This window comes from Vicia villosa, linkage group LG4, assembly GCF_029867415.1.
Source record: "Vicia villosa cultivar HV-30 ecotype Madison, WI linkage group LG4, Vvil1.0, whole genome shotgun sequence".
Classification (NCBI taxonomy): Eukaryota; Viridiplantae; Streptophyta; class Magnoliopsida; order Fabales; family Fabaceae; genus Vicia; species Vicia villosa.
Window position 1 is genome coordinate 56315656 of NC_081183.1, and position 72089 is coordinate 56387744.

Sequence of the window (72089 nt, forward strand, 5' to 3'; positions counted from 1 at the left end):
AGAACATGAACATGGTTCAACTTGGTTGGTTAAAAATGGAATTCTTGAGTGTCATGACGGTGCTACTGGGTGAAAAAAAGTTTATCTTGAGATTTGGATTATGGCGAGGGAAATTGATTATGAAGTTGTTATGAATTATTAAGTTTATATATTTACTTCTTTGACTACTCTTTCAATTTCTCATCTACAATGTTTTTTTAACTCTGTCTATTCAATTTAATCCTTATTTTTTATTGAAATTTACAGTTATTGATCATCAATCATGAAGTAAAAAATTAGTTATAGCGGGATAGTTTATGCAAAAGACTAGTTGCCTAATTATTTTGAAACTTACAAATTGAATTGTGATAGACATGTGGGAATTGAGAAGACAGGGGGAATGATCCTCTTTTTTCCATCTATTTTCAATTTATATTTCCATGGTTTTAGTTTACTTTTGTCTTCAGTTTTAATTTGTTGGAGATTTGATTTAGTGCAGTATAATCTAATGAATGTATGTTTTTTTTCATCTAACATGAATAAAACATGGTGCACTAGCTAGAGACCCTCATCTTAGAAGCCATTTAGAAAAATAACACTAAATGGTAATAAATATTTGCATGGAAACGAACCTGTATTCATATATTTAGGAACAACTAATAAGAAGAGAGAAAATTTAAATTTATTTAAAATTTAATTTCATTTCTAATTGACAACATGGGGTGGTTGCGATAACGAAGGAGAGAGATAATTTTATTTTTATTATTTAATTAATAAAAAAACTATGATTGGTTGTGTAACACCCCATTTCTACCCGACGAATAATAATAAAATCGGAGTTACAAAGTTTCAACATATAAATGAGATGCTACACTTTTCTACTTTTAAAAAAATCAACATAAAATTTAATCGCATGTGATACAAATACATAACACTTTAAAACTTGGATGAACAATTAACAACTTTTATTAATACTACGCAGCGGATTCACAAACTTCTGTTTAATTACATAACATCTTTTGTTAAACTAAAAACAACTTCATAACAACTTATTTCATGTAATCAACTTAAGATTCAACAACTATAGAAAATTCAACAATAAAATAACATGTGTTCATCCCCCCGAGTGTTACGTATCAGAGCAATGACACCAACTTGAACTAATGAAGATAAACAACCTTCACTCTGGATTACCTCCGTGTTACCAACATAGGGGTAGCATTCAAATAGAAGGTTTGATATATCAAACCATATAATTGAGTGTATGATAAATCATATATTATAATCAAATTATACAAAGATCATCCCTTCCCAACTTGCCAAGCAACATCAACCACAACATAAACATCAACAATATACGAAAAATAATTTATCAACACCACAACTCAAATATGGGACGTGGAATGCGACTAATTACAATGCACATGCATGTGGTACGAATGGAGCTAAACTCCCAACTTAGAAACTGCCAGTTAATAGAGGCGTCAATAAGGCATAAGCCTTCAACTTTAAAACAAGTCACAAGCCTTCAACTTTAAACTTTTTCCAAATCAGGCCAACTTATAGAGCATAAGCCCCCCCAACTTGATATACGATGTACGCGACATCGTTACAAACACCACAACAGCAACACCACAACACAATAGCAACAACAACTCAACAACAAATCAACACTGGCCATAAGCCTACAACTCAGCCTTGCCAATAATTAGAGGCAACATAACAACAACAACCCCAACACAACAATATTAACAACAATTACCAACAACAACAACACAATTATTGACAACTATAACATATTAGCAACAATTATCAACCACCGCAACATAATAACTATAACAACACCACCTGCAACTCCTCAAATTAACACACATCATTATTAAAACGATATTTATATGCTAATACAATTATTAACAAGGTCCTACTAATATTACTAGTGTCTACTATTATTTTAACAATTCTACTCCAGAATTATTATGTTCTCGGCTACTAGTATCTCTGCTATTTTATTTATCTACTCTGCTACATTAATATCTACTCTGTTATAAACTAATACTAATTTTGCCATTAATATATTATTGTTACCAATACTACTCAGTAATTTAATTATTTTAACTCTGATATATTATTACTAAACTAACTCTATTATAAACTAACTCCGTAATCACTACCAACACTGCTAGTTTACTAACTAACTCTTATTAAGTAACAATGTAGTATAATTTAGCAGAGTATTATTAAATAACAAAATTAGTAATAATAAGAGTTTTCTGTTATGTATTATTACTGCCAACAAGTTACCTCTACAACATACACTATGCTACTAAATCCTTTCACGTATTAGTTTATTACTAATTCGGTAATGAGTTCAACTGATTTTTGCTTCTATTATAGTATCCCTACCAATACTACTAATTTCTGATAACTCTGCCATTATGCTACTGATACTAATATTAATAAGTTATCTATGTTATATAATGTTGGATTACACTAGCTTTACTCCGGTTATACAAAGCAATTACCAAAACCAAACATACTTGGCTCATAGCTCTGCCCCTGGGCACACATACATGTGCCCCTCGGCACACTTCTACCACTCCATATGCCGCTCTACACCCACCATCTGTGACCCTCGACAAACTCTAATCTCAACCGTGCCACTTGGAACAACATCTGTGCCCCTCGGCACAAAGTGTTTCCCAGTCTCCACACAGACTCCTTCCGTCTATTATCAACGTTAACACAGAAATAATTATCCATCGATCGTCAACATTTTCAAAACATACAAGGACAACACAATATTTTGTCAACCATATCAGTAAGGAATAATTCACAACAGACAGATTCCATGATCCCTTGAATTAGTTATGCAGATCATTCATAAACATCTATAACACAGTAATAGACAATCAACACAATACAACGTGATATCAGACAACTCCTATTATAGAATTAGAACCTAACCCTTACCTTGGATTGGAGGTTGCTCTATATTTTTCTCCGATCGAATTTCCTAGCTTTGCCTCTTTCTGCAACTTCTACGTATCCCTCTTCAAACCCTTATACCTCTTTTATAAAACATACTTTTCTCTTACTGCAACTTCTATTTTCTTTTTATTCTAATTAACTAATATAATATTACTTCCACTATATTATTCTTATTGGGCCTCACATTCACACCCCCACTTTGCTACTCACAACCATAAAATAAGCCCGACGCAAATAATCTCATATATTACTAATTTTTTATATTAAAATTATTTCTAATGTTAACTATATTAAATAATACTATAATATTTCCACAACTTAATCAACCCATTAATTAAAAAATAATCGACTTAGCAACTATATATATAATTCACAACTTCAATGATTTCAACAATTATTTCTAAAATAATTTAATTAAATAATTAATTAAATTACGGGTGTTACAACTCTCCCCACTTAGAATATTTTCGTCCTCGTAAATCTACTCAATACTACCACTCCTAACGCGAATTCCGCATCCAACTCTCTGATCCCTAAGTCACGTTTGACAACTCTTCAATCACTACTTTTTCGACATAATAATAACTCAATACGATTCAAATACAATACACACGTGATAATCATCCAATACCTTCGCGGCATAATCGTTAGTAACGTATCAACCACTTCAACAATATTTTGACATATCGACATTTAAAATAGTAACAATCATAACACACTTATACCGCATCACCTTATCATCTTAACGACATCTTCAATACCAAAACACATACACAATTTCATTCTCGTATCTATGTATATCAATTATTAACAAAACATCAACAACTCTATTCACATCGTCGTATCACTCTTATAGTGACATCACCATAGCCAACATAATCAACTTCGTCATATTATGGAGTATCCTTCCTTATTTACGAAAATCAACAACAACATCACTACCATGGTAACGAAATCATTATAACACCAACCAAACAGTATAACTCAACAATTATACACATGATTCACCATCTTCCAACAATCCATAAAACCTTCTTATAAAAATCCATAATCATTTACTAGAAAATATAGCGTCCTGGTACCACATTCTTATATCAACAATCAACCATATCAAACATGTAGGTCAAGACACATCATTCCCATAGGCTTCTGATATTTGATCCTTCACTTATAACGAGTCGTACACGCATAACAACTGTGCCACATCATGCTTCAGTTGTGCAACTCTGATCATCCAACTTAAATCATCGTCCTCATTAAAAGTTCTGTCAACTATCTGGTTCAAAATTTCAATCTAGTTCGGACTTTCTTTAACATTCACCCCAAAATCGTTATTCACTTTGATATTCTCAATCTTTCACTTTGCAACATTAGCTCGCATACAAACTTGTTACTCTAAATTATTCAATACATCTCAACTCTTCCTAGCCACTTTTCCACCAATTCACACAAATTGGTGAGCGACTATCCTCGCGATATAATCATCCATCACTTTACATACTACTAAGATAGCAAGAAAAGTATATATCATCCAACACGATCTCGTCTACTATCAAAAAGAGATTAAGGGTGATCAGTTCCTCAATTTGTCAATAGAGAGTCGACAACCATAATGGAGCATAAACTATCGTTACCAAACTATAATAGCATTCCTTTAGAACTTGTACTCAAGTCACTTAAAGCATAACATCTCCTTTGGGGTTTACAATTCCTTCCACAATTTCCTTCTCATTCTCTCTTGACATTGAGAGACCATCGTCTAAACAAATTGCGACAGTAATCAATTAAGCTCAAAAAAACTTCTCATCTCTTCAACCCATAATCTAAGTATCTTGACAATCATCACTACATACCATTTAAATTAATTTCAAGTACAAGAACCATTCTTATGGAGAGTAACGTTGCGCTAGCTTCCTAACGCTTCAAATGGCGACCCAAATGCAGTTACGGTCCAAAAGTTACAAATCTCCAAAGTTTACCAAAAATTGCAAATACCAATATTATACACTAACACCACAAAGTCTTATTACACATCCATTTATATCCATATCCTGAACATGAAACCATTTTTAAAAAAAAGTACATTGTATAATCTTTTCCCGAATTCAAACGGTGCGTCAAACGGACACCCGAGTCAAAAGTTATGAATTTTTTAAGTTTCCCAAAAAACCAAAAAAATTCCTGCAAACAGCCTTCGGATTCATACTAAATCTTCACTAAAATCCAACTAGTTTAGCCACCTTTCATGAAATAAACACTTATCCATCCATACCTAACATACAATAATAATTTGAAACCAAAAAACATAAATTCTATCCCGTTTCACAACCTCGTTCTTCTTATAACTCAAGAGACATGGTAATTCTCCGAAAACCTCTGTCTTCAAAACACCAAGACTCCATCCCTTCTCACAAAACTACTCATATCCGTGAGTTCTGACTCTGACTCGTGATTCAAGGCAGTCCAACAACTTCTAGAATTAATCACAAGGATCTTACAACAAGGTCTACAGCAATCTATCACTCTATCATCTTTCCAACATCGACATCATACGCACGACTTCTTAAACCGATAACTTCGTAGTTCACCAACCGCGCCGAAGCATTGCAACTTTATAGATTCTATCTTCTAAAATTATCCCTTTTTGCTTAACAACCACCTTCATAAAAACGTCATGGATTCACATACTACTTGTATATTAACAACCATTACATTGCACTTCATCCTCCGAGAAGCCCAAATCTACAATGTCTGATCACTCTCCATCAAGACGCTCCAACTTAATTAACAAACAAGGTCCTGAATCCACGTCATCTTCAGATTCGGGAAGCAATGAAACTTCAGCAATACTTGCACTATCGCCATCAGCATCATACTGCACCAACATCTTACAACAAAAACATATATGAGAAGGAAAGTTGCTCCTCCACTTATCTCAAACTAACTCCTGCAACAATTGATTAGAAAAACAAACAAGTACCGACAGTGTTTCGCACACATGTCATGTACTAAGGAATAACACGTTGACAATATTCAATTGTCGCATAACTCTACATACTCGACAACTTGGCCGGACACACCGACCTCCTCTGATACCACTAATGTAACACCCCATTTCTACCTGGCGAATAATAATAAAATCAGAGTTACAAAGTTTTAACATGTAAATGAGATGCTACACTTTTCTACTTTAAAAACAATCAACATATAATTTAATCGCATGTGATACAGATATATAACACTTTAAAACTTGGATGAACAATTAACAACAACTTTTATTAATACTACGCAGCGGATTCACAAACTTCAACTTAATTACATAACATCTTTTGTTCAACTGAAAACAACTTCATAACAACACTTATTTTATGTAATCAACTTAAGGTTCAACAACTGAAGTAAATTCAATAATAAAACAACATACGTTCATCCCCCTGAGTGTCGCGTATGAGAGCAATGACACCAACTTGAACTAATGAAGATAAACAGCCTTTACTCTGGATTACCTGCGTGTTACCAACATAGGGCTAACATTCAAATAGAAGGCGTGAGATATCAAACCATATAATTGAGTGTATGGTAAATCATATATTAGAATCAAATTATACAAAGATGATCACTTCCCAAACTGCCAAGCAACATCAACCACAACATAAACATCAACAATATACGACAAATAATTTATCAACAAAACAACTCAAATATGAGATGTGGAATGCAACTAGTTACAATGCACATGCATGTGGTACCAATGAAGCAAAACTCCCAACTTAGAAACCGCCAGTTAATAGAGGCGTCAACAAGGCATAAGCCTTCAACTTTAAACTTTTGTCAATTCAGGCCAACTTAAAGAGTATAAGCCCTCAACTTGATATGCTATGTATGCGACAACGTCATGAACACCACAACAACAACACAACACAATAACAACAACAATTTAACAACAACTCAACAATAAACCAACATTGGCCATTGTACCAACCTGCCCTAAAAAATTTAGACTTTTAGAGTCGCCACCTATTCTGAAGGGCGAATAGGAAACCCTACGCAGTTATGAGATTCGGGGTAAGTTATTATAATCAGGTCGAGGAAAGGTGTTAGGCACCCTTAACCCTTTCTTATTGGCTTTGAATCTAAGGGTCAAGTTTTATGGCTAAAATAATAGGATTTAATGGCTAAGCAAATGAATAGGGGAAAAATTGAGATTTTAGGGAAGGGGACTCGCCTTGGTTATCCAAGTGCCTACGTATCTCCTTAGGGAGAATCAGAGTCAACGTAGTTCGGGCACAGGATTGCACGCCTTTGAATTTGATATGAAGGGGTTTGAAGGCTTTTTGGATGGCCTATCGTAGTTTGAATTTGATCTGAAAGGCATTTTGAATTGCCTAGGATAAAAATCCGTAGTGTCGTGGTTTAATGTGTTTTGAAGGTTTGGGCGTACAACCCTGATTTGATTTGGCACCGTTAGATGCGGTGATCAATAGATTTGATCAGTATAGCTAACAGATTAAGGGTCATTGTTGGTTACTCAGATCGATAGATTGATCGTCGCGGGCAGCAAATTAAACGTATTTTAATTTATGTACATTTTATCCCTCGTCTAATGCGACTAATAGATTTAGTCGGGTCGAGGAGAGAATTTAAATGAAGGATTAGTTAAATTATTTCATTGCTTTACTCAGATATTTGATCAGTACGACATAGGGAGTCGACTAATTCGAAGGCAGGATGAAATAGATATTCATCCACCATTTATCCGTTAAAGGGGAAGTTAGAGTTTATTGTTTTTTTTATTTTTATCTCTCGTCTAATGCGACTAATAGCTTTAGTCGGGTCGAGGAGAGAATTAATCGAAGATTAATGTTTTTGCCAAATGGGATTGGGCAATGGGATTGGACCAACCCTAATAGTTAGCCTTTTATAGGGTTTTTTAATAATTAAAATTAATTAAATAGATTAAATCGAGTAATCGAAATAATCGAAAAATAATTCTTTAAATCCTAATCCTAATTTGATATGCCAATCCTAATTTAAATAATTAATTAAATTTCCTAATTAACTATAGAATTAATCTAATTACAACAAGTAAAATAAATCAAGAAAATAAAACAAAAGGAACCTGGCTTGATCCTATGTGGGAAGCCCTTGAGGTCTATGGTAGAGTCGCAGTTTCTAGGCCTTTGGATTTGTTTGTGATATGATTGTATGGTCCAGATGTGACAGCATATTATGGGCATGATGTGAGGCCAAGCGCCGGATCTGAAGTAAGCAAATCTGAAAAAATAATGCTCCTCCCTGGACTCGAACCCAGGTTATGAAGCTCATCCTCCCTCACGTTTAACCAACAATGCTACATTTAGCTTGTTACTTATATGGTGCACCACAATTAATAAAACCTAAACTAATGAATAGTCTAAGTCAAATAAAAACCAGACGCGGGCCCCCCTTGTTTCATGTAGAACCAACCAAATAGAAAGAGAAGGATATCGTTCTTGCTGTGTCTTTCCCCCACTGTGGCTTTTCTCTTCCCTCATCGTATTCTTCTTTCTCATGGTCTTTTTCACCTATTTTCCTGCAAATCAAAGCCACAAACCAGCATAGATAATAAATAAGAAGCAATTGATGGTGAAAGCATGGAACGACGCCGGAAGCTTCCACCGGTGACAGGCAATTTGCGATGGGGATGCTGTCGGCGCTAGCGGCTGGGTTCGCGGTGGAGTTCGCAACCGGTCGGAGGTCCGCGGTTGTTGGCAGCGGCTGGTGCGGTCTGTTGTAGCTTCGATTCCGATTTCGGTTTTGAACCTCTTCTCCGTTTATTCCACTTCTTGTTTTCCTGTACAATCAACAGACAATTATACAACAATCTTCTTAGATTAATTTGCTTTGATTTTTGTTAATTGAATTCCATCTAAAGTTGTTCTTGAACTCTTGTATTATAGATGAGAGAAGTGAATTTGGATTATGTCATGGATGGGTATGGTTCTGAGTGGTGGCCTCTGTAGGTTAGTGTTAAAGTGATTGTTTAACAAAACTAGGTTGAATATGTACGTAGGTCAATAAGGGTTTGTTAACAGGTTTTTTTTTTTTACGGTGCACGTGGAGGATGAAAATTAGGATTAGAAAATTGGCCTCCCTCAATGTGTACAAAAATGTTATATTTATATTAGTTAAAATTAGGGTATTTTTATACCTAATGGGCCTATTGCCCAACTAAGTTAATGAATAAAAATACTAAGAATCCTAATAATTAATAAAACCTAATAATAATAACATTAGTACAAGCTAATTAAAAAATCCTAATATTAACAAAAAAATTAATAATGTTAAATATTAATAATTAGTTATGATAAAAATAAAAAATGAAAATGATAATAATAATAATCAAGACAAATGTTGTTAAAAACCCAAAATACCCCAAACAATGATAAACCTTCGTAACAATTGGACCCAACGTTTGGGTCCTAAACACCTGTTAATCACGCCCTTGTTTTAACTCAACCTGATTTATAAGAGAGCGAGTTTGACAATAGAAATGTCAAACCCTATGGCTCTTAATTTTGACTCTGGATGGATTAAGAGACGTAGATCTGATCGGGCAAATTTTGGGGTATGACAGCCATAAGCCTACAACTCAGTCTGGCCAATGATTAGAGGCAATATAACAACAACCACAACATACTGACATTAACAACAATCATCAACAACCACATAACAACAACAACAATATTATTGACAACTATAACAAATTAGCAATAATTATCAACCACCACAACATAACAACTATAGCAACACCTGTAACACCCCATTCCTACCCAGTAATTATAATAAAAAATCAGAGTATAAAAATTATAACAACCAACAGGATATCAAGCTTCACATTATATCATACTTCATAAATCAACCTGCTCATTTTAATTCAATAGATACATAACACTTCACATTTGGATGAACTGATAACACCATACTTTAATCTTTGAAACCAAACTCTTTATATTAATTATGCAGTGGAATCACAATATTCAATTCTAAACAACATATCATTTCGTTCAACTAAAACAACCTGAAAACATCATGGCACTTCTTAAAATTCAACTTAAAGTTCAGCAATGCTAAACGAATGCAACAACTAAACAATTATCGTTCATCCCTTCCCGAGTGTTACATATCAGAGCATGACCCGACTCGAAGTAAATAGCGTAAGATTAACATCATCCAAGCCACTCCGAAAGCACACTAATATTCTTAACCTACGCATTACCAACATAGGGTAACATTCAAACAAAAGGGGTGAGATATCGAACTATATAAACAAGTGTATGATAAAAAATATATATTAGAATTTGAGTAACTAAAATCACCAATTCACAACACCAACATAATCAATTCACTTCACATCATTATATTCAACAACCAGTTCTATTCATGATTCAAGTCACAACACTTCACAATTCAAATCATAATTCAAGTCACGACACTTCATAATTCAAATCTCACTTATGCAATATAGAATGCGACACTAACAATGCACATGCATGTGGTACTCAGGGCTTCATCCCCCATCACCAATGGCCAATCAATAGAGGCATCAAACAAGGCATAAGCCTTCGTCACTATTTTCCAATCCAGACCGTCACAAAAAAACGACATACTAACGACAACAGTGACGAAGGCCTCGTCACATGCATTTGCATTTTTTTGTGGCATCAACGACAAACTAACGACAACATATCAACAACAAATCAACAATCATAAATCAATATAAATAATTCAACGCTAACATACAACTTATCAACATTGGTCATAAGGCCTATAAAACTGTCTTACCAATAAACGGTGGCAATTCACCAACTCACATCACCCGCAATTTCACATAATTCGGAAAATATTCAACCTACCAAATTCAACCAAAACAGCCTAACAAGTTCCGTAATTATTCAGAAATTTTCATTCTAAACCAGTCAGTTCGTTTATCAGCGAAAATTTCTAATATCTCTTTCGATATTGTTTTCATCAATTTTCTATCATCAATACTAGTCCTCTACTATTTAACACCTACTCTGCTACAAGAATCTGTTATCTATTTTTATTCCTACTGTCATCAAATTACTCCTACTACCTTCCAACCTCTACTACAGTTAGGATGTGCATACAGTGCATCTAATTTAATCGAGTCTGTTATCCAATTATCATTTTGCTACAAACATATGATTTCTGCAATTATGCTAAGATACCTATTAATTTTGGTTCTAAATTTACATATTTGGCCAAGCCAATTGGTCTTTCTCCAACTGGGGCACCCACCCCACATTCATTAATCCTTTGGGGCGCCCACCCCTCAAGTATAGGGCCCTCGCCTCACTTCCTTGAATCTGGGGTGCCCACTCCTTATGTATGGGGCCCCGCCTCACTTATTTATTATTTTTTTCCTTTTTCCTTTAACTTGGGGGTGCCCACTCCTTAAGTATGGGGCCCCCTCCTCCATTTTCTTCTTCCTCTATGATTCTTATTCTTTTCATGTTTCCAGAATTTCCTAATTATATCGTTCCATTCTATTATTCGCGCGCGGTATAATTCCCAAAATTCGATCAATACCCAATTTCATCAACAATTCAGTAATACAACAATCAACAACAATCACACGAACCTCAACCATATTAAATCAAAATAATCACATTTTTCTTTTACATAAACATGAATCAACACAACTTCATTAGTAGATCAATTTCAAGTTCTTCATCGATTTCAGAAAACATCACAATAAACAACATCAAGCACATACCACAAAACAACCAAACATCAGAATTTCAACAACCCAAAATTCCCATATATCATTCATCATAATCCCGATTATAGAGTTGAACCCCACCCTTACCTTGGATTGACGGTCTCTCTATAATTATCCGGTCGAATCTGCTACGCCGCAGCTTTTTCCTCGTTTGAACTTTTATGGTTAAATTCCAAGATTCTTCTTTGCAACCCTTGTGCCTCTCATCAAAACTATCATTGCTTACTGCGTACCAAAAAAACCCTATTTGCTACTTGCTGATACATCTTGTGTCATCTTTTTTTTCAAACCTAATAAAATTATATATTTCTCCATATTATTTTATTGGGCCAACTAATCAACACCTCCAAATTTCTATCTATCACACAACAACTAAAACCAATTTAATTAAATAAATAGTCCAATAAACTAATATTATTTCTAATATTAATTCTCTGACTAACCGATTAAATAATCCGACTGTAAACATAACAGTTCTAATCAACATATTAATCCAATTACGCCTCTTAGAATCATACTGATAAATCTCAACTTCGACAATTTCCAATAATTAAATCCTTAATTAATTTAATTAAATAATTAATTAAATTTGGGGCGTTACAACACCACCTGCAACTCCCCTAATTAACACACATCATTATTACAACGACTTTTATAAGCTAATACTATGATTAACAAGGTCCTACTAATATTACTAGTGTCTACTATTACTTCAACAATTGCTACTCCACAATTATTATATTCTCGGCTACTAGTATCTCTGCTATTTTATATACCTACTCTGCTACATTAATATCTACTATGTTATAAACTAATATTAATTATGTCATTAATGCACTCTTGTTACCAATACTACTCAGTAATTTAATTATATTAACTCTGATATATTACTACTAAACTGACTCTATTATAAACTAACTCTGTAATCATTACCAACACTGCAAGTTTACTAACTAACTCTTATTATTACTAATTTTGTTATTTAGTAATACTCTGCTAAATTATAATACTTTGTTACTTAATATATTTCTCTGTTAATGCATTATCTTTCCATTGCTAGGAACATCATAGATAGTTCTCTGTTATTTATTATTACTGCCACTAAGTTATCCCTGCTACATATACTATGCTACTAAATCCTCTTTGGTATTAGTTTATTACTAATATTGTAATGAATTCAACTAATTTTTGCTTCTATTATAGTATCCCTACCATTACTACTAGTTTCTAATAACTCTTCCATTATGCTACTAATACTACTATTAATAAGTTATCTCTGTTATATAATGTTGGATTATAATAGCTTTAATCCGGTTATACGAAGCAATTACTGAAACCAAACATACTTGGCTCACAGCTGTGCCCCTGGGCACACATACATGTGCCCCTCGACACACTTCTGCCACTCCTTGTGCCGCTCGACACCCACCATCCATGCCCCTCAGCACACTCTAATATCAACCTTGCCACTAGACACAACACCTGTGCCCCTCGGCACAACGTGTTTCCCAGTCTCCACACAGACTCCTTCCGTCTATTATCAACGTTAACACAAATATAATTATCCATCGATCGTCAACATTTTCAAAACATACAAGGACAACACAATATTATGTCAACCATATCAGTAAGGAATAATTCACAACAGACAGATTCCATGATCCCTTGAATTAGTTATGCAGATCATTCATAAACATCTATAACACTGTAACAGACAATCAACTCAATACAACGTGATATCAGATAATTTTCAGGATTAATCACAACACAATAACAGACAAGGCAATAACTCAACACAACCGAATCCCTACATAATATCCATCATAATTCCCATTAAAGATTCAAAACCCAACCCATACCTTGGATTGGAGGTTGCTTTATAATTTTTCTCCGATCGAATTTCCTAGCTTTGCCTCTTTCTGCAACTTTTAAGTATCCCTCTTCAAACCCTTATACCTCTTTTATAAAACCTACTTTTCTCTTCCTGCAACTTCTATTTTCTTTTTATTCTAATTAACTAATATAATATTACTTCCACTATATTATTCTTATTGGGACTCACATTCACACTCCCACTTTACTACTCACAACCATAAAATATGCCCGACGCAAATAATCTCATCTATTACTAATTTTTTATATTAATATTATTTTTAATATTAACTATACTAAATAATACTGTAATATTTCCACAACTAAATTAACCCATTAATTAAATAATAATCGACTTAGCAACTATATCAATAATTCACAACTTCAACGATTTTAACAATTATTTCCGAAATAATTAAATTACGTGTGTTATAGGCTCTGTGTAAATCCAAGTTTTATGGTTGTGTCCATCTAAGTATTTTTCCTAATGGTTTTATGAAAACAAATATTTTTTTGTTTAATTTGTACAAAACTTGTTAAGATACTATAAACTTGGCTTAGAAAATTTATTAAATTTTAATAAAAATTACTTTTTTAAAAAAGTGCTATAAAAGAGCATTTGTTAAATTTGATAATTAGCCGTCCTAGTTTAGATGACTTACAAATGTTTTTTTGTTAAATTGGTTGATGAATAGCCCGATTTAAAAAAAATAATTTAAATTAAATTTTTTATTACTAGTAAGTCGGCTAAGAAAGATATTAATTTAAGAACGTTAAAAATAATTTTAAATTTTCCATCGTGTTTCGTTTTAAGTTAGGTAACACGTGAACTGACTTAACAACCTTAGCTAAAAAGATATTTTGTATTAGTGGTGTTACATGTAACTTTATGGATTTTTGTTTCCCAAATTGAGTGAAAAAAGTAGATGAAGCTCTTTTCGGCGGACATTGGTCTCTTGCAAAAGAAAGATCAGTTAAATCAATTTAATATAATCAATGTTTGATAACTTGTTTCCAAACTTTCAACTAATGTAGAAATGGGAACCTAATGGATCTTTTACAACAAGCTTGACTACAATATTTTAAGATGTAAAGCAAGACTTGTTGGAAATGGTAGAATAATAGAGGTATAGATTTTTATGATACGTATGCCATTTTATCTAGAATATTTGCTTGAAAAAACCTTCAAACTGGAAAAGTTGGAAAAACTCTTTTTATCAAAAAAATTAAGTGTAACATATTGTTAGTTAAAATTTCTGTTAACGGTGTATTTCACTGCTACTAACGAGTCATTGTGTAAGGAGTTTTCTTAGATGATGCAAAATGAGTTCGAGATGTCAATGACGAGGGAGTTGCAATATTTCACTGGCCTTTAAAATCAAGTAAAGTATTCCAAATAATTCCTCAAAATATTTGGCATGGACAAAGCTAAAGCTATCTCCTATTGGATAAGAATTAAAGAGGAAAGTTAGTTGAAGAAAACAAGTGCTAAGTTATGATCCGTTCTCTCCATTATCTTATTGTATCTTATTTTGAAATCATTTTTGTTGTGTGTTTTTGTCACCATTTTCAAGCATTCCCGAAATAACCACATCTCACTGTAGTAAAAATAATTATTAAGAATCTCATTGACACACCACTAATGAGTTTATGGTATCCCAAAGAGACTAATTATGTCTTAGTTGGATACTCTGACTCTTATGTTGTTGGGTAGAAATTAGATTCAAAAAATACTAGTGGTATGTATCACTTATTTGATGACTCGCTTATCTCTTAGCATAGTAAGAAATAAGCAAGTATAATGTTATCTATAACTGAGGCAAAATACGTTGATGCAGGTAACTATTGCATACAAATTATCTAGATAAAACATTTGTTGAGTGATTATGGAGTTAACATTGGTGTTGTCCTAATAAAATGCGACAACACTAGCACCATAAACCTCACGAAAAATTTAATACATCACTCTTAGATTAAACCTAATGAGGATATACACCATTTTATGAGAGGTCGTTTTGAAAAAAAGAGATTGTGTAATTGTGCATGTATCTTCATGTAATCAACTCACACATATGTTTTTCCTAAAGAAAATTTCTTTTTCCTAATAGCCAAATTAGGATTATTGAATCAATAATACATGAATTAACATTTTCCAAATGTCTCTTCTCCTTCGTCTCCTTTCCTTTCTCTATGTGATGTACATATTTATGTGCTTGCCTTGTGTTTTTTGCCATTTTGATAATGTCAAAGGGGTAGACGTTTACCCTTAGAGGGAGTATGGCATATTCTTTATATTTGTCAAAGGAAGTTTAACCAGTTGGTTACTAACTTGAATAATCTTTTCAGAATGTGGTTTAGACTAGATAATTGATTAGTACATTAGGATTAGTCAATTATCTCTTTTGTAATGCCTCATAATCAATTAAGAGTACTTTTAATAGATTAGTGATGACAAATTTGAACATCTTCCATATTTATATTGCATGATCGATTAGAACTAGCTCATATTCGATTATAAGCATTAAAAAATTTATGGACTATTTTCCTTTTGAGGTATAATTTTTCCTATATAAAGGAGACTTTTTCTCTATATTATTTTTACTAAAGTTGCCATAGTACCTTGTGATAGAAAAATACTTCAGATAGTTTTTTATTGTATTGGTGATTATGCTTAAGTGTTTTTCATCAAGAGTGTGATTCTCTTGTTTAATATCTTTGATCCTTAAGATTGTCCTGATAAAATCTAAGTTTGATTAATGAGATTGTCTTGGTAAAATCCATGTTTGGTTATAGGTATTAGCTAGTAAAATTTGTGATTGGTTTGTGAGCTCAACCGCCCAAAACTATGTTTGGTTCTAGAAATTATTTTAGTGGAACTTTCAAGAAGAAATTCCTGGAAAAATGAGTAGGACAAGCTAAGTGGTTAGCCCGAATCTCTACAAATCTTAGTGCAATCTCTCTATTCTTATCTCTTTTATTTTTGTTGATTAATTCTCTTTCATCTATAAATCCTTCTTTATATCTCCTCTTATATCTCTTTTAATTTTCAGGTGCTTTATATTTGAACTAACATAAATTGCTTTTCAAAATAAAAGATTTTTTAGTTAATCACGTATTATGCACTTCACAATCCCCCCCACCTCCCAGTTGTGTTTAGAGCCATTTGTTTAATACTACCTTTCTAAAATAAGAAAGACTCTTAAGATAGAGTATTACACAAGAAAATGCGAAAACTCTTTCTACACACAAAATACAACGCTCAATTAACAATTATCCAAAATAGACGAGTCTTTAAAAAGAAGAAACATATCCTTAAATAGAAAAAGCGATCCACTAGAAATTTTCAATAGAGTTTAGTGAAAAACGAGTTGAAACCGAAAACAACAAATTAAATCTTTTTAATAAAAACAAGTCAAAATATTTTAATTAAATCATATCTAATAAAAATCTTCTTCATTTAAAAATATGATCTATAAGATCCTCTTCAACCATATTTTGATTAAAATAATTTTTTCAAACGCAATTTTTGTAAACTTCAGAATGAACTAAAAAAGAACCAAATATTATAACAGAAATGCTATTTCTACACCACAACTTACACGAATACTTACATCAAAACACTGTTCACCGTAAAAATAAAAAATATATTTATGAACAGTAATGTGAATAGTGCGCGAACAATAACAAAACAGTGAGTGATCAGTGACCGTAAAACAATACATTAACACTGACTTTTAATGGTAAAATAAAGTTGGTTAATGAAATATAAAAAGTTGGTTATTGAAGTGATGAAGATGGTTTATAGGCGCCTAGATATTGAAAATAATTAAGTAATAAAACAAAGTTGATTAACGAAGTGATGAAGTTGGTTAATAAACATCCAGATAATAAAAATAATTTTTAACTGTAAAACAAAATTGGTTAATACAATGTAAATTGTTGGTTAATGAAGTTATGAATTTGGTTAATAAACTTCCAAATTTTTAGTAGTTATAAAATTGATTAATGAAATTTAAAATGTTGGTTAATAAAGTTATGAAGTTGGTTAATCGCATAATTTGATAACCATACTTCTTTAACCTATAAAAAACATAAAAAATATTTTTATAAAAAAAATAATTTATTATTATAATATATGAGTGTTCACCTTATTAGTGAACAATAAAATACAATAGTGTAGGTGTAACATATTGGTGTATGAAGTGCATTTTTCATATTATAATCATTGATAAAGTGATCACAAATAGAGAGAATAGTTAACACAAGTTAGCCTATAAAATTAGCCAACTAGTTAGGCTTGCCTTATCCTCGACTTTAAGACTAACACTATGAAATAGTGTAGTGCGTGAATATCCAAACATGAATGACATCTATTGCATAAATTTGATATCACTTAAAGTTTAAATGCGCATGAAGAAGCAAACGTGACCGCTCAACTTTCCTTTATCATGAACCATGCATGAAACTATTTGATAGGTTTTTGTTAGATTTTGGTTTGTGATATAGTTATACTATATTTTAACCATTTAAACAATGAAATAGATGAGTTACAACTTCAGAGGGCCTATTTTGTTAGTCAACATCATGCAGAGAAAATGAATTACTAAAATGAAAATGTATACTCACATTGATCTTAAACTATGGTGGTAAACAACATTAGGTAAAATTCATGTTCAAGCCCATAAGCACCTCTAAAACACAACAGACATAACAATTTTAAGCTTTTTCTAGAAGATCTAGGATAGCACGTTTAATGCATGTCGATGTTTGTAAGTTAAAAAGTATGAGAGTACAAATACAACCATGCATACATGTTTTTCTGTCCTCCTTTGAATTTATTGTTTGGGACCAAAACGATTATATGGTTGATTTGCAGCATTCCATTTAGGGCCAAGATAAGTGAAATCGCCTGTTCTTGTTTTTTCAGGTGCATGTGCTCGATCCCTCATTAAAACTGGACCCAGATATGTGAAATCTGGTTTTGGTGCATGGGAATGTGATTGCTCCCTCATTAAACTAGGGCCAAGATATGTAAAGTCCTTGGTTGGGATCAAAACTGGTGGGTGGATTTTAGCAGCTGGTAAGGGTGGTTCTACCTTATCATCTCTGCAGCAAGGTTTCCTCTGGGGAGATATATCCATATCTTCTTCCATCCTTCTCTTGTGCAAATTATTTTCATCACAAGTTGATGAACTTCCGACTTCTAATTCAGAAGTTTCAACCTCTGGTATTTCTTCTGATGATTTTATTAAGGCACTGTAGTACGGAAACGGATAAATTTGTATTGATGATTTATACGGCTGGCGAATGGGAGACCACTCTTCAATTGGAGGAATTATTTATTTGGTTTCTTTTCCAAACAACACAACCAATGAGGTAATCATTGTTTTCTTCACTGAACTTGAAGAATCCAATTCTTGCAAGAAGGTTGAGTATTGTGTAACTACATGGACAGACATAAAGATCAACACTAGTTATCACTTTTTCAAGCCCTACCCTTCCATCGGTTACATACTTTCTTGCAATTTGTTAAAAAAAAACAATACATGGAAAATTCATCATTGAAGGATTCATAATCATACTCAAATCTAGTATTTACATTTCATATATATATATATATATATATATATATATATATATATATATATATATATATATATATATATATATATATATATATATATATATATATATATATATATATATATATATATATATAATATATTCACCTTTTTTATTCCTTCCAAACTATCTTTGGAAGATCCTTCTTTCCAATATAGGGACACAATCTGGAATTAATTCCATGCATTACAAAACATAAATTATAGAATGTAGTTCAAATAATATGGTGGCAATAAATGAATAGAATAGAATAAAGAGAATTAATTTCTTACCATCAATCTTCTGTGAGGTGAGTTTCTAAGCTCTGCAATGTATGTTTCAAAATCCTGTAATTTGACTTTCCCTTTCACTTCAACACATTTAGTCCATTTGACATTAGGCATCTTTTCACCACTACACAATTGAATTACACATTCAAGATTAAGAATGGATATGAAATTTTGAGTTGTCTACTATGCAATGAAAAAGCCTCATATTATTAAGATCTACCCTAGGTTTAATACTTTTCATATTTTAGCCAATTTTGTAATGAATCTATGAAATAATTCTCAATTATCAATAGGTACCCTAATTGGAATCAGGATAATTATGCATTCAATGATTGATTTAGAAATACAATCATTGAATGTGATCTCGTAATTTAACAGACAATAATTCTTTGGGAGATTCTACGGTGCATTCGCCCATTTGACTTCAGTGGTGAAGTCACTGCAATTGACCAATAGAATTAAAGCCCTAATCAATCCTAATTAATTCTAAGTTAATTTAAGCCACATCAGCTCTATGGTAAAAATAACTTTACTGTAGGACCCATTTTTAAAAAAAACTTTTGATTATTGCATATAAGTCCCCATTCATTTAATAATATTTTAGAAATTAAAATTAACTTTTATTTTAGTAGAGGATAATTTACTTTAAACACAAATTATATTTTTTCTTCAAATTGTTCTTCTTGCTCTTTCTCCCAACTTCCCAATCGAAAAAATCAATTCGAAACCCTAAATCCTTAAATTTCTCCACTGCGATGTCGCTCTCTTTCTCCCAACTTCCCAATCGAAAAAATCAATTCGAAACCCTAAATCCTTAAATTTCTCCACTGCGATGTCGCTCTCCTACTCCAACTTCTTCCTCGATGATGATCTCCTATACAACGAGGAAACCTCCAGCATCTTATCCAGAGATTTGCCGGCGGAAAGCTTCTCTGATGTCGATTTGTCTCCGTCGGAGGAGGAAGAGTTATGCACTTCAGGTATCTTTCCGGTTATTGTTTATGGTTCCTTTCTTCCCCGTCATATATTCTACCGTCTTCATGCATTGTGTGCATATCTCCGATGCCTTTTTGTTGCTTTCCGTGTTCTTTTCACGGGATTCCTTCAGGGAGATTTCTGGGTTGCCGGAATGTCAAAACGTTTGCAAGAGGATGTATGGGAATTTGATCTGTAGGGTGAAGCTTCTGAGTCCTTTGTTTGAGGAATTGAAGGATTGTGATGAGACCCTTTGTGATGAACAGCTTGGAGCTTTTGAAGCTTTAAGGGTTGCTTTGGATTTGGCTATGATCCTTCTAAAGTTTGTTAACCAAGGAAGTAAGCTTTATCCGGTATGGCTTTTTTTCTCCCTTTTCGTGTTTTGTTTGAAACTGTTGACTTAGTTTTGTAATTTTCTTAAATTGGGAGGATTAAGCGCTTATTGAAATAACCTGAAAACAAGTCATTGACATGTTGTTAGCAGTTTCCATAAGTTCTTCCAAAGAGTCTTAGAGATGTTTATGTCAATATATAAGCTCAAATGAACCAATTCAAATAGGCCATGTTGTAGTAGAAAATGCAATTGTAATAATTAGAGTTAGAGATTAACATCTTCAGAGGCTCTATGCTTTCTGGTTCGATTTTTGTTTACCGAATATGTTATATTAGTTGAGCAGGAAAGGAATGTTGATTTTAACTTAATAATTGCTTTACATGCAACAGGCTTTACAGAGGAATAATGCAGCGGATAAGTTCCAACAAGTAACTGAAAAAATTGAAGCTGCACTGAGTGATATTTCGTACAACAAACTTGAGATATCAGAGGAAGTTCAAGAACAGGTAAATTTATCGTACGTTGGAATGAGATTGATGATAATACTATATGCAATTCAACGATATTTCAAACATTTTCTGTCATTTTTACAATGATAGTCCTTTGTTGTGATTTTGAATTTCTGCAAATTAAGACATTTTTCAACTGTTTTAATCTCTTTCAGATAGAATTGGTGCATGCTCAGTTCAAAAGAGCCAAAGCTCAAACGAAATTTGCTGATTTACAACTAGATTTGGATATGGCTGTAGCACTGAAAGAAAAAGACCATGATCCTGCTATACTCAAAAGGCTTTCCGAGAAGCTGCATTTGAGGGCTATAAATGATTTAAAGAAAGAGTCTAGTAAATTACACGAATTGGTCATAGCAAGCAATGGAGAATTAGCGGACAGCTTTGAAACAGTCTCGTCTCTTCTTAGGAAACTGAAGGACTGGGTGCTCACTGAAAATCCGGAGATTGATAATGCATATGAGAACGAGAAAGTGTCAGTTAAGCATCGGTCTCCTGTAATCCCAGATGATTTTCGATGTCCTATATCGCTTGAACTAATGAAAGATCCTGTAATTGTATCTATCGGTCAGGTATTAACCACGATTGTGTTTTTGCAAAACATTGTGCTAATGGTGTCATTTGATGATTATTGATAAAAACTCTTACTTTCTTTTGCAGACATATGAAAGATCGTGCATTCAAAAATGGCTTGATGCTGGTCACAGAACTTGCCCTAAAACACAGCAAACACTTCTGCATACCGCCCTTACTCCTAACTATGTTTTGAATAGTCTGATTGGTTTATGGTGTGAAAGCAATGGCATTGAGCTACCAAAGAAGCAAGGTAGCTGTAAAACAACGAAATCCGGAACCAGTCTTTCAGATTGTGACAGAATTGCTATCAAAGATTTGTTGGATAAGTTAACAAGTAACAATATTGAACAGCAAAGGGCGGATGCTGGTGAGCTCCGGTTGCTAGCCAAGAGGAATGCAGATAACCGAGTATGTATTGCCGAGGCAGGAGCAATACCGCTTCTCGTAGAATTGTTATCTTTTGGTGATCCTCGAACTCAAGAGCACGCCGTTACAGCGCTTCTCAATCTTTCCATCAACGAGAGTAACAAAGGAACTATAGTAAACGCAGGAGCTATACCAGATATTGTTGACGTACTAAGAAATGGAAGCATGGAGGATAGAGAAAACGCAGCCACGGCTCTCTTTAGTTTATCGGTTCTAGACGAGAACAAAGTTTCAATAGGTGCAGCAGGAGCTATCCCGGCTCTTATAAAGTTACTTTGCAAAGGTACTCCAAGAGGCAAAAAAGATGCGGCTACTGCAATATTTAACTTATGTATTTATCAAGGAAACAAAGCTAGAGCTGTAAAAGCCGGGATAGTTGCTGCACTGATACGGTTTATGAAGGACGCGGGGGGTGGGATGGTTGACGAAGCGCTAGCTATAATGGCAATCCTTGCAGGCCATCACGAAGGCAGGATGGCAATCGGTCAGGCTGAGCCAATTCCTATTTTAGTTGAGGTTATACGAACCGGATCACCGCGAAACCGGGAGAATGCGGCTGCGGTTTTGTGGCCTGTATGTACAGGAGATATAGTGCAATTAAAACTAGCAAAGGAACATGGAGCAGAAGAAGCACTTCAAGGATTATCAGAGAATGGAACTGATATAGCTAAGAGAAAAGCTGGAAGTATATTAGAACTGTTGCAACGAATTGAAGGGGAGGATAGTTTACAAAATTCCTAGCCTCAGGTGTATAACTGTATTGTTTATAGTTCAAATATAGATTGGTCATTAAACTGTGCAGAAACTTCATAAATATTCATAGTGTTTGTATGCCATTTGTTCTTAAAGGAAAATGTTGTAAATTTGTTATGTGAGGATTGTATCATTTCAAGCTTACTCTAACATGCATAAGCCGAAGTGTTTATTATATTGTTATATTGATGTTAACTCCTAAAATTGAAACAATTAATTAACAAAAACTATATTCAGGAAACAGTAGAAAGTAGAAATTTGCCTACTCTCTTAGTTGTAGAAACTTTTAGAAGATAATGAAGTAATGGATGTGACTAGGACTTGTTTGTTACAGGGTTTTTTTCATAATTTTTGGATATATCTATTGATAAAAAATTAGTCTATATTTTTTTAAAAAAGTCTTCAACTAAAAATTGTCTTAATAGTTTTGTAAAAAAATACAAATTAATAATTTATTCTTTTTCTATGATTAAAAAAAATCAATTTTTCAAAAAATCATTTAAATATAAAAAACAATTTAAAATAGTCTATAAAAATTATTTTTTAAACAATTATGCAATTTTTTATCACATTACAATTTTTCATAATAATATTCAAGTTACTGCATATCAAAATTATATTTTTAACTTATAAAAGATGAGTTTTAAATCACTTATATAAATTTGTAAAAAGTTATCATAAAAAATGACTTAAATCATAAAATCATACAAGCAGCTTATGAATTTCAGTCTAACTTGATGGAATACATGATCGGAGATAGTTATATATGATCGGAAATAGCATCATCACATTAACTTGTCCCGCTGGACCAAGAAAAAAAAACTCAAGAATTAATCAACCTAGTTTTTCCATGAATGTTTCAAGCAAGGTTTGGCCATTGACTATTTTTGTTGATGCAATAACCAAATCATATGTCATGCTTTCCCGCGAGACAAATCAAGAATTAGGCGATGAAAACAAGGAAACTAATAGTGATCCAGAGAAGAAAGAAAACAGGACTATAATAATCTGGAGCAACTAGTGTAATTATGAATCCTTGAATCAGCTTCATTCAAGAGTTTTGTTGTTCCAAGTTCCTAATCTTAGTTTAGTATCTGGGGTTGCCTAGGTTTGTCACCACCTTTCTATCCTTCATCATTTTTGAGACCCTTGTATGAGTTCCATGTATTCTAGATGTATCAAGAAATCATCCACAAAACTAGAAGCTTATGAGAACGAATTTGGAAAACATACAGCCATGCAGAGAGGTTTTGGCATGCCTTGTTGCAGGACTCTCGGTCTTAATTTCTGTGTTTTTCTTATGCGTTTTCTTGTGAAGATGTGTTATCTTATATCACTATATGCTTTTTTTCATCCTTTACAAAAATTCCTTTTTATGAAAAATAAATCGACAGGCTTCGATATCTTGATGAGCTGCGTAGCTGAGCAACAATGATACACATCAAGTAAACATTGGAATTCGCTGTCAACATACCAAATTCAAAGCTTGTAAAATATACACAAATCAGTATCAGATATTAAGATATGATTATTTGAACATTTGCACCAAAGAACTGATTTCATACTATGATTGAAACTGCAGGATGTTTAACATTGAAACTTTTTAAACTGTAAACTGATTCATTTCTGCTTAGGACTTCTAGCAGCAAATCAATTAGCAAAATTTATAGTTCCATGAGCTACAGTTCGTTATAAAATTGAAAGTGCAGGATGTTGTTTAACATTGTAAATTGTGAATGATTCATTGCTGCCAAAGATTTATAGCAGAAAATCATTTAAGTTGAATATCATGCACAACAAAAACTAGGAAGATCTCCAGGGTTAAAAATCTATCATTACCATCCAGATCGAATGGCTTGCTGGACAAGACGAATGCTAAGAGGTGCATATCAGAGAAGACGTAAGCAATATCATTGGGGCTGGCAATTAGAAAATCATTATAAGAATTAGTAAATAATCGTTTTGACATTCCAGCAACCCAGAAATCTCCCTGACGGAATCAGCAGCCAAGTGTTAGATTTCATTATAGAGTAAAAAAAGATTACAAAAAATGAAATCCGACTGAGTTTAACTCTAAAACTACACCAAAAAGAAAGCAGCAATTTTTTTTTGATAAAAGAATAAAAGATTACAAAAGCAATTCATGGTTGTATCCAGATACCTGCACCATTAGATTGATGAAGTTAAAGCCTCCAGGTCCAACAATGGAGCCAGCTAGAAGATATCCAGTAATGACCTGCCATATAATACTCATAGGTAATTCTATATCTACAAGAGGTTCAATAGAAGATATAATGAAAAAAATCCTAAGATTACATTTTTCAATAATGCATCTTTCTGTCTTCATGCACCTTTGTCTATATGTTGTCAATAGCTTTGTGGTTTCCACTTGTTAACATAGAAGCATGGCAATTTCAAACACCAAAAGTTCAGTTGCAGCTTTACCACAATAATGTCTTCTTCATTATAACTAATTCTGCAAAGGAAAAAGCAGAAACAATTCTATCAGAACATTAAACTTCATTGTACCAACAAAATTTGAAACCAAGTATATCAGATTTTAGTAGCAACAACAAAATTCTAAATTACACCAAAAATTTCACATATCTTCACCAGGGACTTCATTCATAAATAAGGCTCCAAAATATTGATTACAACACCCAAAAGAGGGAAGGGAACAACCAAAGTAGATGCAGTGAATTTGCTGTTAACGAGTATCAAATCGACCATTCCTGCAATTCGGCAATGCTTAATAAGATGCAAGATTCAGTATAAACATGAAAAGATAATAGTTCTTAAATGAAAAATAGATCATGGTTACAGGGTCAAACCAATTGTGGTTTCTTCTGCGTAGTCTATTGGTTTCTTGTACATCCTCCTGAGGAAAGTTAAATTGATGAGGAAGGATTTTAAAATCTTATACAGTTTCTTGGGTTTCTCCATATTGATTGCACACCCTGCATTCTTAACAACAACTAGTTGTGCATTCTCTCCCAGATGCCTACACACCAGAAGAAAGAGTTCAATGTAAAGTTATAACATTGTAGAGGCGTTTTGAAGATAACATTGAAAGTGTGCTAAATTACTTTTTCAGTATGTGTGCTAATTCCAGTGGGAATACCTGGTCCTGTTCTCCCCAAATTATTAGTGCAGGCTGTGACATTGCAAAACTGCACCTCTTAGGAAGTTATCGTTCAAAAGATTGCAAAACTTAGTGAAACTCAGTCAGTCATAAAGTAAGGACAGAGAAGAAGAGATAAACCTGGGTTATCTTAGGAAGATTAGACAGTTTTCTATCCTTATATTATGTTTCAATTAGTTCTTTCTTCTCCTGTCGGTATTCGGTGCACATCACCTGCAAGTAAAACCAGTAAATATAACAACAGGTTTATCACCTGCAAGAAATGGTCATACTCGTATTCACTTCAAGGGATAGACAGTGAGACGGTGTACAAACAGAGTCCGATTTTGAGCTAAAAGTTAGTAAATATAACAACAAAAGCCTGTTTTTAGATTGATGCATTGCATGCAGTAGCTCTATATGAATATATCCCCATTTTTCTTGTTATCTCTTCAGCACGCAAAATGTTAAATTTTAGATAGATAACACATAAGACATCCAGTATTAAATAATCGGCAAGAAAACATACCTTTAACTTTTTATGCAAACACAATTCAAATGACACCAACACTGTCAAGCAAAAACAGCAACATACTTAGATTATCCTTTGAGGGATCAGACATAAGCACCATTAATAAACAAAACTTTTAAATACTTAAAAATTAACAACACAAAATTAATAAACAAAACTTTTAAATACTTAAAAATTTAATGAATCTTTCGAGGCAACAAGCATGCAAGAAACACCAAGCAACTGAAGTTTGGATCTGTTGACAAAATTAATATCTAAGAACCTATCAATGTAAGAAACAACAAGAATGAGCGTTTGAGGAAGAAGCTGGTACTCTTCCACAACTTTGACTAACCAATCCACCAATATTCCCCTCGTGTTTGTTGTAATGAATCTCTGACCATTCTCAATGTATCCAACCATAAGTCTTGTCTTTTTCTCCATCTAAGAAACAGATGCATTATGTAGATTGGGAAGATCCCCCCAGCACAACTCTATGCTTTTTAGGGTTGAGAACAATTGGTTCAGCGATTGCCCTCTTTCTTGAACCGCGAGTCTGCATCTTCGATAGAATGGAAAAGTGGAAACGAATATGAAGAAAGAGGAGCAAGATTAGGGTTAGTGAAATGGGGATGAAGAAATGGGAAATGGGAGATTGTGTCGATATAGGAAAGAGGGGTTTTGAAAATGTTTTCGCCAAAATGAAAACCCATGGCGCTATTTGTTGTTTCTCGAAAATTTGAGTGTATAATTTTGGTTTGAAATTGGGAGGTTTGCGGTGAGTTTTTTTCAATGAAATTTTAATTTTTCATGTTGCCGCCATTTTGTTCCGCTCGTTTTTCATTTTTATTTAAAAAAAGCTGAATATTTTTTAAATACTAATTCCATAATAGAGAAAGGATGAAGGAAAACATTAATATTATTATTAATAATAATAATAAATATATATAAGAGTGAACATATAAGATAAAGAAGAAAAAATTGATCATTATCTGATTAATCTATTTCAAGATTCGCACATAGTTGACCATCATCTATTAAATCTTTAACATAGTTCACACATAGCTGACTATCTTCTATAAACTATCTTCCATGGTTTACATATATTTGACCATCATCTCTTGAATTTCTTCCACGGTTCATACATAGTTGACCATCATCGGACATTGCTGACATGACTCACACATAATTGACCGTCTACTATTCATTTGTAACATGGTTCACACATAGTCAAACATCATCCGTCGACTCTCTATCATGGGTCACACATAGATGACCATCTCCTGATCATCTGTAACATGGTTCACACATAGTCGAACATTATCGATTGTCAACTATGTGAGAACCATGGAAGTTTGTCAACAGGTGATGGTCAACTACGTGTAAACCATGTTAAAAGTCATAGTCAACAGGAAGATAGTCAGTGATGCTTTAATGATGGTCGATTATGTGTGAACCATGTCAGAAAGTCAACTTATGATGTCAAACTATGTGTGAACACATATATGACTATTATCTATGCATCATTGACATAGTTCACACATAGTTGACCATCTTCGATTGACTATCTTCCATGGGACACACATAGTTGACCATCATCTATGTATCTCTAACATAATTCACACATAGTTTATAATCTTCTATTAACTATCTTCCACGGTTCACACATAATTGACCGCCATCTATTGACTATCATCTGATGAATCTCTAACATAGTTCACACATAATTGACCATCTTCTATTGACTGTCTTACATGGTGCACACGTATTTGACCATCATTTATGAATCTCTGACATGGTTCACACATAGTTAACCATCTTTTATTGACTGTCTTACATGATGCACACATATTTGACCATCATTTATGAATCTTTGACATGGTTAACACATAGTTTACCATCATATTTTAACTATCTATAACAAAGTTCACATACAATTGACCGTCTTCTATACACTATCTTTCATGGTTCACACATAGTTGACCTTCATCTATGCATCTATGACATAGTTCACACATAGTTGACCTTCATCTATGCATATATTACATAGTTCACAAACAGTTGACAATCATCTATGCATCTATTACATGGTTCACATATAGTCGACCGTCTTCTATGCATCTCTGACATGGTTCACACATAGGTTGACCATCATCAATGCATCTCTAAGCATAGTTCAGACATAGTTGACCATTATTTGTTGAATCTCTTCCATGATTCACATATAGTTAACCATCATCTATTGACTTTCTTTCATGGTTTATACATAATTGACCATCATCTATGCATCTCTGACTTAGTTCACACATAGTTGACCATATTCTATACACTATCTTTCATGGTTCACACATAGTTGACCTTCATTTATGCATTTATGACATAATTCATATATCGTTGACCTTCATCTATGCATATATTACATAGTTCACACATAGTTGACAATCATCTATGCATCTATTACATGGTTCACACATAGTTGATCATCATTTGTTGACTACCTTTCAGGGTTCACACATAGTTGATCATCATTTGTTGACTACCTTTCAGGGTTCACACATAGTTGATCATCATTTGTTGACTACCTTTCAGGGTTCACACATAGTTGATCATCATTTGTTGACTACCTTTCAGGGTTCACACATAGTGACATAGTTGACCATCATCTATGCACCTCAGAGCATCTCTACATCCTGAAATGTTACAGAACAAACTAAACGACAAAAGTCAGCATGAATGAATCAGAACATAGAATATGTTTCAGAACATATAATATGTATCAGAGAGACGTTCACATATGCTTAGAAGAATTTTATAAATAAAAGACTTCCCTGAGTATTTCAGTAGAGACGTTCACATATGCTTAGATCTTCAGAACATTCACAACTTCTGATTCTTGCTTCCATAGGACAGCTTCAGAACTTGAATTTCCTAGATCTTCAGAATATTCATAGCTTATGATTCTTGCTTCCATTGGACAGCTTCAGAGCTTGAATTTCTTCTTGAACCATTGCATGCTAGATTGTATCAGAACATTGTTAAATGTACCAGAGCATCATCAGAGCATCTCTACATCCTGAAATGTTACAGAACAAACTAAACGACAAAAGTCAGCATGAATGAATCAGAACATAGAATATGTTTCAGAACATATAATATGTATCAGAGCAAACGAACATAATGTTTCAGAGCATATTTTGTAACTAAAAACATGCATCAGAACATATAAGGAATAGGAATGAAAGTATATTCTATCATCAGAATATCGGAACATTCTTCCTTCTTGCTTCTGATCTTGAAGCTTTCTAGCACTCAGCTTGCTTCAATTTCCAAAAGCTTGATTCTTTATAGAATTGCTTTTCCTCATCTCTTTGCTTCTCATGTTGAGCTTTAAAAAGGATCTTCAATTCCTGCAAGACAACACTCAAAAGCATAGAACTTTGCAAGTTCTGTTAGAAATGTGGAGCATTTCTCCCAGCAACTGATAAAATAAATCAGATCATTTATCACATATTTCTCCCCCTTTTTGTCATAACATCAAAAACATAAAAGATTCAGATGAAAAACAAGACAAACATATAGAAGAAACGGGATAATTATCATTAAGCTCAAAGAAAACAGAAGTTCAGAAGTACAAGAGGATAGCTTCGACATGATCTTGGCCAGCATCTCATGAATCCCACTGTTGCTCTCATTCTGCCTTTCCATGAAAGCACGAAACTCAGCGTTGATTGATCTCTGCTCTTCCTGGTTCTTCTGAATAACTTCCAAAGTCCTTGCAAGACAGGAAGGTTCATCAGAAGAAGCTTCACAACTTCTATCCACAGGAATGGCATTGTGATCCGCAACTTCCATAGTTAGATCATTTGCAGGATTTTCCTCAACAGGAATTGTTGCAGCAATATGATTATCAGCATCTGCTTCTTGCATAGAAGCATCTCCATACTCTGTAGCCGGAACCTCAGAATCTCCATCTTCAAGTGCCTGAAGAATGGCAGCAAGATTCCTAGGGGCAGAAGGTCCTTCAACTTCTGGTGGGTCAACAACTTCTGGACTGACCAAGCTTGGGTCTTCCACAGAAGGATTTTCCCTCAGAAAGTCAAAGAGAGTCTTGATATCTCCCAGCAGAACAGGATATTGAGGTTTCCAAACCACAATTTCCCTGCAAGGATTTGCTTCCATTGCAGCAACAATTCTTGCTTCTTCCAATTCATCCACAAACTTTTTCTCCTCAGCAGCAACACAGTTTCCGAGGGGATGATAATAGATACCATTGTCACCCTCTAGAAGATAACCAGCATAACCAGGGGCAGCAGCCACTAGTCTCTTCTGTACTCCCATTGCTCTAATATTCTGGCGTCACACAAAAAACCATTTGCTATGAGGTTGTTGAAGTCCACAGCAGATTCACAGAGAACTTCCAGTTCGTTAGTGGGAATCATGCATGTTTTCAAAGGAGCATAGTTCACACATAATTGACTGTCATTTATGTATCTCTGACATAGTTCACATATAATTGACCATCTTTTGTTGACTATCTTCCATTATTCACACATAGTCGGTCATCATCAGTTGACTTCGTGACATGGTTCACATCCATTGCAATGTGACCCATTTAGTTGACTCTGATCCACTAAAATATGATTCATAGTTAACCATCATATATTGACTATCTTCCATGGTTCATACATATTTGACCATCATCTATGCATCTCTGACATAGTTCACACACAATTGACCATCTTCTATACACTATCTTTCATGGTTCACACATAGTTGACCTTCATCTATGCATCTATGACATAATTCACACATAGTTGACCTTCATCTATGCATATATTACATAGTTCACAAACAGTTGACAATCATTTATGCATCTATTACATGGTTCACATATAGTCGATCGTCTTCTATGCGTCTCTAACATGGTTCACACATAGGTTGACCATCATCAATGCATCCCTGACATGGTTCACTAATAGTCGTACATCATTAGTTGACTGTCTGACATGGTTCACACATAGTTGACTATCATCAATGCATCCCATACATGGTTCACACATAGTTGACCATCGAAGATAGTCAATAGATGATGGTCAGCTATGTGTGAAGTATGTCAGAGATCCATATATGATAATCAACTATGTGTGAAATATGTTAGAGATGCATAAATGATGGTCAACTATGAGTGAACCATGTCAGAGATTCAATAGATGATGGTCAAATATGTGTGAACCATGAAAAGTAGTCAACATATGATGGTTAACAATGTGTGAACACAAATTTGACCGTCATCAATGCAATTCTAACGTGGTTCACACATAGTCGACCATCATCAATGCATTTCTGACATAGTTGACACAAAGTTAATCATCATCAATGCATCTCTTATATGGTTCACCGTCATCTAATGACTATTTTCCATGGTTCACACATAGTTGACCATCATCAATGCATCTCTGACATGGTTCACCATCATCTACTGCCTATTTTTCATGGTTCACACATAGTTGACCGTCATCAATGCATTTCTGACATGATTCACACATAGTTGACCATCATCAACGCATCTGTGACATGGTTCACCATCGTTTACTGACAATTTTCTATGGTTCACACATAGTTGACCATCATCAATGCATTTCTGACACGGTTCACACATAGCTGACCTTCATCTATGCATCTATGACATAGTTCACACATAGTTGACCTTCATGAAGGATATAAAAACACTTAGAAAGGGGGGGGGGTTTGAATAAGTGTAGTCTAAAAACTTGAATATCATCAAAGTCAAACAGCTTGGTGCAGAGTCAAACAGCTTGGTGTAGAGCATCTTCTTGTCTTCTGACCTTGAAGTGCTTCTGAGCGTGATACCATGACTTCAGCAACTTCTGCTTCTGATCTTTAGTTCCTTCTGATGCTTCCATAGACCCATGTTCTGATTATGCTTGACCATCTTTTGATGTCTTGCCAGACCATGTTCTGATGTTGCATGCTGAACCTTCTGAGTCAAAGCTTCTGAGCGCTGATTTGTGCATACTCTTTATATATTTCCTGAAAGGGAAATTGCAATGTATTAGAGTACCACATTATCTTATCCAAAATTCATATCCTTGTTATCATCAAAACTAAGAATATTGATCAGAACAAATCTTGTTCTAACACTTCATCTATGCATATATTACATAGTTCACAAACAATTGACAATCATTTATGCATCTATTACATGGTTCACACATATTTTACCATATTTTGTTGACTATCTTCCATGGGTCACACATATTTGACCATCATCTATGTATCTCTGACATCGTTCACACATAGTTAACCATCTCCTTTCCATCTGCAACATGGTTCACACACAGTTGACTATCTCCTATCCATCCCTGACATGGTTCACACATAGTGGGTCATCATCAGTTGACTCCTTGACATTGTTCTCATATAGTCGAACATCACCAGTGCGTCCCTAACATGGTTTACACACAGTCGACCGGCATCAGTTGACTCCCTGACATGGTTCACTCATAGTTGATATGCATCTATGCATATCTGACATGGTTCCCACATAGTTGACCAACATCTAATGACTATTTTCCATGGTTCACTCATAGTTGACAATCATAGTTCACACATAGTTGACCATCTTCTATTGACTATCTTTCAGAGTTCACACATAGTTGATCATCATTTATGCACATCTGGCATGGTTCCCACATAATTGACAAACATCTTATGACTATCATCCATTATTCACTCATAGTTGACCATCATAGTTCACACATAGTTGAAATCAAAAGTGCTTCAAATATCCATTGATCAATCAAATATGAGTTTTCAAACAACTATATGTGTTGAAATCAAAAGTTCAAGTCAAAGCGACAAGAATTAGGGTTTTTGGACATGTTTATGATTAAAGCATAAAAACAAGTCTTTAAAAGCCAAATAAACAAAGCCAAAAAGTGAGAAATATTTACAAGGAGTATGGCATCCCATGAGAAGAGCCTTGATCAATCCAAAAATATTTAATCAAGAGTTTTGAAAATAAAACCAAAAGAAAAGGTTTTGAAGTCATTAAAAATGGCTTGTTTTCAATTAAATGAAAAATGATCAAATAATAAATATTTTTGGGATTTTTTGACATAATCATAAAATAGATATAATAAATGACAATGACAAATGTGCAAAAAATCATCTCAAAATGAGAAGTTTTGATTGATTAAAAAAATTGTTGAAGTTTGCTAAAAAACCAAAGAAAATAAAACAAATGATAAAAACTTAATTTTTTGTCACAATCAAGGCTTGAAATGGAGACCTTTAGAAAACATTTCTTAAAGCTAACCACCAGACCACACACCTGTGGTGACAACAATATGAATGGAATAAATTATATTAAAACATTCAGTCAGAAATCACACAAAACCAAAATAATAACATAGAAAATAAAAAATGGAGTCTCAGTGGATCGAGCTCGCGTCCTCTTGGGTAAAAACCTTAAAACGCTCATGCTTGCCACTAGGGTGGCTATTACATCCATTCAACAAAATGCTTCAATAATATATATAATAAACTCAAAGTTTTTAAAGAGAAAAAGATGTAAAAGAAAGTAAATCAAGATAGAAATAGAGAGAAAGATAGAGAAAAAAATAAAAGTTAAACGATCCAATTCACAGAAAAGTTATAGAAACTCTAACTAAAATGTGGATGAAATAAAAGAGATAGATGTGTTAATTACCTACATTTATTTATAACTAAAATACTATCTCATACTCTTTTTGTTTTTCTTACCATAAACTTTAGGAACAAATTTTTTAACAAGTTTAGAGTCTTATGAATCTGAAGTTTATAGTACCTATGTTAACTATGTGTTTTTTTCCAAAATGAGGAAAATGTACCAATTGTAAGGTGGGTACATTTAACAATGCTCTTTTCTATTTATCCTGCACTTGAAATTATAATTTGGCTTTTCAAAAGTTTTCTACACAAAAAAAAAAGTGTTCCTAAAATTTACACATAGTTGCTTGCATATCAGACGTGCATCAAAGAGTATTTTGACACAATAATAACAAACAAAATAACCCGTGGAATCAACCTGATACAACAAGCTTGGCTTTTCATTCACTACTTCAAAAAAAATGATGTAAGCCAAAAGTTAGGTTGCAATAACCTGCAGGCTTGCTTCAGAAGGATTGTTCATCCATTGATCATACAACTTCACATCACTTGTTAATCAGGAGACTGCTATCTGTGAGCATATACATGAACTAAAACCTGTACAACTTACATGTACACAATTCTAAGTAAGATATGAGCAACGACGAAGAACTAGAGGAAGCTCGAGCTGCAATCTGTATACTAAAATGTTTGCATCCTTCATGACTATTGAGATATGACTCGATGAGTTCTTCGGTCTGGTCCTGGAAATCTCCAGCATAATTTTCAATTCTAGCTTCAGAGTGTTCCTTCTAAAAGCAAACATTTGACATCACCTAGGAGGCCTCTCCAGTGTAGTCCAACCAAACCTACCTTTTCTAAAATCTGACAGGATACGGTATGCTGCTTGATGAACATCTCCATTGAACAAAATCGCCGCCAACAGGAGGACGACGCCGGCACTATGAGCATCATATTTCTAACAGAATCGTGTGACATCCAATAATGTTCATACAGGTAGAGGTATCGTCGTGAGTTATAGGATCTCCAAGTAGATGGAACAATACCTTTACACCAACAAAGAAATATTGAACCTGAAGAGTGAAAGCCACTAAACATCATTAGAACAAATCAACACAGTGATTTGAAGGATTGTTGAAACTGTAAGCAAGTTTATTTCATGAAGCCAATACAAATATTAACTTATATTAATAACTTCAAAGCGTTAAATTCTTCATTTCATAATCCTTGATTTCATTTAAGTATATATCTCGACAAAATTAAACAGAAATATTACCGATCTCTACTTACCAATTTAATTTACGGTGGAACCTCGAGATCGTACGGTGGACAGGTTCCTGCAACTGACGCTGTAAACCTACACCCACAAATTATTCAAATACACCTAAGAAAAAAATATGTAAAGATAAGTGATAGGTTCTTAAGTAGCTCGTAGATTACCGGTTTGAAACAAACATCACAAAATTACATCAAATCAAATGGTAGCAGAATTGAGATATTGGAATCAGATCCTGGCAACACTTATTTTCTGTCAAAGTATGCTAGTTTCCTTTGGAATACTGGTGGACAACAAGACAATTCTACTAGCTTTCCTATAGAAGAATTAGATAACTTACAAATATGATATTCTTCATATTCTCCATCGATTTATGGTTGATCTGCTATAAAGCTGTCTAAAATTTGAGTGGGTGAATAAACACATCATTGTGCAATTATATTTTCTAAATGATCTCACTAGAGATCAAATCACTATGTGTATAAAAAGATTCAATATCATACAGCTCTATTGATTAACATGAATGACTAACATGAATGCGGTAACTCAACTAGCTACTGAACACTAATTGACAATAGTGGAATTTTTCTAAAAATGTAAAGAAAATAACAATCTACTAATCACCAAAACCAGACATTGCGACTATCAACTGCCTTCACTGAAGTATATACCAAGGGCATCCGCCCAAACTCGGCGGTAAATATGTTGACACACTTTGATCTTCGTATACTATGACCTCCCAAACTACTAATTCCTGTAGATCCAATCTCATATATTTTGCCTGTAACAAAGACAAAATCCACCAAGTTAATTAACATCATATACATACCTATAATCTTAGTATGAATGGCATATATCAACATGGCTTCAAATCAATTAGAGTAATGTTCGATTTTTATTACCACAATGGACAATATTAAAACAAGCATTAGCATGAAACTTTACAATCAACTACTTCCTTCTGCTACTGCTATCGCATTTTTGTATGCTAACAAGATAACTAACACCAGCTTATTCAAGAAGGAGAAAAGGGAAAAATAGCATATAAATGAACAGAACAAACTACAAAATACTTCTAGCATTCAATAAGAAGATTTCGAAGACGTGGTTTGCATTCACTGAAAGAAGATTAGCTTAATGGGAGAACATTATCATTAAATATATTTCGACGGAAAACACGCATATACATTGAGGAAGTGAAGTTTCGGGAAATGTAATAAGATACAGATTGTTAAATTACCTTTAACCCATAAAGGGGGTGCACCAGTTGCATTTGCGACAAGAAAAGACATTGCAATATCTTCACAATTCCTGGAAAATCAATTGAATTATTGAGAATTGACAAAATAACAGGAACTAAAGTTTGAAAGATTGAAATCTGATAAGAATAAAAGTAGTCGGTGGGCGTTCGGTTCAGATAAAAACCTGTTCTTAGTTACATATTCTCTAATCGACGATGGCATCTCATTTGTGTAGAGACTGAAATACTTTTTGTGAAAGAATGCTGCCTTGGAGAGCACCATGCTATATGTACCCGTCCACCACACAGACCACCATCCACCATATCTAAACTTGTTGTCTTCACCATTCTGCAAGAACATTGAATAACTTAAAAGATTAGACTTACGAGTTTTTTTTGATATTTTTCATCTCTCTGAACTAATCATGGGAAAAAAGATATACCAAACCTAACAGACATTAATCGTAGGTTCACATTAGGTTTAAAGATGCATCAAACATGACTAGTAGCTTATGTCCCCAGATTACGATGAGGGTCAGCTTTAGAAACAAAATCACATATGTGATATACAAAGCAGCGGCATAAAAGAAATATCGAGCAACCAAATTATAAAGGATAATGGACAATTATCAAGTAAAAAAAAACCATACCAATGAATCCACCCAATGTACACGAGGTACAAACCCCACCATTGCATCTGGCGCACTTTGCCAAACATCAAATGCAAATTCCACTGAAGAGCAAGGAAATATGACATCATCGTCAATAGAAAAGACAACATCAGTCTCCAAATCTGTAATTTCTTTAAATCTGTTGTTCAAACTGTCTTCTTTGTTGATATCAAACCTCAGCTTCACATATTGTCTGTCTCTACACTTGGATTTTACAGCTTGGTGCAGAAATTTTAGAAGACTTTCTGATTGAGGATCGGGTTCACTCCATACAATATGTACTGAATCAAGTCGAGGACAAATGATGGCGGAATGGGACGGTGGCAGTGATTCGGGAATTGATGGATTGGTGGCGGTTCGGGTTGTGATGAGGTGGTGGAATCAGAGGGTGGAGGTGGTTTGGGTTGTGAGGAATCATTGACGGTGGATGTGGAATTCGAGAATTACGTTGTGAGATGAAAGCGCAAAAATGACGATTAGGGATTAGGGTTCTTGAGGGTGGGGGATTTCTGTGTTTCAGTGTGAAAAGAGAAGGTAAATACGGTGATGATGAAGTGAGGAAGATGTGGATATAATTTATTTTATTTTAATTGATCTTTTAATAAATATTAAATTTTAAAAACAATATTAATATGTTAGGGACTAAGTTGCAATATACAAACTATAAAATTACCACCAGTAAGTGTCAATAAGGGTCATTTAATGCTTCAGTCCACTGTGGCACTATTAGGGCTTAGGGCTTAATTCTGATTGGTCAGGCAGTGACTTCACCACTGAAGTCAAATGGGCGAATGCACCGTAGAATTTCCCTAATTCTTTTGATAGTATTAAATCACCCAAGCAATTAAGGTCTATGTTAGAAATAAAATTCCATGTAGTTGATATTAAGTTCTCTATTTATTTTTCTAAGTCATTTCAATGTAACGTGACTTTTCTATCCATCTCAAAAAGTTGGGTACCGTATCTTCAATCAATCAGAAGATCTTATTTAATTTAAACATATTTAATTAATTATAAAATAATACAATTATTTGATGTTTGCAAGACATTTTACATTGGAGATAACTTTATCCAACTTTTTGAGTTGGGTAGATTAGAATTCACCTCTATATATATGTATCGTGAAATGTGTTAATCGACACACCCAAACGGATAACCAAAAGAATCGAAAAAAAACAGAAAAAGACAACTAAGGCTTAAACCACTATGCTACAAACAGGAGATAAACTGACACACCCAAATTCAAAATATAAAAGAGGACTAAACATAAAGTTACAAATCGACACACTCATACCATACCATGAGAAAAAAACCGGATGCACCGCAACACTCTAAATTGAAGATTGGCTGCTAGTAATCGGCTTAAAAACAACAACAATTATGCTTTAAAAAAACTACTTGAAGCTGATCTTGACTGCTCCCCCTTGCTAATTACAGTCGAAGACAAGAAGACGAAGCTAAAGATTCACAATCTCTCAATAGATTATGTAATTCATTATAATTTGAATCCATTGACTTAATTTGAGAATTATTTATTAAATGGATAATGATTGAATCTGTTTCAATGAGTAAATATGCACCAACTAGCTCAATAATTGAAACTCCATATTACCTATAAAAGTTCCCCCATCTGATTTGATAGAAGAGGCAAACATTACTTTTCCAATAATTGTCGATGTTTCTTCGATCAAAGAAAATAGGAGGATGGACAAAGAAGAGGACATAGAATTACAAGCTGCTATTCAGAAATGCGGTGAAGGAAATTGGACAGACATGGATGCAAGAGATGATTTTCCTATTAATAGAGCTGCTGCACAGCTGCTTAAGGATATTTTTTCAAATCTAAATTATTATTTTTTTGTTATAATGCACTTTTCATTCTACATATTACATTAGGTTAACTTTTCCAAAATGTTGTCTACAAAGGTGGAGAATTTTAAAAAATAAAGTTGACATCACTAATGGAGAAACCATTTCACATGATTTTCCTATAGTCATATGTAAGTTTGATTTCAAACAAATTAAAAACAGTGGAAGCGATAACATGCTAATCAAAACAAATACACGAAATGAGAATAAATTAAAAGAGAGCAAATGACTTGAGGTCATCTTTGCTTTTTCACTCTAGAATCAACTAGATGTGATTCATAAATAAAGAACTCTATAGTAACTTAAACATGATTTACATTCTAGTTAAAGAGTCATAACAATATATCATAAATTCAGCTTAAAAAGGACATAACAATGATACTCACATATTATAAAACATCTAAAATGCACTTCACAATAATACCACCACACATAAAAACATGGGTTAATATACGTTTTCCCCTGCGGCGAGATTCATTTTATCACTATAAAATAAAATTTGGATCCCCCTTGAAATGTGAAAATTCTATTTTTTTTTTACCTCCTAAGGGCACAAGTTACCCTTTGTAGAAAAAAAAATTTGATTTACCCCCCAATTTCAGTGTTAAAATTGTACGCGTGGGAGAATTCAAAATAAAATATTATAAGGGAGAAATCAAAAAAAAATTTATAGGGGAAAAAATTAAAACTCGCTACAATGACAAGGAAGAATGTATATTTAACCCTAAAGACATTGTATCTTAAAAATTAGACAGATAGAGAACAATAGAATGAAACGAATTAATAATTTCTACAATTCATAGCTTAGCTTTACCAAAGATTATCGAGGAGATGGTGAATAGAGGGCAGTGAAAAGATACGACAACGATGAAAATTCTTTGCACATAACAGTGAATGACGAAGAACACTGAAATAATCTTGCGGATAGAAAGAGAGAAAGGAATGATGAAAAGTTTAAATATTGAATAAGAAAAGGAGCGTGAAATAAGGTTAGAACAAATGGTTGATAATGGAATATGAGTAACTCGTTGAAATAATAGGTCAATAGTTGATTACAGAAAAATGATGGTGTCTAAGGTGAACCAACCAGTAAGTGGTTCATGATGAACCACACCTAAAAACTGTTGGATTATATTGCTTTATCAAAACTTATGATGAACCTTTTCACACCAAATTTTATCTTCTCTCTCCTCTACTTATCATTTCTTTGTAAACAGTGGAATGAGTTTTCATGCATTCTACCGTGAAGAGTTAGGACAACAAACAATGGAAATTTCAAATCAAATGAATTATAATTTTGCAATCAAAATAATCACTCACAAAAAAACACAAGTGAAAAATCCTTACTTATTAAAGAATATGAACATGGTTCAACTTGGTTGCTTAAAAATGCAATTCTTGAGTGTCATGACGGTGCTACTGGGTGAAAAAAATTTTATCTTGAGATTTGGATTATGGTGAGGGAAATTGATTATAAAATTGTTATGAATTATTAAGTTTATATATTTACTTCTTTGACTTCTCCTTAATTTTTCATCAATCATGAAGTAAAAAAATATTTATAGAAGGATATATTGTGCAAAAGACTAGTTGTTTAATTATTTTGAAACTTACAAATTGAATTGTGATAGACATGTGGGAATTGAGAAGATAGGGACAATGATCCCTTTTTTTCCCATCTATTTTCAATTTATATTTCCATGATTTTAGTTTACTTTTGTCTTCAATTTTGCTAGAGATTTGATTTATTGAAGTATAATCTAATGAATGTATGGTTTTTTTATCTAAAAAGAATAAAACATGGTGCACTGGCTAGGGACCCTCATCTTAGAAGCCATCTAGAAAAATAGCACTAAATGGTAAGAAATACTTGCATGGAAACGAACCTAAATTCATATATTTAGGAAGAACTAATAAGAAGAGAGAAAATTTAAATTTATTTAAAATGTAATTTTGTTTTAAACTGACAACATGCGGTGGTTGTGATAACGAAGGAGAGAGATAATTTTATTTTTATTATTTAATTAATAAAAAAATTATGATTGGTTGTGTAACACCTCATTTCTACCCGACGAATAATAATAAAATCAGGGTTACAAAGTTTCAACATGTAAATGAGGTGCTACAGTTTTCTACTTTAAAAATAATCAATATATAATTTAATCGCATGTGGTACAGATACATAACACTTTAAAACTTGGATGAACAATTAACAACAACTTTTATTAATACTACGCAGCGGATTCGCAAACTTCAGCATAATTACATAACATTTTTTGTTCAACTAAAAACAACTTCATAACAACAATTATTTCATGTAATCAACTTAAGATTCAACAACTGAAGTAAATTCAACAATAAAACATCATGCATTCATCCCCCCCGAGTGTTACGTATCAGAGCACCAACTTAAACTAATGAAGATAAACAGCCTTCACTCTGGATTACCTGCGCGTTACCAACGTAGGGGTAACATTCAAACAGAAGGGGTGAGATATCAAACCATATAATTGAGTGTATGATAAATCATATATTTGAATCAAATTATACAAAGACAATCGCTTCCCAACTTGCCAAGCAACATCAACCACAACATAAACATCAACAATATACGAAAAATAATTTATCAACACAACAACTAAAATATACGACGTGGAATGTGACTCGTTAGAATGCATATGCATGTGGTACCAATGGAGCAAAACTCCCAACTTAGAAACCGCCAATTAATAGAGGCGTCAATAAGGCATAAGACTTCAACTTTAAACTTTTGCTAATCCAAGGCAACTTACAGAGCATAAGCCCCTAACTTGATATGCTATGTATGCGACAACGTCACGAACACCACAACAACAACACAACACAATAACAACAACCTAGTCTTGCCAATAATTAGAGACAACATCACAATAACTCAACAACAAATCAACACTGACCATAAACCTACAACTCAGTCTTGCCAATAATTAGAGGCAACATAACAACAACCACAACACAACGACATTAACAAATATCAACAACAATCACATAACAACAACAACACAATTATTAACAACTATAATATATTTTCAACAATTATCAACCACCACAACATAACAACTATAGCAACAACACCTGCAACTCCCCAAATTAACACACATCATTATTACAACGACTTTTATATGCTAATACCATTACTAACATGGTCTTACTAATATTACTAGTGTAACACCTCAAATCTACCCCGCAATTAATAGGAAATATCAGAGTACAAAATTTCAAAGCAAATAGAACGTAACGATTTGGAGTGTCACATTTTAAACAACAAAAATCACATACTCATATCATGCTCAGTTACTTAGATACATAACACACATATAGGAGAACAATATCGAAATAGTTAATCATTGTCATCCAATAAGTACTCGCATCGCAGCGGAAATCAAGTATCAATAACAATATAAATCATAACATCATGGCCACATGGCCCAATATATCCAACAACCTCAATATAACATAAAGGTGAAGTTTAACAAAGATAAATAATAAGAAAGAAAACATAAACAAGTAATCCAACGTCCCCCGAGTGCTACATATCAGAGCATCGACACACACCGACTCAAGCTATAGGTACACGACTACACTGCGTCATTACTTGCACGTTACATACGAAGGGTAACATTCAAACATAAGGGGTGAGATATCGTTCATTATAAAGGAGCGTATGATAATATTCAAAGCAGAGAAATAATCATACATTTGGTCACCACTTTCCACCACATAACATGTATCATAATTAACAACATTCATTGAGTCACCAACAACATTCACATCCAGTTCAATTAGACATACATAGTTAATTATCACACATAATCAATGGAATAATTAGCACTCCATAACCAGTTAGCATTCACATTATGCACACAGAAATATCCAATTATGACTCTTATGCGACTCTACTTATGCAACTCGAACAATGCAAATGCATGTGGTACCATTGGAGTAAACTCCCATCTCAAACATTGCCATTGGGCCATCGTCGTTGTCATCTTTCAGGCTAATAGTCGTTGCCATCTTTCAGGCTAATAGTCGTTGCCATTCTCAGGCTAAAAGACACTTATGCAATGGATGCGACACATGACATACATCCACAAATCACATATTCACATCATGCAACAACATCATCCAAACATCGTCTAAACATCGTTACTTTTGTAGTAATTCATCACCTCACAATCACGTCGCTATGTTGTACCATCATACAACAATGAATCATCTCACAACAACATATACATCTTATAAAAATCCAATTCGAGAAAGATTCAAAAGAGTTTCCAAAGTTATTCAAAGCATATACTGCGGAAAGACAAACATTAAAGCTTCACATAGGTTCAAATGGTACTTATAAAAGAGTCACGGTTCAAAAGATACGTCATTTTAAAGTTGGAACAAAATTTGTGAAACAGGGTCCGCTTAGCGAAGGGGTCCAGAAGCGAACTAAAAACAAGGTCCGCTTAGCGGAGCACTAACGACCCGAGACATAAGTGAAATGCAAAGCAAGGTCCGCTTAGCGGAGGCGTGATTTTGCAGAAATTCAGTAACATTATCAGACCTGCATAATCCCCCTCCCTTCACCCATAACTCATTCTAAACATCAATTAACCAGGTATAAGCACGAAATCTACCATCATTCATCACTACATATCAATTAAAACACATTTCAAATCATTAATTCAGGCATTTTGTTCATAAACTCTAACATCTCTACACACAACTTCCATGGATACAAACATACAATCAAATCCCACCCAAAACATCATCATACATCCCTTTAGCATGAAAGAATCCCACCCTTACCTTAGGTTTTGGATTGAAGACAACTCTAGCTTTAATATTGAGATTCCCCTCTTTCTCTTCACTCTTCTCTTCTCTCTTCTTCTTTCACAACTTTGTCAAAATGAGCTTCTAAGTCTAAAACCCCTAAAACCCTTGTTTTGTTTAAATTACTATCTTTCTCATTACTAATGGGCCTTAAATCGCACCCTACACTTACTAATGCTACCTTAAGCCCAATAATACTACTAGCTCATTAACTTATATAATATGCTAATTAATACTCAAAAATCACACAAATATCTGATAAGCACATAATTAACACATAATTAGTAAAACAAAACACATATCATAACACGACATAATTAAATAAAACACGCAAACTAAAAACGGGTGTTACAACTCTCCCCCACTTAGAATATTTTCGTCCTCGAAAATTGCCTCAAGAAATCAACTCTGGATACGACTCGCGCATCTTGCTCTCCAACTCCCACGTCAAACTTTCACTGGTAGCACTCGACCAAACGACCTTTACCAAAGCAATCTCTTTGCCTCTAAGTGTCTTCGTCTCACGATCCTCGATCCTTATAGGTATAGTCTCCACTATGAGGTTATCCCGCACTTGCACATCGTCCATATGAATCACATGCGAAGGATCCGAAACATACTTTCGAAGTTGCGACACATGAAACACGTCATGCAAATTCGAAAGATTAGGCGGTAAGGCCACTCTATACGCCACATTACCAACTCTCTCGGAAATCTGATATGGTCCGATAAAACGAGGAGTCAGCTTCTTCGACTTTAAGGCTCTTCCCACACCAGTCGTTGGCGTAACTCTTAAAAATACATGATCACCAGCTTGGAATTCCAAATCTTCCTCCTCTTATCATGGTAACTCTTCTGCCTACTCTGAGAAGCCTTCATCTTCTCACGGATCAACTTAACCTTCTCAGTAGTCTCTCGAACAACCTCAGGTCCAAGTACTACTCTCTCACCAGATTCATGCCAACACAACGGAGTCCTACATCTCTGACCATAGAAATGCCTCAAAAGGTGCCATTCCAAAACTCGAATGGTAACTATTGTTGTATGTAAACTCGATCAATGGAAGATAAGTATCCCACGTACCTCCCTGCTCAAGAACACAAGATCTCAACAAATCCTCCAAAGATTGAATCGTTCTCTCCGTTTGACCATCGGTATGAGGATGATACGCCGAACTCAACCTCAACATAGAACCCAATGCCTCTAGCAAACTCTTCCAAAAATCTGAAGTGAACCTTGGATCTCTATCCGAAATGATACACAAAGGAACACCATGCAACTTCACAATCACACGGACATAAATCTCTGCCAACTTCGAAACCGGATAAGTGATGTTAATAGGTATGAAATGCGCCGACTTCGTAAGCCTATCAACAATCACCCAAATCGAAACATGTCCTCTCACGGTATTCGGCAAAACCTGTCACGAAATCCATATAAATGCTATCCCATTTCCATTCAGGAACTTCTAACGGTTGCATCAAACCAGCAGGCTTCTGATGTTCGAACTTCGACTTTTGACAAGTCAAACATGCGTACACAAACTGAGCTATGTCACACTTCATTCCAGGCCACCAAAACAAATTCTTCAAATCTTGGTACATCTTTGTAGTTCCGGGATGAATACTCAAATTACTTCTATGACCTTGAAATCCACATCTTCAGGAATACAAATCCGATCACAGAACCTCAACACACCGTGCGCATCCAACTTGAAATCACCATTCTCAACTTGATCTACTCCAATCATCGAATCAACCAATTTCACATCCAACCTCTGGGCTTCTGACACTATCCAGAAAATCATTGTTAATCTTCAACATACCCAAACGAACACTCTTAGGAGTCACTTCACATACCAAACTCATATCTCGAAATTGCTCAATTAATTCTAACTCCTTAACCATCATTGCCGACATATGCAAAATCTTGCGACTCAAAGCATCGGCAACAACATTAGCCTTTCCTAGATGATAATTCAAACTGAAATCATAATACTTCAACAGTTCTAACCACCTTCTTTGTCTCATATTTAATTCCTTCTGATCAAACAAATACTTCAAGCTCTTATGGTCACTAAATACCTCAAATCTAGAACCATAAAGTTAATGCCTCTAAATCTTCAACACGAACACTACAGCAGCAAGTTCCAAATCATGTAGGGTAGTTCTTCTCATGAACTCTCAACTGTCTTGATGCATAAGCAACAACCTTACCATTTTTCATGAGCACACCTCCTAAACCCATCTTAGAAGCATCACAATAAACCACGAACGATTCTTTCGGATTAGGCAATATCATAATTGGTGTCGACGTCAACCTTTTCTTCAACTCAACAAAGCTCTCTTCACACGAAGCATCCCATACGAAAACTTTACCCTTACAAGTCAACTTGGTCAACGGAATGGCTAACATAGAGAAACCTTCAATGAACCTTCTATAATAACCGGCTAATCCCAAAAAGCTTCAAATCTGGGTAGCCGACTTAGGAGTTTCCCATCTCAACACGGCATCAACTTTAGACGGATCCATGGCAATACCATCACCCGAAATGACATGACCAAGGAAGCTAGCCGCTTTCAACCATAACTCTCACTTAGACAACTTAGCATACAACTTCTTCTCTTTCAAGACTTGCAATACCAACTTCAAATGCTCAACATGATCTGATTCTGATTTAGAGTAAATAAAAATGTCATCAATGAACACCAGCATAAAACGATCCAGATACTCATGGAAAATGCGGTTCATGTTGTCATACCCCAAAATTTTCCCATACTATTTCTCTTACACAAACTCAAATCAATACACAAAGCTCATAGACACTTTCTCCTATACAAGGCTCTGAAACTAGGGTTTGACTTATTCAAAGGAAAATCAGTGAATCAATGGCTCTAAAGCATCTCATATGGCTCAATATATCCCACATCATCTCCATGACAAGTATCAAGTCTCATCTCAAAAGATTGATCACTCAATTGTTCAGAAAGTCAACAGTCGACTAAGTTAACCTGAAAGTCAACTGTGGTCAAAGTAAAGTCAAAACTCCTGATTTTTTGTCAAGATCCTCATATTGAAGTATCATTCACCATTTGATCAAGACTTGATCATGGTTCATCAAGGAAAGATCAAAAATCAACAATTCAAAAAGTTTATAAATTAGGGTTTTGTATAGGAAAAGTCATCTGAACTTTGACCAGCCATAACTTTCACATGGAACATCAAAAATTTCCCATCCATAGCTCATTTTGAAGGAAATTTGATTCTCTACAAAATTGTCTCTCACATGCCAAGTCCAGAAATGCTTCATTTGAGAGATATGGACTAAAACATTATAGGTCCTTTTCGAAAGTCAACAAGAAGACACTTTTTTCAAAAGGACATAAAATGAGCATGGAAAATAATTTTGATATGAGACCAAAGACACTGGTTAGATGACTCCCCAAGGTTTCTAAAAAGTCCTAGAACTCTTCCATACTTCAAAAATTGAGAGAGATAGGCCTTGTCAAAGTTGGATTATTTTGGAGGGAAAAATATGAAGAAACTTGAAACTTTTTGCAAATGGGCCCAATCTATTTTGATTCAAACTTGATCCATAGGTCATCTAGAAGCTCCAAGTCCAAAGCCACGAATTTATGATTATTATTTAATTTTTTATTGAATTTTATTCATTAAAATTATGGCTAAAATCAAAGATTTGGGAGGAAAATAAAAAGATGTGATTTATCTTTGATTTCCATTCAGCCAATCAATCAAATATTTGATAAAATTTTGTGATGAGAGATTGAAGAAAGATTGGTACAAAAATAGAATGATTTAAGCGAAATTGGGATCAAATCTTTTTCAATTTTTCTTCAATCAATGAATCTATTATTTTATCAAATCTTCACCCTAATTGGCACCTTATAAATATCATGTGCTACATACAAGGCAGAGGACGAAAGATTGGAGAGAAAAGAACTAGGGTTTGCCTCTAAAAAGAAAACACAATACAAAAATTGCACCATGAATTTCACGATGCAGCCAGTTTCAAAGACTTTCAAGCGCATACTCTTGGTCCTGAGATAAAAGGGAGTAAGAATGCATCGGTTTGTATAGCCAAAGCACATTGAATAGGTTCATGCAAGCATACGGTTTACATACATCTCTTTTGAATTCGAGTTTTGATTATATGATGCTTTATTTGAAACGAATGCCATTAACGAGTTTTTGAGGTCCTATAGAACAGGTCTGGACCATCGTTATAAGCTTATCACGGTGAGGACGCAATATGCCATTGCTAGGGCACACGAGTTCATGAGCTTCGTTTACGTATTTCCAGAGGTTTTCAACAAAAACGGACGCCACCAATGGATTCAGGACGTGATTTCACGTAGGAATGGGTTTGTTTTGCTTTCGTTTGTCATGTTTTGCAGGATTTGAAGTTTCCCAGGAAAGAGGCTGTGAAATCCGCAGGAAAACGTGTGGGAAAAGTCGCAGCTATATCCGCAGGTATGGAGGTTGAAGAAGATGAACAGTGTACAAACCCCTGGACTGCGCGTTGTTTCCATTCTATTGGCCAGTCAGCGGTCTCGTTTTCTCTCTCCGCGCGTGGCCTCATCCAAGTGGACGGTCAACTAAGTCCACTGTCTCCTCTCGTTTCCAATTGGTTCATACATACGCCTGGGTCCCACTTTGACTTTGTCTTTTTAAATTACCATTAAATGCGTGTTTTTATTAATTATTTGTTGTTTGGTTTACTAACAGCATAGCGTTTCAGTACCATTGGCTGGGAGAAGAAGGTGTTAACCCCAAAGACCTGGGTTCGAACCCAGGCGTTTTACGATATTTTGTTTGAATTTTCTTGCTTGCAGATTCAATGTTACACCTCCTACGCTAGACCACGATGCACCTGCGCTTTCCACCACAAGATCTGCACTAAGGCATATCCAACGCCCCAGGAATGCTTCCTCACCATGGTCACTCACAGGCCTACCACATCTTATAATATTAAATATAATTGTTTTCTTTTGTTTTTTAACTAATAATTACTTTAGAATAACAATTTAATTTTGAGTTAATTTAATGCCTTAAACCCCGATTTTATCATGACCACTAATCACTGTATTACTGGTAGGTGTTATCCACTAACGCATTCTTAAGCTTTATAAACCTTGTGGGTCACAATAAGTTTTCTTAAGTAAACCTTTTAGGATTAGGGTTTGTAAAACATTTCTAGGGTTTGTAGGTTTGTTATCAATTAGGGTTTAGATCAATTAATGCACTAACATTTCTCTTCTTTATGCCAAATTTTCAGGGTTATCTCAAGATCCTCCGACAACGCGCCTTATCAACTAAAAAGTTAAGTTTTTCTAATTTTTTTCATATATTTATTTTTAATTCCTCTCTTATTTAGTATCAATGCCTGCCACAAAAAGTTTTCTACCTCTCTCCGCTTCATTTTTTCAGGGTTACCCAAGATCCTTCGACTTCGCGCCCTCAGAGCTAAGTTTCTGACCCTTATTTTATTTAATTTTATTTTGCTTTTGCCCAAAATAGGGTTCGCTTCGAATAGTCAATACACTCACCATTATTTATTTTCTTTCTAATTTTCAGAGTTCGAGGGGATCAAGGCATTCAATGTTTAAAACTAATTATTGATCTTTCTTATTTTAAATTCCCCCATCCCGCAGGTGTTTATTGTAATAGCGTAGGAACTTTAATTTCTGTTATTTCTGTTCATTTTAAACTGCGTGGTTAGTAAAATAGGGAGTGCAACCATGAACCGAACATAGATCACTAATTTTTACAAGATAAATGCCACTGAATTGAACCACGTGATTGTGCACCCACACACCTTTAGGGTAACCCTTCTTGTTGCCTTTGTTGCCTTGTTGTCTTATTATTGTTGCCTTGTTGCCTTATTGATAATGCCTTAAAATAGTCAAGTCCCTCGATTCCGAGGATACCCAAAGCAATGTTGCCTTCAAAGTTATTGAAACTCCCTCGAAGCTGCCTTACAAAGATGACTGTCCCAATTGCTAAGGTATCCTCGCATGATGCCTTAAATGACTATTATATCCTTCCCTTAGACTACCTGCCCTCTTTATGGCAAGGGACAGTCTTATGGAGAACGATTACTCGATGACCCTTTCAACATCCAATTGAAAGACTTCCTGCCCTCTCATGGTATGGATAGACCCTTTCGCCCGAAAGACTTAAAGAACAAGAAAGACAACGTAGGGTAGGTAGCTATTAATTGCTTGCTCACTTCAAACAAATTCAAAATACTTTTCACACCTCCTTTCAAAACAATTTCAAAACAAGGCTACGCTTATTTACAAGCTAAAGTCCTTACTCAAGTCTTTACTATTCACACACGACACTTCAAACTTTTCTAACATTCAAACAAGTGAGCTAAGCAATTAAGAGCCCATGGATAACCATGGATGCAAAGGGTGCCTTACACCTTCCCTTTGCATAAATTACCCCCCGAACTCAGATTTCTTTAAAAGGTTTTTTTCTATTTGTTTTAGCCTTTCTAACTTGTTTGGATAAAATAAAAGTCGGTGGCGACTCTTGCTATCCGCAACATTTTCTTTAAAAGTCAGTTCACCGTATTACACATGTACTCCATAAATACTCCAGGTGCATTAGTAACGCCGAAGGGAATCACGGAATACTCATAATGTCCATAACATGTTCTGAAAGCCGTCTTCTGCATGTCCTCATCTTTCACCTTAATCTGATGGTAACCCGACCTCATATCAATCTTGCTAAACACACGAGCACCAACCAATTGATCCATCAAATCATCGATTCTTGGAAGTGGATACTTGTTCTTGATTGTCACCTTATTCAACTGACGATAATCAATGCAAAGCCTCATACTTCCATCCTTTTTCTTAACCAACAACACTGGAGCTCCCCACGGTGACACACTAGGTCTCACGAACTTCTTTTCAAGCAACTCTTCCAATTGCTTCTTCAATTCAGATAACGCTAAAGCATACATGATGTACAGCGCCATAGACACAGGTCTAGTAACAGGTACAAGATCAATAGAGAACTCAACCTCTCTCTCAGGCGGCACATCGGGAATTTCATCAGGGAAAACTTCAGGAAATTCACATACCACCTTCAACCTTTCTATCACAGCCTGATTCTAAACAGACATCGAAGAAACCAATGTGAACACTTGAACATCTTCTTTCATCAACAAACGCAACTGTTTGGCCGATAACAACCCTAAGCTTTCCACTTCAGGAGAAGAAAACCTCACAGACTTATCAAAACAATTGATATGAACATAGTTATGCCCTAACCAGTTCATCCCCAAAATCACATCCAAAACTCTCAACGGCAAGCAAACAAAATCAACAAGAAAGTCTCTGTCGAAAATTGACACAGGACAACTTAAACACACAAGAGAAGTAGTCACCGATCCCTTAGCTGGAGTATCGACAACCATTTCTCCGTTCATCGCAAATAACACAAGACCCAATCTTTCAACACAATCAGCAGATATAAGGCAATGCGTAGCACCGATATTAATAATAGTGATCAAAGGAATGCTATTAATGAAACAAGTACCTATGATGAGTGAATCCTCACTAGTGGTCTGAGTTCCCGACAAGGCGAACACCTTCCCATTAGATTGCTCCTTCTTGGGCTTCGGACACTTGCTTCTGATATGGCCTTCTTCACCACTGTTGAAACAAACCATCTCCTTATGCTTACATTTAGGCGCTTCATGTCCAAACTTACCACAACGGAAACATCTCTTGGTACCAGCAGTACACACAGTGCTCTTGTGACCAACCTTGCCACACTTGAAGCACACAATGCTAGTAGGAGCATCTCCCTCACTAGCTCTCTTTCCCTCAACCGCTTTCTGCTTACCCTCTCCACTCGGAGCTTCATAAGGCTTACCGAGACCTTTTTGACTTTTTCACCTCTTCTCATTTATCACACGATAATGGGCATTGTTGTCCTCCTCATAGATCCGACAACAATCAACCAACTCAGCAAAGATACGAATCTTCTGGTAACTAATTGCCTTCTTAATCTTCGGACGCAAACCATTCTCAAACTTTATGCACTTGGAAAACTCACCATTCGGCCCATCATAGTGTTGGTAAAACTTTGCCAACTCACCAAACTTAGCAGCATACTCCACAATAGATTTGTTCCCTTAACTTAGCTCAAGGAATTCAATTTCATTTTTGCCATGGACATCTTCAAGAAATTACTTCCTTAAGAACTCCATGCGAAACACAATCCAAGATATCTCCTCACCACTCGCTTCCAATCTCCTATGGGTCTCTAGCCACCAATCATCCGCCTCAACTGTAACACCCCCAATTCTATACTAAACAAATAAGGCATACATTTGCGTAAATCGGAGTAAAGAAGCATCCATCTCACGAGGGCGTTACACATATTTCAAAATAAAACAAACATTTTATCTTTAAACATGCAAGGGTCATTTCCAAATAACACGGGATTTAAAACAACATGCAAACCACAGCGGAATAATCATCTCATCAAATAAATGGTAAAGTCGGATGATTTCCATACATCATCCACCATGTCTCAACGTCTTGGCTCCAGGCCACACATTAACAAAATAACTTATTCAAATACGAAATACAATACGAGTAAACAATTGTCTCATAACGACGATTTATAAAATATAAACCCAATCCCATGTGTTACATATGACCAGAGCACAAGTGACTACTTAGTCACGACATTCTACAAGAGATCTAAATCTCTAAGCTAAGCCTCCTTCGAAGCATCACTATCCACGAAACCTGCACATTACCAACAAAGGATAACATTCAAACAGAAGGGTGAGAATTCAACTTCTTATAGATTAATATAATATGGGAAATGTAAAACACAACAGGAATACATTTCAAGAATTCATCACTCTTCACATAAACATGCATCATATACAATTAATCAAGATTCAAATATTCATGTCATACAACTTAGCCCATTCAATTCCACATAATCAAACATGATTTCTAAACAATGTACATAATCATGTTTCACCAACATATAGATTCTAAGTACATATCCTTTTCGACAACATCCACGAAGTAACAATTGTATTCAAACATAATCATATTCTAAATATACAAGTTATCATCACACAATCACATATACATGTTTTTCCAAATATATAGACATGTATAAGATTCACCAATGTATCACAAGTATGAACATATATCACCAAATGCACATATTCATCCCTATCCCATTTCACAAAACATCATAGAATATTTTTACATCATTGGAATCGTGTCATGAATATTACAAGTATACATGTAATCACCTCTCTTACCCATGTATCATTCTCAATCAAACATGATCCACGTATCCACACATATATACATATATCATTAGTACATATAAATTCCCATCTACATCACATATGTTTCAATCACATATATCACATTCATAACACAATAACTATTCATGTCAAATGAATCACAAATCCACGTATATGCATAACAATCAAATTCACATCCACACATTCATACCACATAATCACACATAACAACATTTCACACCGACACGTGCGACTCAAGTATGACTCTATGCGATATGCAAAAATGGAAGTCTGTAGGTCGACGCAAGGAAATCATAGGTCGACGCATGGCTGTTTCCCATCCCTCTCGGGTAAGCACTCTCCGACCCATGAGTCGACGCAAAGATGCTATGGGTCGACGCATAGAATTTATAGGTCGACGCATGCTGAAGGAAAATGGATTTTCTGCTATTTTAGAATGCTCAGGTCGACTCATGCCTCTGTGTAGGTCGACCTATGCTGCGTAAAACTCAGAAAATCACCATTTTTCTTCCCCACCCCCTCATACAACGCCCATTAACCCAAACACAATCCATGCATCAATTGAAAGCAAAATTGACACACATATAATGTTCCTAATCATGTTTCTAACCATGGGTCATTCATACAACCCATTAAACATGAACAAATCATAACATTTCATTGTTTTATCATAAACCCTAACATTTCCAACACTATGAAATTATGAGATGAAAGATTACACAAACAACACATTATCCAATCATGTAAACTATAAGAACTTGGATTCAAACCCCTACCTCTTGAATTTCTCCTTCTAACTTCAAGAAATCTACAATTCCTCTTCTCTTGTTCTTTCTCCTCTCTTCTCTTCTTTCTCTCCTTTTCCCAAATTGTGTTATCTCTAAAACCCTAGTTTTCCTCTTCTTACTATCTTTCTCTTAATGGGCTTAGCTATGTTATTACCCATCCAATTATTAATTAGGCCCAATACATAGTATACTACTAATAACCTAATTAAACCATAAAACACAAATATGCATATAATTAGATATTTCAATTATTTAGTAATACCACATAATAATTAAATCAACAAATAATTAATAAAACACACAAATAAGCTAATAAATAAAATATCTAATAAAATTGGGCTGTTACATCAACTGCTAGCATATGAGTCCCATACCGAACCTTCTGTTCAGGAGTGCAGTCCATGACACGAAAAATCCTCTCAATCTCCTTAAGCCATGTCAATGCGCCATTAGGATCATAAGTTCCCTTAAACATAGGAGGGTTATCTCTTTGGAAGGTAGCCAAACTCCGAGAAGCAGCATTCTCTCCACCATTCGGTTGGTTCTCCAAAGCTTGAGCCATAGCTTCCAAAGCAGCAGCTATCGCAGCATCATTCCTCCCAGCCATCACAAGTCTTCACTATAACACAGAAGCAATCAGCACGAAATAACATTACTCGATGGTTAGACTACTCTACGACATGACTCATGGTCGAACAAGACCGACCTGCTCTGATACCACTATTGTAACACCCCAAATCTACCCCGCAATTAACAAGAAATATCAGAGTACAAAATTTCAAAGCAAATAGAACATAACGATTCGGAGCGTCACATTTTAAACAACAAAAATCACATACGCATATCATGCTCAATTACTTAGATACATAACACACATATAGGAGCACAATATCGAAATCGTTAATCATTGTAATCCAATAAGTACTCGCATTGCAGCGGAAATCAAGTATCAACAACAATATAAATCATAACATCATGGCCACATGGCACAATATATCCAACAAATCTCAACATAACATAAAGGTGAAGTTTAACAAGGATAAATAATAAGAAACAAAACATAAACAAGTAATCCACTTCCCACCACATAACATGTATCATAATTAACAACATTCATTGAGTCACCAACAACATTCACATCCAGTTCAATTAGACATACATTGTCAATTATCACACATAATCAATGGAATAATTAGCACTCCATCACCAGTTAGCATTCACATTATGCACACACAAATATCCAATTACGACTCTTATGCGACTCTACTTATGCAACTCGAACAATGCAAATGCATGTGGTACCATTGGAGTAAACTCCTGTCTCAAACATTGCCATTGGGCCATCGTCGTTGCCATCTTTCAGGCTAATAGTCGTTGCCATTCTCAGGCTAAAAGACACTTATGCAATGGATGCGACACATGATATACATCCACAAATCAAATATTCACATCATGCAACAACATCATCCAAACATCGTCTAAACATCATTACTTTTGTAGTAATTCATCACCTCACAATCACGTCGCTATGTTGTACCATCATACAACAATGATTCATCTCACAACAACATATACATCTTATAACAATCCAATTCGATAAAGATTCAAAAGAGTTTCCAAAGTTATTAAAAGCATATACCGCATAAAGACAAACATTAAAGCTTCACATAGGTTCAAACGGTACTTAGAAAAGAGTCACGGTTCAAAAGATACGTCATTTTAAAGTTGGAACAAAATTTGTGAAACAGGGTCCGCTTAGCGAAGGGGTCCAGAAGAGAACTACAAACAAGGTCCGCTTAGCAGAGCATTAGCGACCCGAGACATAAGTGAAATGCAAAGCAAGGTCCGCTTAGCGGAGGCGCGATTTTGCAGAAATTCAGTAACAGTATCAGACCTGCATAATCCCCCTCCCTTCACCCATAACTCATTCTAAACATTAATTAACCAGGTATAAGCGCGAAATCTACCATCATTCATCACTATATATCAATTAAAACACATTTCAAATCATTAATTCATGTATTTTGTTCATAAACCCTAACATCTCTACACACAACTTCCATGGATACAAACATACAATCAAATCCCACCCAAAACATCATCATACATCCCTTTAGCATGAAAGAATCTCGCCCTTACCTTAGGTTTTGGATTGAAGACAACTCTAGCTTCAATATTGAGATTCCCCTCTTTCTCTTCACTCTTCTCTTCTCTCTTCTTCTTTCACAATATTGTTAAAATGAGCTTCTAAGTCTAAAACCCCCAAAACCCTTGTTTTGTTTAACTTACTATCTTTCTCATTACTAATGGGCCTTAAATCGCACCCTACACTTACTAATGCTACCTTAAGCCCAATAATACTCCTAGCTCATTAACTTATATAATATGCTAATTAATTCTCAAAAATCACACAAATATCTCATAAGCACATAATTAACACATAATTAGTAAAAAAACACATATCATAACACGACATAATTAAATAAAACACGCAAACTAAAAACGGGTGTTACAACTAGTGTCTACTATTACTTCAACAATTGTTACTCCACAATTATTATATTCTCGGCTACTAGTATCTCTGCTATTTTATTTACCTACTCTGCTACATTAATGTCTACTCTGTTATAAACTAATACTAATTTTGTCATTAATATATTCTTGTTACCAATACTACTCAGTAATTTAATTATATTAACTCTGATATATTACTACAAAACTGACTTTATTATAAACTAACTCCGTAATCATTACCAACACTGCTAGTTTACTAACTAATTTTTATTAAATAACAAAGTAGTATAATTTAGCAGAGTATTATTAAATAAAAAAATTAGTAATAATAAGAGTTCTCTGTTATTTATTATTACTGCCAATAAGTTACCTTTGCTACATACACTATGCTACTAAATCCTCTCTGGTATTAGTTTATTACTAATCCTGTAATTTATTAAACTAATTTTTGCTTCTATTATAGTATCCCTACCAATACTACTAGTTTCTGATAACTCTGTCATTATGCCACTGATACTACTATTAATAAGTTACCTCTGTTATATCATGTTGGATTACGCTAGCTTTACTCTAGTTATACGATGCAATTACTGAAACCAACCATACTTGGCTCACAGGGGTGTCCACACACACGTGCCCCTCAGCATACACACATGTGCCCCTCGGAACACTTCTACCACTCCTTGTGCCGCTCGGCACCCACCATCCGTGCCCCTCGGCACATTCTAATCTCAACCATGCCACTCGACACAACACATGTGCCCCTCGGCACAACGTGTTTCCCAGTCTCCACACAGACTCCTTCTGTCTATTATCAATGTTAACATAGATATAATTATCCATCGATCGTCAACATTTTCACAACATACAAGGACAACACAGTATTATATCAACCATATCAGCAAGGAATAATTCATAACCGAAAGATTCCATGATCGCTTGAATTAGTTATGCAGATCATTCACTAACATTTATAACATAGTAATAGACAATCAACACAATACAACGTGATATCAGACGATTCCCATTATAGAGTCAGAACCCAACCCTTTCCTTGGATTGGAGGTTGCTCTATAATTTTTCTCCGATCGAATTTCCTAGCTTTGCCTTTTTCTGCAACTTCTACGTATCCCTCTTCAAACCCTTATTCCTCTTTTATAAAACCTAATTTTTTCTTACTGTAACTTCTATTTTCTTTTAATTCTAATTAACTAATATAATATTACTTCCACTATATTATTCTTATTGGGCCCCACATTCACACCCCCACTTTGCTACTCACAATAGTAAAATAAGCTCGGCGCAAATAATCTCATATAATACTAATTTTTTATATTAATATTATTTCTAATATTAACTATACTAAATAATACCATAATATTTCCACAACTTAATCAACCCATTAATTAAATAATAATCGACTTAGCAACTATATCAATAATTCACAACTTCAACGATTTTAACAATTATTTCTGAAATAATTTAATTAAATAATTAATTAAATTACGGGTGTTACAACTCTCCCCCACTTAGAATATTTTCGTCCTCAAAAATCTACTCAATACTACCACTCCTAACGCGAATTTTGCATCCAACTCTCTGATCCCTAAGTCACGTTAGCAACTCTTCGATCACTACTTTTCCGACATAACAATAACTCAATACGATTCAAATCCAATACACACATTCTAATCATCCAATACCTTCTCGGAATAATTGTTAATAACTTATCAACCACTTCAACAATATTTTGACATATCAACATTTAAAATAGTAACAATCATAACACACTTATACCGCATCACCTTATCATCTTAACGACATTTTCAACACCAAAACACATACACAATTTCATTCTCGTATCTATGTATGTCAATTATTAACAAACATCAACAACTCTATTCACATCATCGTACCACTCTTATAGTGACATCACCATAGCCAACATAACCAACTTCGTCATATTAGGGAGTATCCTTCCTTATTTACGGAAATAAATAATAACATCACTGCCATGGTAACGAAATCATTAAAACACCAACCTAACAATATAACTCAACAATTGTACACATGATTCACCATCATCCAACAATCCACAACAACCTTCTTATAAAACTCCGCAATCATTTACTAGAAAATATAGCGTCCCGGTACCACATTCTTATATCAACAATCAATCATATCTAACATGTAGATCAAGACACATCATTCCCACAGGCTTCTGATATTTTGATCCTTCACTTATAACGAGTCATACATGCATAGCAACTGCGCCACATCACGCTTCATCTGCGCAACTCTGATCATCCACCTTAAATCACCGTCCTCATTAAAAGTTCCGTCAACTATCTGGTTCACAAGTTTCAATCTAGTTCGAACTTTCTTTAACATTTACCCCAAAATCATTATTCACTTTGATATTCTCAATCTTTCACTTTGCAACATTAGCTCGCATACAAACATGTTACTACAAATTGTTCAATACATCTCAACTCTTCCTAGCCACTTTCCCACTAATTCACACAAACTGGTGAGCGACTATCCTCACGATATAATCATCCATCACTTTGCATACTAATATGATAGTAATACAAGTATATACCATCCAACACTATCTCGTCTACTATCAATAAGAGATTAAGGGTGATCAGTTCCTTAATTTGTCAATAGATAGCCGACAACCATAATGGAGCATAAACCATCGCTACCAAACTATAATAGCATTCCTTTAGAACTTGTACTCAAGTCACTTAAAGCACCACATCTCCTTTGGGGTTTACAATTCCTTCCACAATTTCCTTCTCATTCGCTCTTGATAATGAGACACCATCGTTCAAACAAACTAAGACAATAATCAATTAAGCTCAAAAAAACTTCTCATCTCTTCAACCCATAATATAAGTATCTCAACAATCATCACTATCTACCATTTAAATTAATTTTAGGTACAGGAACCATTCTTGTGGAGAGTAACGTCGCGCTAACTTCCTAACGCTTCAAACGGCGACCCAAACAGAGTTATGGTCCAAAAGTTTTGAATCTCCAAAGTTTACCAAAAATTGCAAACACTGATATTATACACCGACACCACAAAGTCTCATTACACACCTGTTTACAGTGGAAATTGGTAAACAATCGCTGGTCCTCCCAAAGCCTTAAGCTAAGGGTTACTTGAAAGATCGACCAGTTGATCTTGAGACAAGTGCTAAGGTTTTTGAAATTTTTACTGGTCCTGTCGATGATGTTAGCCTAAGAAACGGTTTTTTGAGACTAACACAAGTACAAGGGCTTACCACACTATACGTTAGATTTGACCGACAGGTGACTCGTGACTGACGGAGACAAACCTAAACTTAGAAACTTTGCAAAGTCTGGGTGTTCTGATTCTAACCCACTAGGGTGACTCGTGACCGCCAGGATTCAGATGTTGTTCTATGCGAAACAAGTAGTTGCAGACTCTTTTGTAAATATAAAAATACAGCATAAGTATTGATCAAAGAACAAAACATAAGTAAAAGCTTCAAAACACGCAATTAAAAAGTAAAGCTTTTGCATTGAAATGAGAATGGCGATTCACGTACATCAAGACACTTAGCAACTCTTTTTTCATGAAGTCGGAAATTGGGCAGAGTATCAGCAAGTAGTTTGGATGTATCAGCGAACACCCCTTTTTTACATCAAAATGATTTATTTATAATGCTTTACAAAGGTAACTGCTTGAAATCATCTACGGCTGGAATTAAAACTTAGAATAACTGCCTCATGGGATCTTTGTGTGTATTTGGCGCTTCCAACGCACGATCTGGAGGAATAACTGCCCCTGATGTTTAAATTTGAAACTTCCCGCTCTTATTCTTGGGTTAACCGCTTCTGGCTTCGACAACTTATATCTTATCAACAGACGTAATATGACAATTTTTCTAAGTATGGGAATCTTTTGTGATCGACATTCATATCTTGTTTTGACTTACACTTCCTTCGACACACATCTGCTTCGACTTCTTAATGTGTTTTCTGCCACATGGGCTTTCATTTGTAGGAGTCTTCTCTCAATCAAAAGAGTCTTAGCTAGAGACACGTGTACTTTTACACCTTTGGAGCTTTTTAGGGTAACAGAATGCCCCCCCAGAGATGGCATTTTCGAATTTTTAGCTTGTCGGCTCATGAGACAATGGCATCTATGAAACTCCTATTTCGATCCAGACGTTCCCACTACCTCATAAGGTGGGTTCACTGCTCCATATTTTCCGTGACGTCATGCAATCATGACCTGTATCACGCTTTCTGTTTCGAGACGTGGGATCATTTAATGCATCATGATGGCCCCTTTTTCCCTGGCAGTGGCGGACCCCACGTTGCTGCAGCCATATAGCTACATGTGTCCTAAACCTTGACACGATCTGACTTTTGGAAAACACAAATTTTCCCACTTCTTTCCCCTATGTATTGGCTATAAGTAGCCTAGCTTTAAAACTTCTTTTCTTCTTTCGTTTTCTTTTACGTTTCATCTTCTCTTTCTGCAATTTTCTTCAGACTCAAACAAACTTCTTCACTCATCAATGGCAGACGCTCAACCACAAACCGCTCCAGCAAAAACCTACGAACTCCTCCATATCAACGGCAAACCCTACATTCCAGAACCACCCTTCGCGGATGAGAAGCCGAAAATCTGGCAATCAGGTATTAATCCCTTTCCTACTTGAGGGGAAAACCTTATCTTTCTTAGGTCCTTTACCTGTTGATGCACCCTCCGAAATCTATACTACTGATGACGGGGCCTTTTCCCAACTAGTAAAGAAACTACACCGTTGATTTCCTCTATAGCTCCTATCTCCCTACACTATTTTGACAGGAATTTCTGAACAGTTCCACCTCTGGATTGTCCCAAATTTAGTACTTGGATGGCACGCTTGGAACCCACCAAAGGAGCTCAGTGGAAGGAGTTAGGTATTTATACCTTGTTGTGCTTGTCACGTATATGAATTCCCTACTCTCACAGTATGCTAAATGCAACTTTGTATTTTTGGGAGGGCTCGACAAACACTTTTCACACTGGCTGTGGTATGATTACTCCAACCCTCTTGGATGTTGCTGCTATCACATGGATGAAGCCTACTAGCATTGTGTTTAACCACGTGGATGTCGAAGTAGTACCGGTGAGGTTCGATGCCGGTGAGACCAAGAATCCAACATATACTAATTTTATTATCCATCTTCATAAGGATACTGCCGACATCACTGATGAGGAGCATGTTGCTTTCTTGACATACTGGCTGTCACGCTGTGTTTTCTGTTCCAGGTCGATGCAAGTGCCAAACAATACGCTCATCTTGCAAGTCACCTGCATAACAATGGAAATGTATCTTTGGGGTATTGGCCAATCTCTACACGTAGATGATGGAGATCACTACCCAAATCAAGAACTATAATCCCAACAACACCAAGAAAAAGAACGTCCTTGTACATGGACTTTTTTGGCTGCTGCAATTGTGGCTAAATGCCACTTTCTCTGAAGTACTGAAACCCTTCAAGAACAGGAGAAAATCCTGCTCCCCTATCCAAGTCTACAATGTGTGGGAGCGTCTTCTTCCATTGACTCCTGTCGACAAGGGTCCCCCAAATCTTGACCTCTTCAAGTTAATTTTCGACCTCATGCTGAAGAGAGTCGATTTTCAACCGTCCATGGCTCCTTTTGCTGGTGGTAAAAATGGCCCGACGTGACTTACCAATATTTTCCCACTTGTGAAGGAAGAGCATAAAAAAAAATCTTTGGCTTACTGGAGGATGGCATTCATTTAGTTTCTTCATTGCATTCTCATTTGTAACGTTTCATTATTTGTTTAAGAATTGCTAGCATGTAAAAACTTGTTAATTTTTGAATGAAAGTCATAATGCATTGTTTATGTTCGTCTTGAAGAAACCCATTCGTTTTCACTCATAAAATCTTTTTGGCATTACGATACCAACTTTTACTTATCTCTTGCTTAGGCAACGAGCGGAGGGAGAATGATGATGAAAAAATGCAAAATTTTTAATCATGTGTTTTCGAATAAGAACCCTACTGAGGATGTACAGGCATTATTTCAAATCCCCAAACACCGGAGATATAAGGGAGATAGACCCTCGTCAACCCCTTTGAGCCTTGAAGTAGGAGTTTCTTTTTTAATCACAAAAACCCTTATTTTAACCTTGGGGCAAGGTAGTGTTCATTTAACTTGATCGAGTGTTCAAAACTCACCAAAAGGGTATGCATCTAAGGATACAACAATGGTTATCCTTCAGAAGGTTGAGGAATGTCAAAACCGCAATGATTATCCTTATTTCATCAAGAGATCAAGAGATGATGATACCACAATGGTAATCCTTCATCAAATCAAAGGAGTGAGGCGGTCGCAATCACCTCCAACAAATCGAAAGCAACGCAAGATCACCCGACTTGTTCAAAAAAAAAGCAAAAAAAAAAAGGGCAAAATAAGAAGAAAAGGATGAAAAGAAAAATGACAAAAGAAGCATACAAAAAAAAACGATGAAATTGCCAAGAAAAAACAAAGTCGTGTGACAATGAATCGGAAGAATAAAAGGGGAGCGACCGCCATGTCCAAAGAACCTCATTGATTCCTCAACCATTTCAAATTCCTTGTGAGGGATGAACACTCGTGTCGAGTTAACTGAACATAGGAATGGAGAACATCACGAAGGGGGTGGGCACCAAATAATTTTGAGCCTAAAAATCCTTTGTTTTCTAAAAACCGCGAACCCGACCAAATTACAACCCTCAAAAGTCCTAATTGAAGTAGGGTTTATCTTGAAAGCGCACCCCAAGGAGATAGTGTTTAACTGACTCCCAATGAAGCGTAACACATATCTATGTTGGTATTGTATGCCCGCTTTGCATTTCGTTCACAAGAGGTGACCACCTCATTGCATAAAAAAGTTTTACAACTTCAAGACTAACATACGCTTTGCATTAGAATTATCATTCTTAGAATTAACATTCTTTTGCATACAAAACATCTGCTTAAACATCAAAAAAAAAATTCAGGATGAGAATCAGTGAGTAACTTGATCATGTCAAAGTACAAGAGACTTGAGAACTCCGAGGAGGAAAAGCTAATCATCTCAAATGTTGACCATCAAGGGGCAAGTTTTCCAAAGAACTCCGTTGGGCATGAACAGTTAATGCTTCTTTGATTACCCTGAGGGGAAGAATTTGAAGACTCCGTTGAGCTTGGTAAAGTTGTTTCCGTGTTTGTATGACTTCAAAACATGAAAGCTCGAGGATTCTAGTAAGATGAACCTAATCAGGGGCAGTTACGTCGAGATTCGACAAATCTCTCCAAGGTTTCTTTAGTGTAAATTCCTTCATGGGTCGTGAAGCTTGGGGCAAGATCTTGAGTCATATTGTCTCTCCCCGACCATTGGAGTTTATTTCCCCTATAATTTTGGTCTCTCCCTAAGCATAGGAGTTTATTTCTCCTGAGAGTTTGTTCCGTCCCTCAAGCATAGGAGTTTATTTCTCCTAGGAGTTGTTCTACTTCCCCCATCTGGGCTTCTTATCTGGATCTCTCATCCCCAACATGGTGAATCGAGGGAATCTCCTCAAGCTGAAAATCCTCCAAGCAGTGGCACATGGTGAGAAGTCAGAAATCATTCTTCAAGTCAAAGAAGGTGCATCTTACAAATCAAAGTCCAATATCTATTGGCATCTCTACATAATTCTTAACACTAAGGGGATTCTCCCTGATGTTTACCTCACTAATGCCTTTATTTGGCACTTTGCACATAGTTTTCATCGCATATAACATTGCATCCTCAAAAGCGTAGCATATCCATCAAAATGGAGCATTACGCCATAGAAAAATTCAAACATGCATACAAAGCATAAGCCAGATAACACAAATCATCACTCAATCAAGACGACGATACTTCCCCATATAAAATATTGTCCTTTTAAACTCCGATTGATATCTGCTACTACATTACAAATCTCCTTATGCCACGGTGCCGATACCTGATATCCTTAATCCCCAAAAGAAGTCTCATTTTCTCTCTCCAATGTGGATCGGATGCAATGTCTTTCTTCGTCAGAATCGTTGTCTCCGAGGTTATTTCCCGTGTGCTGCGTGCAGATTAAAGCGCGAATGAGGGTGGGCATTCAACCCATCTCATTTTTCAATCGTTTGAATAATCATACTTGGTGTGTGGCAATTCGAACGATTGCCGCTCTTGAAGAGTTACACCCCGCCTTTGGCCTGAGGGATCAATGTAATTCTTATGCTTCGCAAGCATCAATATCTCCGTAATCTCCAATGGTTACTATCATCTTCCTGTCGAGTCTAGTCGTTACTAGTCTTGTCGTGGTTATTTCCCGTGTGCTGCGTACAAATTAGAGTGCGAATGAGGGTGGGCATTCAACCCATCTCATTTTTCAATCGTTTGGATAACCATACTTGGTGCGTGGCAATTCGAACGATTGCCACTCTTAAAGAGTTACACCCCGCCTTTGGCCTGAGGGATTAATGTAATTCTTATGCTTCGCAAGCATCAACATCTTCATGATTCTTCAATGATCAACCGATGTCTTTTGATCGAGTCTAGTCGTCACTAGTCTCCATGGTCCCTCCCCCGTATGGGAAAACTTTTCAGGTCCAACCCCTGTGTTGCGAATCCTTTGTCTTCCGACCTTCGAACCCTTTCAAAGCCCAGTTCCAACCTGGCAAACCCTTTTAAAGCCCAGTTTCCAACCTGGCAAACCCTTTCAAAGCCCAGTTCCAACCTGGCAAACCCTTTAAAAGCCCAGTTTCCAACCTGGAAAACCCTTTCAAAGCCCAATTTTCAACTTGGCAAACCACTTCAAAACCAAATCCCGATGTTGAGTCGTAGATCGCACGAGGTCTATTTCATTTCAGTCCTAAAGATCGTACGAGATCCTCTCTTGTTGTCGAGTCGATGTTGAGTCATAGGTCGCACGAGATCTTTTCCTTCCAGTCTTGAAGATCGTACGAGGTCTTCTCCCGGTGTTGAGTCATAGATCGCGCGAGATCTTTTCCTTTCTTTCCTGAAGATCGTCTGAGGTCTTCTCCCGATGTTGAGTCATAGATCGCACGAGATATTTTTCCTTTCTGTCCTGAAGGTCGTACAAGATCTTCTCCAGATGTTGAGTCATAGATCGCACGAGATCTTTTCCTTTCAAGTCCTGAAGATCGTACGAGATCCTCTCCTGTTGTCGAGTCAATGTTGAGTCATAGATCGCACGAGATCTTTTCCTTTCAGTCTTGAAGATCGTACGAGGTCTTCTCCCGACGTTGAGTCGTAGATCGCACGAGGTCTATTTCCTTTCAGTCCTGAAGATCGTACGAGATCCTCTCCTGTTGTCGAGTCGATGTTGAGTAATAGGTCGCACGAGATCTTTTCCTTTCAGTTTTGAAGTTCGTACGAGATCCTCTCCTATTGTCGAGTCGATGTTGAGTCATAGGTCGCACGAGATCTTTTCCTTTCAGTTTTGAAGTTCGTACGAGATCCTCTCCTGTTGTCGAGTCGATGTTGAGTCATAGGTCGCACGAGATCTTTTCCTTTCAGTTTTGAAGATCGTACGAGATCCTTTTCTTTCAGCCCTGATGTCGAGTCGATGTTGAGTCATAGATCGCACGAGATCTTTTCCTTTCAAGTCCGGAAGATCGTACGAGATCCTCTCATGATGTCGAGTCGATGTTGAGTCATAGATCGCACGAGATCTTTTCGTTTCTGCCCTGAAGATCGTACGAGATCCTCTCCTGTTGTCGAGTCGATGTTGAGTCATAGATCGCACGAGATCTTTTCCTTTCAGTCCTGAAGATCGTACGAGATCCTCTCCTGATGTCGAGTCGTTGTTGAGTCATAGGTCGTACGAGATCTTATCCTTTCAGTCATTGTTTCATATAACCATTCTCTTTGAAAACCCTGTATTGGCACCGTTACCACGTTACAAGCTATCACCATTCAACCATTACTCACCATAAATTTTTCCACCAGAAAAACAAATTTCTCTTTCCCCAGCAGATATCAAAACAAAAATAAATAAAGAATAAAGACCACTCCATCTCCTCAGGAAAAATTTCAGGTCTTTGGTATTTAATCTTCTTCTACTTCGAATGTTCGAAAGGCTGGCGCCAATCTCACCTTCGAGTATAAGACGATTAAATAGGGGCAGCTGTCATACCCCAAATTTGTCCTACCCTTTAACTTCTAACTGGCTTAGGCTTTGCATTCATGTACATACATCACTTAGGTCATAACTCACACTCATGCATTCATATCATTGGTGCTATTCAAAGGCTAGCAAGAAAAAGCTCTGTTGCAAAGAATTTTGATCAGAGAATAAGGAGACTGAGGTATAATCATGTGGTTCTATGTTCAAGGAAGTCCTCCTGGATTGGGGTTTCTCTCTGTCTCAAGTCAAGGCATTGGTTGAAGGATACTGGCTTGCAAATCATCTGGTTCTTTAAATCAGGGTTTCTTTGACCAAAGTCAACCAGTTGACCTTCTGGTCAACATTTAATCAGGAATGGTTTCTATGTGTGAAAAGCTTCTCATACTGACTATGTGGATGTGTTTGTTTGACTGGATTTGATTGGAGGAGATTTAATCGGGAATTTCATCAATAGTCGGAAAAATCAGAACAGTTGACTTTTGGGTCAAAATCAGAAGAATTATTCAAATATTGACTTTTGGTGGAAAATCAGTCAAGAAAAGTCAAAGAATGGATAAACTCGGGAGTTCGACAAAAAGTTGCCAAAATAGCAAAAAGACAAAAGTTCCAACACTTAGAAAATTTTTGGCATATTAGAAACTTGGCAAGCAGTCCACTTCAGCCCTGATTTACACGTGGCAAATGACATTTTTTGAAGAAATTTCCAACATCAAAGTTGTTCCTCTCATGGAGGAGAACAACTTTGTAGTTGGACACTTTTTCATTTGAAGCTTGCATGAAGAGTTAAAATGGTGTGAAGTTCCTGAAAATCCATTCAGCTTAAGTCAGGATCCAAGTCACAAGTCAGGTCATGACCTGGCATTTCAACAAACACATGGCATGCCAAATCTCCAGCCATTTTTAGAACTCTACAGAAGTGCCATGAATGCAAACTTGGTATCATTCCCTTCTTTGCCATCTCCTCTATCCATTGAAACAAGAATTGGGACCATTGAACAAATATTGAGTGAGATGCAAGCTTCCAAAGTTGTGCCCCAACACTGACCAAATCCTGCATGCAGCCAAGGCAGATTTCCAGGGCACACGCATGCATTTCAGCAAACACATGGTGTGCCAAATCTCAAGGCATTTTTCTTGCCCCACAAGTCTTCATTTTGCATGAGCTTGGTATTGAGGTACTCTTTGCCATGTCCTCTATCTATTGAGCCCAGTATCATTAATTTTGGACATGTGTGGAGCAAATTACAAAGCTGCAAAGTCACTCCACCACCAAGACTGCACTTTTGCCAAAAGCATGAGGCATGCGCGCAGATAGTACTCAAGGGCATCTCATCATCTTGCCAGCAGCTTTTGAATGAGTTATAGGCTTTGTCTATCAATCCTCCCAACATCAAACCTCATCCACTCCATGTGCACTTCTTAATGAGCCCAAGAACAAGTCCATTGATGACCCATGGCAAGAGATATCTGTGCATGAAGAGAGTATAGGGGGCCAGTTTGCTTGCCAAAACTCCATGCATATCCATGCAAAGGAAGAGGAACTTGTTGCAGCACTTCATTCATTTAAAACCACACCATAAGCCATGTCCCACACCAAGAAAAACTAAAAGAACTCGTTGCAAGCCTATGCTCCAAGTCCCATATTCAAGAAATCACCTCCATTCATCTCACACTAACCATATAAATAGGAGCGGCCACAACCTCCATGAATCCACGCTCACTCTTATTTTTTCAGTTTCACATTCTCTCTTCCCCATTCTCTTTCTCCCCTCATCACTCACGTCATTCTCTCTTCTCACTCTCTCCTCTCTCTCACTTCATCTTCTTCCAACAACCCTAACTGTTTTCTAACTTCCATAACCAACTAAATCATCTTCAACTTTCATCTACAAGCGCAAAAGCTTCTTCAACAACCACTCACGATCTTCATCACATTCAAGGAACAAAGTCTCTGCCATTGCAAGGAATCATCATCTTCAGCTTAGCTTCAAGATCACCATGGATCTCTGAGTTTATTTCTCAGAGATCCCTTCCTCTTCAATCTTTATTGTGCCGTCACTATCATCATCATCATCGAGAATCCTCACGTGTGTATCCTTCTCGTGGTTCTTTCGCAATGATTACGTGATCAGCATCTAGTTCTTCGCTATAGGAGATCTGTGAGTCTGTTTCATACCGATTGAGGTTGCAGAAGGATTGCTCAACATCATCGCCATGGATTCACGTTCGTCAGATGCGTCAAGATCCAAACCGGAAGTGTAGAATTTCCTGGATAATCGCATAGGTTCAAGATTGACAGGTTAGCTTCGTTGAATCCCTTTGCAGCATGGTAGATAACATGCCATAGGTTCATACGTATTTGCATTCGATCTTTGGATTTTTGAGATGATTTCAGTTTGTATGAGATGATGTTCTTATGAGTATTTGAATTGCACATCTGGTTTCTATGTGTCATAATGATTGATGGTAGAAACATAACCTTTTAATTGAAGTCTTACTAGTTAGGGCTTTCGTTTTCGTTTCGGTTTTCATGATAGAGGAAGATTCAGAGGAATCTAAGTCCGGATTCATAATCCACGTGAAAAATCGAGCGGAACTGTATATGGTTCGTTAATTTCTGGGCGCATTTTGTTGCGAGCTCCGGCGGAGCCGTCGGAGAAGATGATCGGAAGATTTCCGACGGCAGGGTTTAATTTTGTTTGTTTTGATTCCGGTTGCCTGCGTGGCGTCCGGTTATTGGCTGACAGTTTCCTTTTTTGGATTTTGTTTTACATGATTAAATCATTGGCTGGTGAGGTGTTACGTTCTGATTGGCTAGAGCTTTCCTTTTGTCTTTAGTCACTTAAATATAATGTGACCCATTGATACACTATTCTTGTTATTTTCAATATTGTGTCACGTTTAATGGAGATCATAGTATAATAAACAGAAATAAAAATGAAATGAAATAATTGAAATGTAGTGAACACAAGGCATTGGGCCCTGGCGCGTGTTGGGCCATCTCCTTTTCTGGACTGCACCCCTACTCTGCTTATACACCATGCGCCTCTTGACTGGGCCATGACACGCCCTGCTATCTCCACCCCTTCTATTTTGGGCCCAGTTTCGTTTGTACATAATTTTAGTTTAAATGCTAATTGATTTTACACCCCCTTGCTGTTAACAAAAAAACGAATAATAAAAATTGATTTTTCTTTTTATGCTTTTAAATCTTTTGCAATTAATAATTCTTTTTCTTAAATAAATTGACAAAATTATTTTCCACTCAATTAGACTTTTTAGAATTTTAGTTTCTTTTAATTGAATTTTAATTGATATTTTTCTTTGATTCTTGATTGGTTGATAAAGATAAAAATAAATAGTCTTTTTGTTAACTCAAAAATAGTTTTTAAACATGAATAAAAATGCCATTGCTTGTAAATATTTTCATAAATAGTTTAGATCTTAATTCTCTTCCTTTTGTGAATATTTTCAATATTTCGTACTTTTCTTTTTAGGAACAATAACAATTAGGATTAAAGAATAGGCTAGTCCCCCATTTTCATTCTTTTCCTTTTACAACGTAAAACATCTAAAAATATTCAAATAAAATCCCCTTTAAAAAATACAAAGAAAATACTTAAAAAACATTAATAAAAAAGTGAAAATCATTAAAAAGGGAATGGAAGCTTGAATCTCCCTTGCTTAAGGGAATCATTCGAGTGCTTGGATCTCCCTCTACTTAAGGGAACCATTCGAGCGTAAGTTCCCAATTTCTAAAAAACACCAACAAAAGAGTAACTCGAGTTTCCCTTGCTTAAGGGATTTCCTCGAAACACTCAAAATCACTCTCTCACCTCCTTTCTTAAGGGCATTGTTATCTCCGCTCTATTGCATCCTAGGCTGTCCCCTTATGCAAGAGCGCGAGCGTTAACTCCGCCCAACTAAAAAACACAAAAACAAACAGAAAATATTAAGCCGAACTACGGCGCTCTGATTCCTGAAAAGGATACGTAGGCATCAAGTCGCGGAGCTTGAACGAGCACATTTGTAAATATTCCTTCTTTTCCCCGTATTTCTTTTGCATGCATTCACATATAGACATAGACATAGACACACCCTTTAGATAGAAACAGACATAGGTGGATACCATCGAGTACGATGGGCGCGAGGGGTGCTAATACCTTCCCCTCTCGTAACCGACTCCCGTACCTTGATTCTCTGGTCGCAAGACCCTGTTCCTTCCTTTGTCAGGTTTTCTGATATTCCTTTCCCTTATGGGATAAATATATTGGTGGCGACTCTGTTCATTTTTTCGCGAGCGTGCGACAGCTGGCGACTCTGCTGGGGACTGTTGATAGACCTGTGCTGGTCCATTCCTAGCGACTCGATCCTAGCCTTTGTTTGTTTCTTTTATTGGGTGTGTCTTTGTTCTGTTTATATGTTTATATCTTGTATATATGCTTGCATGTTTATTTTCTGCTTGCATATCATGTTTATTTCTGCTTGCACATCATGCATCTGGACTATATTATGGGTCCCCGTGGGGGCCACATATTTTTCTGCTTTGTTTTGCAGGTGGGGGGTTTTTGTGAGGTAAAAGGCCCACTACCCAGGCCAGTGACACATAGGATTAGCGTGGATGCTCATGTTGATTCCCGTGGCTCTTGCTACGATCGAGCTTGACATGGGGTACCACAACTGGGCGAGGTTCTTTCATGGAACACTGTGTCTGGCACGCTTGTTGCCTCAAACACTTTGTACCCCATGGGAACTGTAGACCCTAATGACCATTAGGGACCACTTGTCCGTGTCTAGACTTCATACCTGTGAGATTGGGATGGGACAGGAAACCTTGACTCCTACATACCATTGCTTCTTCATATTTGAGGTCGGACCTTTATTTGGTCTGTTCTCATGGTGCTTGATATTCTGGTATTCAAAAAGGCGTCGAACCTTTGATCCTGTGACA

At 35.6% G+C, this 72089-nt stretch overlaps 2 protein-coding genes and 1 long non-coding RNA gene across 16 annotated transcripts; 1 reads left to right on the top strand and 2 right to left on the bottom strand.

Annotated features, from left to right (window-relative positions):
• The first annotated feature begins 20175 nt into the window (after positions 1–20175).
• On the top strand, positions 20176–23271 carry LOC131594834 (U-box domain-containing protein 14-like). 2 transcript variants are annotated; one of them, XM_058867043.1, is made up of 5 exons: positions 20176–20495; positions 20624–20843; positions 21214–21330; positions 21489–21905; positions 21994–23271. In XM_058867043.1, exons 1-5 carry the CDS (start codon positions 20485–20487, stop codon positions 23074–23076), a joined length of 1848 nt encoding a protein of 615 aa, XP_058723026.1. In that variant the 5' UTR covers positions 20176–20484; the 3' UTR covers positions 23077–23271. The 2 variants fall into 2 exon arrangements, with proteins under 2 accessions (XP_058723026.1, XP_058723025.1); XM_058867042.1 differs by having other exon boundaries at positions 20176–20843.
• A 519-nt stretch (positions 23272–23790) lies between these two features.
• Positions 23791–27462, bottom strand: LOC131594835 (uncharacterized). 13 transcript variants are annotated; one of them, XR_009281559.1, is made up of 9 exons: positions 27076–27462; positions 26739–26779; positions 26351–26443; positions 26175–26242; positions 25920–26089; positions 25405–25820; positions 25250–25324; positions 24928–25007; positions 23795–24509 (listed from the first exon to the last, which is right to left on the bottom strand). It is a non-coding gene; the product is annotated as an uncharacterized LOC131594835 (long non-coding RNA). The 13 variants fall into 13 exon arrangements; XR_009281562.1 differs by having other exon boundaries at positions 23795–24550; XR_009281557.1 differs by having other exon boundaries at positions 23792–25078.
• Positions 27463–35112: 7650 nt separating this feature from the next.
• LOC131599177 (glycosylinositol phosphorylceramide mannosyl transferase 1-like) lies at positions 35113–37741 on the bottom strand. The gene is made up of 6 exons (XM_058871619.1): positions 37558–37741; positions 37093–37256; positions 36908–36978; positions 36008–36448; positions 35682–35748; positions 35113–35464 (listed from the first exon to the last, which is right to left on the bottom strand). The coding sequence occupies exons 1-4, from the start codon at positions 37597–37599 to the stop codon at positions 36288–36290; spliced, it is 438 nt and encodes a 145-aa protein (XP_058727602.1). The 5' UTR covers positions 37600–37741; the 3' UTR covers positions 35113–35464; positions 35682–35748; positions 36008–36287.
• Positions 37742–72089: the final 34348 nt, after the last annotated feature.

Bases quoted from the DNA above. Each gene is read 5' to 3' on its own strand.
- LOC131594834 (XM_058867042.1), top strand. From the start codon at position 20,379: ATGATGATCTCCTATACAACGAGGAAACCTCCAGCATCTTATCCAGAG. The intron at 20,844-21,213 runs GTATGGCTTTTT...TACATGCAACAG, and splicing joins AAGGAAGTAAGCTTTATCCG to GCTTTACAGAGGAATAATGC. The intron at 21,906-21,993 runs GTATTAACCACG...TTTCTTTTGCAG, and splicing joins TAATTGTATCTATCGGTCAG to ACATATGAAAGATCGTGCAT.
- LOC131599177 (XM_058871619.1), bottom strand. From the start codon at position 37,599: ATGGTGGGGTTTGTACCTCGTGTACATTGGGTGGATTCATTG. The intron at 37,257-37,557 runs GTATGGTTTTTT...ATGTTCTTGCAG, and splicing joins TACATTGGGTGGATTCATTG to AATGGTGAAGACAACAAGTT. The intron at 36,979-37,092 runs GTTTTTATCTGA...TTGATTTTCCAG, and splicing joins GAATATGTAACTAAGAACAG to GAATTGTGAAGATATTGCAA.